Below are 62517 nucleotides of genomic sequence, written 5' to 3' on the forward strand. Positions count from 1 at the left end.
ATTTTCAAAATTTTTCGCACTTGGCGAGAAAGCGGACATTGTTCTTACCACAGTACATAATTATATCCAAATAAGAGTAATAGGTAATCTATATCCATTGTGGTTCCGATTTGAAGACAGAATTCAGAAAAGTTGACATTTATGAATATTTATCAGGCAAATTACAAACACTCAAATGTTAATAATATATTTGGAAATACTTATTGGTAGGAGACTACAGAAAGTAAGTCTCCAATTGAATCTAAAATTACCGACTCCTTAATTTTTTAGATCAGTTTTTAAATAATTTTGAATAAAAGATGCTCTTGAAATAGAACTGTAAGGAGGTACCAAGTGTCATTAAGAAAATTTTAACTCTACCATTGTCCATCTTTTAATATACCGTATCTTAAAAATAAGGTACAAGTTTTTTTAAAGTAGGGTGCAAATTTTCCGTATGTAATTACTCCAATCAGTAATAGTTTTACCACCTTGTAGTAAGTTGATTCTTACACCATCTAATAGAAATCAACTCCTCAGCGTAACGATATATACATTTTGACAACAGTGACTTAAAAGCTGTGATGAACCACTGAAACCACTAAACCAATTTTTGATAGAGACCTTTTTCTCTTTTGTAATTTTTAAGATTATAAGTTCAAATGGTTTTATGTCGTGGCTCTTTTTGTTTGGTAAAAGATTTTTTTCAAGAAAAAAAAAAGAAAGAAAAGCGAAATAGCATCCAATTTTTTATTTGATAAATTAAAGATCGTTTATATATTCATTCGGTAATATCCACAGAAAACAACCAATTTAAAAAAAATACGAATTCGTAAACATAAGCAAAAAAATAATGCATAAGTATTGAAAATGGATCTGATTTCAGATTGTGTGTTCGCCAAAGTTGAATTTTTTTCTGGGGAAGGGTCATCAAATAAAATATTGACAATTTTTTATTGCAAACCTAAGATCCGTTTGTTAAATATTTTGTAGCTATCCAAATAAAAAAGACTTTTAGTCAGGTTTTGAAAAGTTGGCATGACTTTGACGAGTTTGATGAGAAATCGAACACTAATCTTAGTATTTCTGACGACTTATCGTATATTAAAAATGTTACAACTTCTCGCCGTACGCCATCATGTAACCGGTTCTCCTGTATGGACAAAATTTAATACGATCAATTTACTATAAAATGTGGTTGTATTGAAAAAAAAATGTATTATTTTAAATTATTTTTTAACAAGTTTCCGTTTTGTGACTTGATTTTTAAAAATTGTGTTAGGTCATCAAATCTGAAATTTTCCAAAAGTTTCTTATCAAATGTGGTAATTCTACAAATCTTTTTACAATTAAGTAGTTTTAAAATCTTGTTTCTAGGAGCCATTTAAATTGTCGAACTTTTGGTAAGTTTTCACATGAATGTCCCTCCCGAATCGTGTTCTTGGAGAAAAAACGAGGAATGTCCTTAAATCTTACTCTAATTTTAAATTACTCATAATATTTTGTAGAGAAGGTTTTTTTTAATTTTTTTTGGTTAAAATCTTCTGTAATGTGCCATTTTACATTGCTAAGGATAACAACAATACAAGTCATCAAAGTCAAGAATTAGGAGGGCGGTCAAAGTAAAGAATATTAGCAATAGGGTTGCTTGAAAAATAATCCAGCTTGCTTATTTGGGCAACCATATTGGCTATTAACCATTACTATTACACGTTAAAGTAGATTTCAACTTTTTCAACAAACTCTTCACAACATAAATCAAACCACAACAGTTTCTTAAAATATAAGTAGCATTACATTTTTTTCAAAATAAGGCCCCCTCCCCCTCTTACCATAATAGACATAGTTTTCACAATTTGGGCACTTAGGGTTCCTGTCGTTGGAAGAATTCATGACTATTTTCGAATTTGTTTTCTCTTGAAAATAATTTTGAATGAAATTTCAAATTTCTAATGAGGTTTGTTATTACTATTGATAAACATGATTAGCTCGAGAAACTATTGGGTTGAGTAACAGCAGTGAAAAATATAATTCTACTTGCGTGACCTAAGTCAGTAACAATACTTTTATTTGTGCGAAAAATGTTTTGCATCCTGATGACAACGCGGTTATGATTAAATTTACATGCCATGATCAGTCATTAAAAACTTAAAAACTTTGTATCGCAATTATAGCTCTCGTTCATCAATTAAAGAATCGAAGTTAATCCTTATAATGAGGTTGATTCTGTTTCATTAAAGAACGGCATACCCCACTACTTGATGAAATCCAAATATTCGGCAAAGCTCACCAAAAAATATTTCACTACCATTCAGAATTAGATGTGCTACATAGATCCATATTAGAAATTAATAAAAATTAATGGATTAAAAGATAAATTCTGAATGGTAGTGATTGCTTTAATTTTTGGTTGGTAGTTTCTTGCGTTGAATAGAATAATATTGCTGTAAACTATTTATGTAGAGCATATTTTGGCCACAAGTTTCGGGACTTGGAGAAAATTTCATAACAGTGTCTTGAATTTTCGGCTCATGTATAGAAAATTTGGGAATGTAGTTGTGCCTATACTTTGAGTGGATTACTATTGAATATTTAACCTCTTATTATCAAAAAATCTTGCTTCAAACTATACACCATACTTATCATAATAGCAAGCATCAAGAAGCTCTAGGCAATATTCCATAAATTCTTCCCTTACTACACGGCTTAAAAATACAAAAGTAGATGTAATAACAGGTCGTCTTATTACATGAATGATCATCACCGTAGCTCTATTGGATAAATTTGTACTTGATTCGTACCTTGATTGTCTCTCCTGTAACCAACAAAATTGGCATATTCCCGTGCATTGTTTAAAATATTCAACCCAAAGAACATACCTTTGGAGAGAATTCACTTTCAATCACCAAGAAATTTTGAAAAAATTCAAATCAAAAGAAAATTTTGATAAAAAAAAAACTTTTTATAAGCGTTATCTTCAAATTTTTCTTCCTTCATTGAAGTTTTTTTATATTTATTAACTCCGTCTTTTTAGTATTAGGAGATGTTAGCCTTTGCTGTTAAAAATCCCAATTTATCCTTTTCTATAAATAAATAATAATTCTGGAATGTAATGAAAGTGCATTAAAGTCTTGCTGTAATCGATTTTTAAAATTTGAGGGATATTTGGTTTTACACACGCACACACACACAAAAGTGCTCCACTATTTCACTTACTGTTCTTATAAATTAATGAACATAATTCAATTTTGCTTGTAAATTGTTGACTTACTTGAAGTTTAATTTAGGTGAGATGGATGATTGATGGAGAAAACTAACAAATGCACGCACAAAGATCAAAACATATTCGGGTATCTAAAAGGGCGCACATTATAGGTTTATCAAAATTAAGAATTTAAAATTTCTTTTCTGAAGAAGAAAACTATTAAGATTAAATTACGTAATAATCATAGCAAAATAATTTGCATTCAATGATAATTAATTGTTCCTTACAGACCAAAATTCGCGCTTATTCCCCATCATGACAATGAAGTGATACGATTCCAAAATCTACCAACAGTGCAAAAGTCCTGTATAAAATTGCATTGTATGGATTAGAAGATTAGATAGCCAACCCTAGTTATTATCCTGTCAGCTCATTTTTATGGAGCTATTTGGGCAAGGTGGAGGCTAAGCTTGAGTTACGTGGAGGGGAGGTGTACTTTAAGAAGACACTACTGTAGGGATGACGAATATTTTACGAGCGGTTATTACGTAACCAATATTATAAAGTCACAAATACCAGTGATCAATACTTTTCAAAGAGGGGTGTGATTCAAATCCTTGATACGATTTTACTGGTGATATTTCGATTACAGACTTTAGATCACGATAGAAAGTAACAATCGATATGATCTGTCCAATCGAACAAAACAGAAAGGAGAAATCTGTGAATGGATTGAAAAGTGAACGGACCGGTTATTCTTGGAATTATCGTATTATTGAATTGCATATCACTGAAATTTATCGGAGGGTGACTTCACTGGAAAGTGTGAAGTCGCCGCTCCACTTCATGAGAGTGACTTTGATTTTCCGATATTCGCATTTGATGATGCACTATTCCATACAAATAATTTTTAATTGCTTGTGACATGACTTTGCATATATTCTGTTTACTGCTGGCTCCATCTATTGGTATAATATAGAACTAAAGTAAACATTTTAAAGAAATTACATATATATTTAATTCAAATTTTTCAGAAAATAGTTTACTCCAATAAAGAAATGAAATAAACAGTTTTGAAAAAAAATCAAACTTAAGAAGTAAGCTGAAATAGATAAATTAATTCAATCACACGTTACTTAAATTAGTAAATTAAGTATTAATTACAATTAATAAATTTTATATTTAATACTAAGTAATAATTTTTAATTAATAATATAATTGAAATAACAGATATTTGGAACAAATATTTAAAAATAACAATAGCAAAATTATTTGTTATTCAAAAAATCGTCGATTTTGCATCTCTACCTACTTGGGATGTACTTTGAGGAGACATTCATCAATGGCGTAACGAACGGTAAATGGTGTCCCGATCATGGCGTTATCTTTTTCTCCTGTGGTGAATCGCATATAAGCCAGTAACAACTCTTCTACCCGAACGATCGTTTTGGTATAATTGTTAAGTTACTGGACTGCTAACCTAAAGGTCCCAGGTTCTATCCTCACGCGTCCCAAACCTGCACACTCCCCTTCAAGATATTTCGCTCTATAGAGAGATATAAACTTATTAGTGTTTGTCCCTATAACCTCACCAACACGACTGGCACTCAAGGTATCTATACTACTTGCCCCGTCCCGTGACTATGCTATTGGCATTTATCTGCATCGATTAAAATAAATTTGTATTGGCATTTGTCTGAATCGGTTAAAATAAATTTGAATGATCATGAGTAGTCGGTCTAAATAAATCAATGGAAAAAAATGACGTGTTGACTGCTGAATAGCAAAATGAATGTCATATTTTGCTCATGCGCAATAGATTTGTAACAACCGGTAGTGAAAGCTTATAAGCCAGTTAACAGCTACGCTACACAGGCAATTGGTTTTGTATTGTGGTCTTGTTACTCGGCTGCGAACTCCGAGGTTCTATCCTTGCTCATAGCAATCTTCCACAAAACCAACGTTCTGAAAAGGAAACTTTAAAACAAATTTCAGCCTTGAAATTATATATTGTATTAGAATCACCTTGCAAAGCCTTATTGCTGCAATAATCATAAGCGGACTTTTTTTTTTTTTTCTTCTTTTTTTCCCGTTACACTGGAAATGGGAGGGAAAGGGAAGAACACGAAGTTCTAAAATTACTTAAACTTATGTCATATATTCTAAATTAGACAGATATACTAGTCCAATTTCATTGAATTGAATTTGCCTTCAAGAATCATGCTACATTATAATCAGATTATCATTTCGGATTTTGGAACGAGGGGTATCTACTGGCTTTTACTGCAATTTTCAGTTTAGAAGCGAAATGAAGTAAGACGATCTGGCTTGCTTAGCAACATAGCATAGCAACCACAAAGTTTCTCTGTGATAGCAACAAAAACTCGGGATTGTACGACGGTTTATTTTCCCAAAAAATAAAGTAATGTGGTTTTCATACGTTTTTTTCACTCTTGTTAGTTATTAAATATATGTGTGTCGTATTTAATCTTTCAATGGTTGAAAACTTTTCACAGTTTTAAAATTTTCTAAATTTTTTTCCTGAACTGAATTTGTACCAAATTAATACTGAAAAAAAAAAAATTCATTTTATTATTTATTTGTAGTTATGAAATGTAAATAATATTCTTGAATCTGAAATACAAAAAAGTACAGAAATTGTTATGCAAACTTTTAAAAAAAAATCATGTCCTATGTTTATTCTAATTTGTTTATTCAGAGAAGTTTCCCTAATGACTAAAAATTTCATTATTTTTTCATTCTATAATCCTTTTATTAACATCATATTGCAATAACGGTTTAGAAATTAATCTACTCTTTCATTCAATTAAAATTAATCAAATGTGACTTCTATTTCAGCATGAAGCCAATCAAGAAAGTTGGTGGGAAGAAACAGTCTAGTAAAGCTGATGACAAGCATGCCAAATCTAAATCTGAAACAGAAACTTCTTCAAAAGACCTTACAGAGCTTGAAAAAGAATTATTTTCTAATAAAATCAGTGATTTAGAAGCACGTCTGACCAGGTTAAATTCTAATTCTTTTGATGTCATCACTTCCCTTTTTTTTTTCTCTACATGCTCTTTAAAATAAAAAGGGAAAGTTTTGTACATTTTGTAATTTAATTGAAACTTATCATTATAAGATGTGATAAACACTAAATAAATTATATTCAATTATATCATAAGATTTTCAATATATACATATAATATAAACTTCATACTTTATGGTTTAATATTATAATTTAAGCATGTTGTTAAACATAATAAGAGAAAATTAAATATAAAATATAATTATATAAAAAAGGAAACTGATTGTAGTGATTGGATTTTGAAGCGTTAGGAAATAAACGTACATAGATGGCGCTAGACAACTAGCACGAGTGTAATTAAAAGAGTGATGTTATTCGAGTGTTTGCTCTTGGAGGAGAAGGAGTTACTGAGCAGAGTAACTCGAACGAATCTGCAATAAATTTGTTAAGTTTTCTATTTGCCTATTTATTCAAAGCACTCACAAACCAGCCACGACACTGATATTGGCATATTGAATCTGTTTCATAATTTAAAATTCATAAATTTCATGTTTCATAATTTAAAATTAATGTTTCATCATTAAATAAATAATAAAATAAATGTTTTAAATTAACGTATATGGCTAAACTTTTCAAATGCTGTTGATTGACATTATCATTTTAAAGCTAATTTCATGTAACAACTTTTAAAACTCAGATTACATTCTTCTTGTTTAATTTTACATTTATCAAAATGCGATAAAAAAAATTGACTTACATTTTGTGCCCACCAAATTAATCAAATGAAACTTAACTAAAGACTAGATTATTTCCTTTTTTTTATTATTTTCTTTTCTGATTAAATTACTTGCACCTTTTAAAAGTGAGTAAAATGTAATATAGATATTTTAACTTTAGTAATTACCTTGAACCATTCATTTTACTAGCAGTAAGTTAAATGAAAAACATATTGTATTAAGGAGTTCTACTAAATTCTACTCATACTATGCAAAAGTTATTCTTTTCTTCATATGATAAAGAGAAGAATAAATTTATAATTAGTTTTAAAGTTTTTCGTTCAGTAATAGATAACTTTAAAATTTAAAAGGAGTAAAAAAGAAGTTTAAGAAAAGAATAACTTTAAAATTTAGAATAAGTTTTTTAATTAAAAAAAGCTAATTATAAACTTTAAAGAATGTTATTGAGTATTAACCTACTGCAATATAACGAATGCATTCTACTACCATTTATGATTTCCATATGGACAAACTATTATGATATAATAACTATTAAGCATGTTTATGATATATCCATAATGTTGTTTGATATTTTGAATCCACACAATCAATTTCATTAAAGTGTCACTGTAAATTTTGTAGTGCATCTTATGCTAGTAAAATACTTATTGTCCCTAATAATCCTGAAAAGAAATGTTTTTAATTATTTCTGTTGCAATTCGTAAAATTCTTTTATTGCAGCTATATGATATTTTTGATTGTGAATGATTGCAATTTTCATATTTATCATTGCAATTTATCCTTTCAAGGGTTCATACAGCTGCATTGAAATGTTGCACATTACATCTACTTTTGTCACTGCATAGTTTCTAAAAAATTTTAAAATATAAAAAAATAATATGGATAGTTATTATTTTTAATATCTTGAATCCCAAATTTTCTCTTGGGCATTAAAATTTTATATAAAACAATGCTTTTACATATATTCTCTTGTTCAATTTGTTTAGGAAACAACAACTGTGTGCATTAATGGAAGAGGAAAAGCAATTTTTTGAAACTGAATATGAGAATAAAAAAATTCTCAAGAAAGAAAGTATGGCTCTTTTAAATCAAACATATCAAGATTTTTATCTTGAGTTCTTGATTCTAGAAAGTGAATTAAAAAGAATGGAAGGCATAACTGCTGAAAAAACTTTAAAAAGAGAGGAAACAATTAACAGAATTCAAAGAATTGAAGAACTTAAAGAAAAGGAATTGAAATTAGGTAAACCTAAGAGTTTTCTCTTTCTTTCTTTTCATAATTTTCCTTCCAATTCTTAAAACATACTAAAATTATAAATAACAAATCATAAAATAAGTACTTTTAGCTCTCAAATTTTGCGTGGTTCATTAGTCATCTCAAAATGATATAAATTGAAAGGATTGAAATATTTATTATATATTCTATATATTTATTACTCTTGAAAAATAAGATAAATTTAATAAATCCATTTGTTGGATACTATGATATAGTGCTTTGTATATAAATGTATGGAGCTTAACACAAGAAAAATGATGGAGATTCTTAATATTTAAGATGGTATAATTATTAAAGATATACTTAAATTGGTTGCTGTGTTTTTAATTTATTTTCCTTATTATTCTGTAAACCACATTTATATAGAAATCATGATTTTATTACAAATTGAGAATTAATTATGAAACATCTTACTTTATGTTTAAAATTTTCATTTCATTCTAGAAAGAAAATTACAAGAAGCAGAAAGAAATATTGATGACATTTCAAATTTGGAATCTAAACTTCATATTTTAGAGGAACAAATCTGTAACAAGAATGAGCATTTTGAGTTCCAGATTTCAAACTTAAATTTGGATTTTAAGGATTTTATTAAAAAGTAATACTGTATTTTAATTAATAGAAATTTTATAATACATTATAATTAATTTATTTTACTATTTCAATTTATTGAAACTTTTTAATAGATTAACAAATTGGCAAAGCTAGTGTTAGAATTGTTCCACTTTTTTCTTGTAGAAATTTGCTTAGCTTTTTTGTCATTTAATATGCTTTCTTAAAAAATAATTATAAGTTAGTGAAATTAGAAAATAAATATTTATGTAGAAAATGGTTGTAAATGTTTCCTACTAATATATCCATTGAAAAAAGGTTTATCATTCTACAAAGCATATATTATATTAAATTGTATTGGTCTCTAACTGTAAATTTTTGAAGTGGTGTATATGAGATATTTGATTCAGTAACTTATGATTATGTTTTAGTTTCATAATAAATTTTAGATATAAAACTTTTTGATTATCAATTAATCAAAAATTTAACATTTTTGCATATTAATTGTTAGAGTAGCTTCTGCATTTTAAAATTATTCAATGTTTGTCCCTTTTGTCTGTCTGCAGGTGCATGTTTGAATTTCTAATGCATTTAAATTTTTAATAAATACAAATATTTTTAAAATTTCCTGTATGTGAAACAACATTGCAGCTACAAGGTATAAATGTTATGAAAATGGCCTTTAGAGTTGACTTAAGAATATGCTAATGATTTTGATAGAATGAAATTTAAGCTAATTCATCTGATATTTTTAAAGCAATTTAAACAAAATTTACAGTTCTGGACATATCATACCATAGATTATGAATTATATTATATATTATTATGCCATCAAGTAAATTTGTTAATTAATATATAGAATATTGAAGAAATATTTCTTCTTACATTGCATACTTAGAATAAGAATTTTGAATCGTCTACCTATGAATGTTTATACAATTACAACATAACTATTTACATTATTTGTTATTTAAAATATTAAAGATTTATTTAATTGCTTTCAATATATTAATAATGTATTTTCTTTCTTCAGATTGCAAGATCAATTAAATACCTTAGTAGAAGGAATAATTCAAGATAAATCTTTAAAGTTATATCTTTTGCCCTTTCCTTATCAAGCACTATTTGAAAGTGGAATGCTAGGTAGTACTTGGTTCAAATCTGTTTTAGAAACTTGTGAAAACCTTACACGACATAATGCAGAAATAAATAAAAGCATCCAACAGATCAAAGTAATCAGTAACAAAGCTAAAGAAGCTTCCCAAAATGCTTTGTCTCTAATCATTTTATCAAATGAGGTAAGAAATCTATTTCAATGTCAATAATTTTCATACAAATCAACAGCAAAAATATCTATGAATTTATGCAAGAAAAGAAAAAAAAAAAATCTTAGTTTAGTATTATACAATTTTCTTTTAATTTAACTAAATAATTTATTTTGATTTTTCATTTACATAAGTTTATTAAAACATTTAAGGTGAAAATGGTATCTTCTAACTTTATTGTTTGATATGGTTTGTAAAAAGTGCTATTCTTTCTTTTAAGTAGTCCAGATTGATTTCATCTTCTAATGATGCATTGACTATTATGGTTTACCTCTCGGTTCTTCTATTTATTTCTCTGTTCTACTATTTATTTTATGAATATATATATTTGATGTTTTAATCAAAGTTATAAATAATGGAAGGAGAAACTTACCAATATGAGATAAATAAAGGTTTAAATTCTTTGTTCAGCTCAGCTTTTTGTATCTTGTGAATAATTTCTGTGCTTCTTTCAGGCTAAAGCTCTGGCCAGATATTTAGATCAAAGTTTGGAAATCCCTGAAGCTAAGAAACAAATGCTTACAAAGGCACTTCAGGAATATGAGAATGAAATGAGATACCTTCTGCAATTAAATAATTTGGTAAAATTTAAATCTACTAAATATTTTATTTTGTCTTATTCAGGTTATACTCTTAATTCCTTAACAAATTTTACTAAGATAGTTACTATTATAATTTGTTTACATTCCAAATTAAAAACTTTTTAATACTTATTTAAAGAATAAATGGATATAATTTGATTTTCATTTATTCCCCAGGAAGAAAAGAATCAATTAAAATTTAGGAATAGTTTTATCTGACATCATTTTAATAGATTTTTATACTTAATATTACCTGCAATAAGTTATTTTTAGAACTCTGTTTCATTATGATTTTCATGATGTATGAGTTCACTTCTTTCGCATTATTTCTCAACAGAATTTCCTTTTGGAACAAAATATAGAACAGATGACAAGAAAAATGAAGTCTTTGGAAAATGTTATTAAGCAACAAGAAATGATGGAAAGTGAGTTAGAAACAAATTATCCTCTCCTGCAGATTATTATGCAAGTTAAAGATGTAATTATTAAAGAGCTTTAGAAAATATTGTTAAAGGTAATTATTATTATATATACTATAATGATTTTATAGATGAAATGGTTAAGCAGACATGTACTATAAATACTGGTTTGTTACAAAGATAGTATGTTTATCGTCTAGAGTTGTAAATAAATTACAAAACATTTACTGTTTTGTTGTCGAAAATCATTAAACTCAGCTTGTTGTTATATATATATAAATAATAATTTTTCTTTAATTTTATCTGAATAAACCATCTGAAAAAGAGAACAATAATATTTCTTAACACACTCCATAATTATAATTAACTGTGCAAGACTTATTTTATGATTCCAGTTAGACCTTGTAAGTATATATATATATATATATATATATATATATATATATATATAAATTAGCTTAGATGACCCAAATAAGTACATCTAAAAAATCATATTTCATGAAAGAAACATAAAAGGCTGACATTCTCTATTTTATTCAGCCTTTCTATCTCTCTCTCTATATATATATATGTTAAATAAGCCTTCTTAAAACTATGGATAACTCAGAACAAGTTTAAAAGAGCAGGAAGTATTTTAAACAATAGGGGGGGGGGGCATTCATTATGTGTAAATGTTTTTTAAAATCTTGACTGAAAGCATTTGATTTAGCAGTTTTAACTTGATTTTTTTTTGACATAACAAAGAAACCAGATATTAATTTTCAGGTGGAAATTAATATTTTTTCAATAAAAATGGGTCACAGAATGTGAGTTTAAGAATTCATGCTTTATTTCTTTTATTTCCCACACACAGAGAAATTTATGAGCTGGTTTTCATTCATAAAATATTTAGATGTGAAAAACTGGAAAAAAAAAAATGGCACAACATATTAGAATGTATGGTATCATGAAAAGGCTGGAATATAAAAAATAGAAATGACCAGTAAATTTTATTTTAAAACCTGTTTCTGTAATATTCTTGCCATTGATATTAAAATTGATACGGAACTAACAAAAAAGCAAGCTTTGACTGCAAAGTAGATATTATCTGATTAAAAATGGTTGTAAAATGATGCAGAAAAATTTGAATTATTTTATTAATATATTGATGAAACAATATATATCTATGAGCTACAGCTTCATAATTTTTAAAGCATAAGAATGAAGCCAATATTTGACATGCTTTTTGAATTTTTGCAAGCATGTACAACAGGGAGAAAAAAAAAAGTTTTAGATAGGTTATAAACTAATGTATTTAGATCTTTCCTTTTTAATTAGTACCTTAAATATTATAATGACAAATCAGATTTATAGAAATTTCTGTACATAAGAGAAAAATCAAACAAGACAGCTACTGAAATTAAGTTTTAAAATTTTCTGATTAATTTAAATGACTGTGCCAAATTTATTTATTTTGTGTCTTGTAAGATACAATATAATTAGATTATGCTTTTCCTACTGATGTAATAGCTCAATGAATACTGGATTGTCTATGGATTATGTACAATTTTTACATTAAATTATAGCATCATTTAATAACTTAACATTCATTTATAAGCTTGAAAATTATTATGAATATGACAGAGATTAAACACAGATACATATGACTATGACAATCAGAGATTAAAAGGTAAGTTTATTTTACTCAAATTTCAAACATTTTCCGAGAAGTACAGAAAACAGAAAAAAATCTCTAGGCATTTAATTCTATGACCAAATTAGCAATTTATAATTATAATTTCATTGGATTTAAGATGTTATGAAAAGAAATAAGCAATTTCCTTTAAAGATAAAAATTAATCAGTAAGATATATTGATTAATTATGTGATTATTATTACATGGACATTTAAAACAATGCAAAAATTAAATTGCTTTATTATGTAATAATAAAATCAAATGAAATCTGATTTAGATATTTATTAAAATATTAATTTTTTAATTTATATACTTTGAAAATGTAACAATTATTCAACAGAAATGAAACAATACACATGAGGATGATTTAATTAAGAAAAACTTTATAGATAAAAACAAATGTACAAAAAAATCAAATTCAGTGAAACATTTTCATAGAATGTTGTCAGCTGTTAACATGAAGTTTTTATATTTCACTGGTAGTATAACTCCAAATTCATTCCATCATGAATTTCATCTTTATTTTAGTCAAGAAAAATTTTAATAATAATTTCAAATAAAAATTAAATATCAAGCATTGTTTATGAACACTATCAATCTAGGCAAAATCAGATTTCAATGCAGATACTTTATCTCGCCCACGATAATATATCCAGATTTAAATTTTGATTTTCTAAACTTAATTAACTACAGCTTCAAAAATTAAATAAAATAGCAATAGCATTATAGTAATAATAGTAAAAATAATATAAATATAATTGGCATTAACTATTTTATTATATCAAAAAACCTGTACAAATAGAGAATTATTAACATGTAAAGTACTGGTAAATATAAAGAATCAAATTAATAGAAAATTTATTACACACTTTCATACATATTGCATATAATATTAAATTTCTTCTAAATGTTTGATGCTTGAAAACTGGATTTTTAAATTATACAAGCTAATTGATCATTATAAAAATAAGGTTAATGAAATTCAAAAACAAGCACACCAATGCTTGCATAAAATAGATGTAATTTCTCTAGAGGTTATTAAACAATATATTTACAGGCTAGCATACAAGATATAAATTGCAACATGCCTGCTTAAAAATCACGCAAAATACTCAATAGGGCATATCCTTGGAATTAGAGCTAGCAAATTTTACAAAAGTGTTTTCATTAAGAAAACATTTCAACATTCTTAACTGTTATATTTTTTATTAAAAATTAAAAAACAAAATTTTAATGTTTTCCCCCCTATGATTTTTTCTGTACTACAAATTATTTTTTACACCATTTTAAAATTTATTAATTAAGCTTTACAACGACACAAATTTTACTTCAATATAATTTGTTTTTCAATTTTAATAATTAAAAAAATTATAGCAATTCTTTTTACTGTGTTAATAATAATTCCATGTGCACTTCATTGGTACTATAATTAAAAAATTTTAAAAAATAATATAAAGAGACAAATCAATCCTAAAACATTATAATGTTCCAATGTCAGACTAGAATTTCTAATCTTCTTTAATTCTTTTCCTATATATTTAGGTACATGATCAAGAATAGGAGAATCTTCAGTCATGAAACACTGATACATATACCTATTTTATCTGCTTTAATTAATGGATTATTTTTAAAATTTAAAATTATATACATTTATGGCAGAATAAGATGCTAAATATTCATTGCATTTGTAAAATGACCCATAGGATTTTCAGATCTAATTCGAGAAAAATATTATATATACAAATATTTACAATATGCTAATAAAAAATATGAAAAGGATACAATCTGCTAGAGTGATGTTGTCTTTGAAAATAGTATACCTTAAAAAAAAAAAAAAAAAAAAAAAAAGATTAAAATTCAATTTTTAGCAATTTAACAACAAAAATTCAATTGAAAACCATTACTTACCATTTTTTCAAAACTATTTTATCCCATCTTGTACCAGTTTGAGCTGCTATTAGTTTTTTCAGATCTCCAATAGTATCTTCAGCACTAAAACTTCAATTAAGGCTTATAATTTCATATTTAAATTTAAAAGTATCGGACAATTCTAAATAGAATTATGATAAAAAAATATGTATGTACAAAATATTGTTTTAAGTTAAGAAATTAAAAACATTTGATAATTTAATGATTAAATCTTATTAGCTTTTTCAGTAAAAACAAAAATTATAAATTTTTAAAACAGAATTTATAACTTTTTTTTCCCCTCTGAACAATGTACATTAGAAAAAAACAGAAAATAATTTTTTAGCTAACATCTAAGAATATTATGCAAATTTATATTAGAAATACTAATAATTTTTTCTTGGTAATGTCTTAGTAATTTTCATGCTTGAATGTTGCTACAGTTTTATGTTGCACTACAAAGAATTATTTTACCACAAGAAAATTGACACTAGGATCCGATGGGTTTATCTCTAAAAATTGGAAGATTTTTGTTGGGATACCAGTAATGGAATAGTATCAAAATATTAATTTCATTTTACACGTACTTGACAAAAGTTGTGGGTGGCAATATGGAAATATACAGATAGCAAAGAAAATATTTTATTTAAGAGAGTCAGGTAAAAATGTTCCTGAAGTGATTATATGACATAACAGAAATTAACAGATGTCGAGACAGTAGTTGGAGCTTTAGAAATGGGATTCTGACATGCATGGGATATTCCATTTCAGAAATCATTAGAACATTCAAAATTCCAAAAACAACAATGTCAGGAGCGCACCAAGAAATACTTAATTTCAGGCATAACCTCCCACCAAAAACACACAGTGATGACCATCTGCATTTAATGATTGAGACTAGTGATGTACAAGTAGAACTATCTGTGTTTATAGACAAGCAACACTACATAAAATAATTGCATGAATCATGTGGGATGTACGACATAGGTGTCCGTTAGAAACAGTGCAGTAAAATTTGGCTTTATTTTAGCACAAGGAAAACTTGAGTGCCTTCACTAATAGCATAAAATTGCCTCTCCTGAGCTTGCAATCACATTCATTGGACTGGAAAACTGATTTGGTCAGATGAGTCACAATTTCCTTTTGCAAGAACTGATGGTAAGAGTTTGAGTTCAATGTTACACCATACAAAACCATGGATCCAAGTTATCAAAACTACTGGCTCTATAATAATGTGGGCTGTTTTTACATAAAATGGGTTGGGTCCTCTGGTCCAACTGAAATAATTGACTAAAAATAGTTATATTCACTACTTGGAGACCACTTATAGCTAGCTATTCATGGACTTCATATATCCAAACAATAATGGAATCTTTTTTTACAGATGACAAAGCAAAAAATGTCATCAAGTCACAACTGTTCATAATCGATTTGAAGGGTGGCCAATTCCAGAAAATGAGTTGGTCACCTAGATTACCTAGCATGAATCCCATGGAACATTTAGTGGACATAACAAAGAGATCAGTTTGGGCAGGAAAATCTTACGTCAGCAACACATTCATAATTATAAGCATCTACAGAAACAGTAGGTCTCAATATTTTTGCAGACTTCCAATAATTTGTTAAGTCAATGCCACATTTGAGTTACTGCATTTCACTGGGCAATAGAAGATCTAACACATTAGGAGGTAAACCATAACTTTTGTTATCTCGGAAAATATATTGAAAAAAAAAATGAATATGTAAGCTATAATAATATGAATATGTAATATTTCTTCAAAGCATCATACTAGAAAAACCAGAAAGCATTTGTAAAGGATACTTGCATTTAATTCTAACTTTTTTCCCAAGACGGTCATTGCAAGTCACTTCAATCATTTTGCAAGATTATCTAAGAAAAGGAATGAAAATACATTTTATAATTTTAAACTGAGAACAACTGAACATTAAACAAATTAAAATGTATAATAACACAGGAAAAGATGTATCAGTTTAATTATTAATAACTTTTCTTTAATTTCATAAAAAAATATTTACTTTAGAAAAATCATAAGCATATTTCAAAATGAAAAATTTAAATGTTTTAAAATTATGTAATTGCAAAGATAACAATTTTTGGAGACACTGCAAAGGATTTTCGAGTCACAAATAAAAATCAGAAACCGTTCAAAATGAAATAAACCATTACAATTTTATAACATCAAAAATTGCATATCACTTGTAAAAATATATTGAACAACACAGCAAATTCATGTCGCAGATAATTAGTTCATTAAATAGGAAATTTAGAAATACAGATTGTTCAAAAATTATAATACAAATAAGCAACTCAATTACAATTTGAATTTATTTAAAATTAACAACAAACCTGAAATTTCTTCAATCTTAAACCTCAACTTAATATTATGAACAATACTTGCATAAAACAAACATAAAAACTAAGTTATAAAGAAAAATTATTTATTTTCTATCTAAAAAAGCTAGAATTTTCAAAGCTACTGGTATAATTTATAGATATGCAAATACGATTTGACAGGAAAATTACAAATTCGCTTATAATTAATTATATTTAACTCAGTTAAATATCTTATAATATATAAAACTGACAAAAGTAAGTATTTAAAAATCCAATAAACTATAAGAGTAAATATACAAGTCATTTAAAAAAAAGCCAAATATTATTTTCATTGCAATATTTTTATAAATTATAAAATGAGTAGTACATAATTTTTCATACAAAAATTGAATTTTTCCACAAAAGTAAAGTTAATCTTAACAAGAAAGTTCTTAATACAAAATTTTAGACCTCAAATTACTGCTGAAGAAAATACTTTTTAAAAAGTAAATATTCATAATAAATAAGAACGTTATTCAGCTTGATTTAAGTAATAACTCGTCAAATGCGATAATTCAAATCACAGAACCAGATTTTATTTAATCGTATACTTATTTAAGAACAATAATATACATTTCAAGCATAAAATGCACAGTGCTAAATACAAAAAGTTATATCACATTTTAATTTCAAATAGCATTTAAACATGTATCGTAAAAAAAAAAAACACAACAATAACACCTATGCAATTCCTAAATAAAAATTATAGTAAACAAAAGTTGTTTATTATTTTAAGACGGTTGTTCCAAAGAGAAAAATTTACTATAACTATTCACGAAACAACTAACAGTGCAACAAGAATACTTCGATGCTTTAAGTACAGTACTATGAAAACTTACTCAGTTATAATTAATTAGATATAAGAAAACTAAGAACTTCTAGAAAAATCTCTCCCTCAGAGTGCACAGCTCGATTTTTTATATTAGAGAAGAGAACTAATGTTTTCAGTTAAATTTTACGATTCATGGTTACAGTGTAATATAATAGAAAAAATTATTAAATTTACGTGTTTCTTTTTTTACGATGTGAGATTTTATCTCATTTCAGCTTTTTGAAAATAGTTAATTGGCATCGAAAACTTTTTCTAAAACTGATGAATGATTGATTTCAAAATAGAAATTTTGTGACATTGATGAATATAATAGTTTAATTCAATAGTTGCCATCATTCGGATTTCTTTATTTAATTTTTACTAGATGGCAACGTGTATTTTTCCGGTGAAAACACAACAGTCAACACGAGAAAGCATGGATGGATTTGAATTATTTTCTCAACTTGCGTTTGGGACCACTTTGGATCCTAAAAAACCTCGGAAACGGAAAAATAAATTGAAGGTAAAATATTTATTTTCTATGTTCAAGAAAATTTTAAATTACTGATATAAAGTTCTATTCTATTTTTTATTAATTATTTATTGCTAGCCTATGGTTCATAATTTTTTCACGGTGATTCTTGATTACTAAATCATATATTAACAGTTTTTTGAAGTTTCATTATTTTTTTCTATAATTTGCTGTTAAATTTATTTTGATTCTTTGTATAAACATTATCTGCACAGTTAAGTTGAAGCTCAAATGTACTGACACGTGTCTTCATACATGCTTCTAAACAGCAACAACGTTTGGTTTTCGGAATACACCACCTTGAGGTATTATTCTTGACACCTCCCTATGAGATGTTGGAATAGCTGTACCATGTTCATTGTTTAATCAGGATGAGGAAATTTTAAGAAGTCAGAAGAAAAATATGAACTTGTCATTATTATAGTTTACTTTAGTACGCTCTAGTCCATTAGATATTAGACCAGAGAATTTCCCGATTAGCAAAAGCACCGGATTAATGGAAGTTCATTAAAAAAAGTACATTTAGATGCCTTTATTTATTGTATTAGAAAATTGCACATAAGAAACAGAACAAGATGTAATTTAAAATCTCACTAGGACTATGATTTTTATGTTGCACCACATCACTGATGAAGCAGTAAAATGTTTTTCCCTTAACACTTCCTCATTGTTGTCTGGAAACACTGAATTACAATGTAATTGGTTTATACAGAAACCAATGTCTATAAAACCCCTATTCCTTCTAAACAAAACTATGTATCCCATATTATATCAAGCACCAGCTTATTTAATTTTCATACTTAAATTTCTACAATTAATTCATTTTATTGGTCTTTCAAATGAAAAGTAAATCCCTTCAACTAGCTCATCTTTTATCTTTGTAATTCAACAGTAATGATGAATGAACAACTAAGTTATCTCAAATGAAATTAAAATTTCTTTTAAAGTTGAATTTGCAATTTTAAGAGATCTGTCAAACCATGAAAGTTTAAATATTATATTGTGAAAGACTATTCAAATTATCCATATATAGAAAGGTTAAGAGTTACTTTTCAATAGTAAATAATATAATTAGTATAACATGTGTTACAGCCAGAAATAATATCTGCATTTATTTTGAATGTAGAATTTCAATATTCAGATTATTGGTGGTGTTTGCATGATTTTGTTCAAATATAATATCATATTTATAAATATGTAACTGTCGTGCAATAATCTTTTGTGCTGTTTCCTTTATCATGTCAATGTGTCCCTGGCTGTAGTTATCAAGCAATTTAGTAACAAAAATTAGTGTAGCGTGATTGTCTGTATTGTCACATTATCAAATTTCATCATACAAGATTCTTGATAAAAGCAAAATTGTATCTATTATGTTGCATAGCATGTAGTGAATATATTTGAATACTTTTATCTGTAAGTAGATTTAAATGAAAGGCCAAACAATGACCAAGTTATTTGCTGAGAATTTTATATAAGCCAGTATTTAGAATTAATGCTAAGGTGACCATTTTTTTTTTAACATGAAACCAGGACAACATGAATTTTGACCAGCCAAGCCCAAATTTTATACATTTTTATCAAAAATTCACCCAACGGCCAACCTGTATACCTAAGTAAATAAAAAACTTAAATGTTGCGTTTATTTAAACACAAGAAATGTGAAAACTAAAATATCATTTTACAATATAAAAATAAAACATAATAAACATAACATAACATGATAAGCCATACCTAATATAATAACATAATAAAACATAAGGAGTTATTTAATTTAGTTTGTTTTTTTATATTTTTCTGAGGAGTGAATTGCTTTTAACAAATTTTTGTTTTCCTGTATATTTTCATAGAATTCTATACAGGTTGCATTTAAATTATTTTTGACAATCAACAAGGATTTCAAAGTTTCCACTTTCAATTGGGTTTACTCGCTAGTCCAGATGTTGTTTAATAAAAAAAAAACTGTTCGGTTGGTGCATTAGTTCCTGGCATACAGAGGCAATACTCTACCAATTTGCCAATATTATTGGACACATCATTTCTTTAAAGGCTTTAAAAATTTCAATCCACCTATCTGATACCGAAACACAATTTTGTTTCCAATGACCAAGTTTCTCATCTGTGGTGTAGCGCTGAATGAAAAAGATTTCATCAAAGAGCTCATCTTCAATTAAATTTATTTCCAGATAATGTTGAATTAAATAGTCACTGCATACTTGAACCATTTGATGTGTAGGTTTCATGTTTAATGTAATCCAATTAAACTTCTCGATTCCCTCAAAATGGCCTTCCCATTCTTCCAGATACTGAAAACATGTGCTGTAAAATTTCACCACTTTTTCTTTGAAAATATTCGATTTAACTAAGCCGTCTTCTTCTAGCCTTTTTAAATTTTGTCGAACTTGCAGGGGCAGAAACACACTTGCTATCCTGTCAGCAATTTTGGTTTTAAGGTCCTTATAAATGATATTTGTTTCCAACATAGAAATATCCTGTCCTTCTATCTTTAAAACCGTGTTATGAAACTTTGAGGACACATTATGGAGAAAGAGTTTTTTTATTTGATGCAAAATACGATTTTAATGCAGGAAATATTTCCAACACGCGCTCAATAGTTGGTCGTAACGCTAACCACCGCGTAGCACTGTAACCCAAAAGTTTTTAATATTCTTTGTCTACAAAATTACAAAATTCTTTTAATTCACTGACGCGCACAGTATAAATGTAAAAGTAAGAGTAAATCTTGGTAATTAAAGTTTGTACATCAATTGGATGGCAGTCCACCGCGGTTTGTATAGAATTGTTTAAAATATGCGCTGAGTAACCAATTCCCACAAGCTCCCATCCATCCAAAGTAGCTTTTAGCTTGATAAAAATATTATTTTTTTCGGCTCTTTGCATGCCCCCAAAGTTAGTGTTGGTGTTGTCGGCATGAAACCCTAATATCTTGCTTTCTAAATTATGTTTTTTTAAAAGACCTCTACAATATATTCGGTACCTATGTCAGACGTTTCTTCTGGCAAATCCTTTACTTCAATACTTTTTACTTGTATTCTATTCTTGTATGAAAAATATCTGACAAGGAATAAGTTTAATTTCTTTGTGATTTGAGGCATCTGAATACACTGATATAAAACTTACATTTCTCAAATCTTCATCCAATATTTGATTTGCATAAGGGACAAGTACATCGGTGATTATAGCTTCGCATTTGGTCCTAGAACATGTGAATTTAGATCGAAATATGCCTTAATAAGTTTACAGGTACAGTCCATTGATCGAAAAGATTGATTATGCATAACTGTATGATATGCCCACAAACCTTCAGCTGCAGCTATTTTCTTCTCGGCAGTTTCAAATTCTTTTATCTTAAAATATGATGTCATACTCGCACTTGCAATTGCTGCTGACACTGCTTGTTTGTGTTTAACTGTTTTTATGTGGTTTTCAATGTCACTTTTTCCACTATTTGCAATAGAAAACGCACTTCTACATTTTTCACAATATACTTCACTAGGATCAATATTATTACTTTCTTGAATAAATGTATATTTTAATTTTAAATCATCATTAAATACGCACTTTCATCGTTTTGCCGCCATGATAATAATAAGGTAGATACATCACAGTAGTTAGTACATCAGAACACCACTGGCTTGTATGACGTCGTGGCGGTCCTGCTCATGCGACACCTGACGATATCACATGGAATTATCAGGGTTGCCAGTTCTAATTTTATTATTTTTATTTTATAACTTTTTTTTGTTTTAATGTTTTCTAATCTAAAACCAGTACTTTTCGTGTACTGGTTTTGTTTAATGACTAACCAGGACTTATGCCCTGAAACCAGTACTGTACTGGTAAAATCAGTATGAATGGTCACCTTAATTAATGCATTTGAATGTATTATAATTTAATAATTCTAAATCAACATTATAAAATTAACATAATACTGCTCAAGGAATATTAGGTTCCTTTAATAACTGTCAAAGATTTTAAGATTTTTATTTAAAAACTATCTGGTATAGAATAACAGTCTTCTGTTTTTTAACTGTTTTTCACACTTCGTAACTTATTGAAAATTAAATAATACAATGTAATTACAATTTTATACTCAATAATCCTTCAGAAATAAAATAGCTGTGCTGCTTTAATCAATTTATTATTTGTGTTCTTTTATGTATATATTCAAAAATATCTTGTTTTTCTACACTTCAAACATAAATGTTATTTTTTTCCCAAATGCTTTTAACTATAATATTGAATTACGTATCACTTTCTTATTTTCTTACAAAATTGTAGTTTGCAAATCTTATATTTTTAAGGCCTTAAACTGTATGTAAGAATATATATATGTATATGTTAATATATAATTTTTTTTTTTTTAATATATCACCTCAGTTTTGTGCATTTATATTTTTAAAGTTTTATTTCTTATTACATCGGCCCCAGAAAGTAATTTTCGTATTGTTTATAAATTTTTATTAAATTAGCAAAACCTAGGTTGTATTCTGATGTTGTATATTTATATGTTACAAACTTTCTTTTTTTATTGTCTTCTGCCTTCATAAAATTGATTTCATTAAAAAGTATTATAAACTAGTGTATTTTATCATCATTGTATGTAAAATGTTGTTGCCTTTCAGAATTATAAAAGAAATAAGAGGCGGAGGTTTGAAGAATCCCAGAAAGAAGAAGAAGAAAATGTTTCAGATAAGAATATTTCTTCTGATGATAGCTCATCTGGTAATTTATTCAGATGTTATTTGCTTCCTCATTTAAATAATCTGTGTTTATGTAAAGTTACTTTTTTTTTATTCGCAACTAATGCTGTTGTTTTAATTCTGAAATTTAAAAAATAAGATCAGTAATTATACATTAATGTACCTAGTTGCAAAACTGATATGAAAAGTTAGTGATAGTAATAAATGTTTGTAAAGCATTTTGATGAAGATATTGAATATTTACTTAGTTCTCAAAAATTTCATTAATTCATAATTATGCTGGAAAAAAGTTATTCAGAAAATAATGAATTCTATTTGAACTAATTGTTAAATTTATGTGAAAATGTGATTTTTTTTTCTCTCTCTCCTCCTATGCATAAACTAACCTAGAGCAAGTAACATAATTTTTGTGATTTAATTCATTGTGTACAGTCAATTTGTTCTTTTCCATTCCTTTATTTTTTGAAACTCTTTCTTGCCATGGTTTTTTTTTTTTTTTTTTTTTTACTCTGTTATATAATTTAATTTCCAGTATTATTATATATATATATATATATATATATATATAATTTAATATCAAAGTAATGTCATTCATGTTTTTTTATATATAATAAAGTATTAATATAATTATTTGCTTATTAAAGTATAAGATAAATACTCTTTTCTCTCTCCTAATTTAAAATCTTTTAAATACCATTTTATTATTTATAATTCATAAAAGTCCCTCATTTCTATAGATCTCAGTGAAGATTCTGATCCTGAGTCTAGTGCAGAAGTGCCTCAAAAGCCAAAGAAAAAGGCAAAGAAAAAAAGATTATCAACTATGCAACTATTTAAAATTAGAAAGGAAGAAGTAAGAGTAATTTTCTATTTAATCATAAGATTTTGATAAATTAATTTTTAATTTTAGAATTAAAATAAATTATTAATCAATTTATTGTATTGAATTATGCTTTATTGACTTTTTAAGTTTTTTATTGTTATTATTAAATTATTTGTATTGTTATTAAACTTGAACTTACACACTTCTTAAATTGTGATATCAGAATAAATTTTACCTTTAAAAATAGAAAATACTCATTAAATAATTGGTTATTAATGGACATATCTTTTACTTAACTAGTAAATACTAGTTCTGTTGGGTTTTAATATCAATTGAAATTAATTGCAAAAATTGTTGTATCAGAAATGTTTGTTACTATTTTATTACTACCTTTATTTTATAATGAAAAATATTCTTTATGCATATGTATTTAAGTGTATTTCTTTGTATTTTTGTTTCTTTTACAAACAGTGGCCGTTGTTAAAGTTATTGTACTATGCAATAATAAATATTCCTTGAAAGATTTAAATTCTTAAAATTTATCTTTTCTACTTCATTTTGTTTTATTTAATACTAGCCACTTTTGGCGAGCCAGCTTGTTCAAAGTGAAAAATGCTCACTAATAATTTCAATCATATATTTCATGTAACTTGATCTCTTAATAGCTTCTTCAGAAAAATAATTTTTAGTAATTTCAAAATTTGGTAACTCGTATTATTATAGAAACTTTTAGGAGTTCTGTTATTGTCCTATGTAAATTTCTAATTTTCTGTCAAAACTGAAAAAATGTGAGTATAGGAAAAAGAAAAAAACTTTGAAAAAATGTGGGTATCAAAAACAGAATCTTTCAGCATTGAAGTCTTATGTGCACTATAGAATAATTTTCATAATGCATGCAATATCTCAAATCATTATTCTTTAAAAATTTCCTTGATTCATCATAAAATTCAGTTTTCAGTTCTTCTTTCAAAAAGATTTAATTAGTCCAGGCAATGATATTTTATTTCATTTTAGTCAACAAATATACTTTCTAAGATTATGAAATTTAAACTTTATACAGTCTTTTAGCCCCGAGGTGCCACATTTTCATAAATATTTTGACACTCCAACTTCTAAATTAAAAAAAAGAAAAGTGTTTCTAACTTTTGCAACTGAATCTAACAGAATTATGGAGTTCTAAATATTACAATTTAAGAGCAATCAATCTTAAGCCAATCAGCCTTAGGTAAACTTGAAGTGCTCATTGGCATATCATCTTTCAGACTAGATGGAGTCTAAAATGGTATATTTTTGTAAGATAGTAATGTTCAAATTTTCAGAACTCACTCAGTTTGCCTCAATAGAGTGAATCTTTTTATTTAAAACTATTCGCCACTGGCCACGAGCTGATTTGCTGGGAATATTGTTTATGTTTAAGTTTCTTTAAATTATGTAGATATAACTTCATGTCCATGATTCTGACAATTTATCAGACATTAGAGCTTTATTATTTTAATTGTCTCTTGCATATGCTCTGTTTATTGTAACCTTTAATGTTGATCAGTCCCATGGCATCATGGTTGCTGTTAAAGACATAAATATGTATTTCATCTATCTTCTAAATTTCTTGATATTATGACTTTATTTTTTTAATACATTTTGTAAACTATCCAAGTATTAAACAGAAGCCATCTTCTTTAGCTTTCAATAAAGGAAGGGGGAGGAATCATGCAATCAGATAGTTGATGAAATATTGAAAACGGTTTCAATCTCAGGGCAACAATGTAATCTTTTCTTGAAAATCTGGTAAAAATCTTTTTTAAAAATTACCAAAATTCAGAAGAAAAAAAATTACACAACCATTAAATTGGTATCATTAAAAAAAAGATAACTTTGAATTGGTCTAAAATGTACTTTGTGATAATATTTTTGGAAGTTATTGTGGTAAAACACAAAAATTAAGCTTCATTCTTAATTAAAATTTCAAAAAAATCTCCGAAGGTGCACATTTTCAACTGCCAAAGTAAACATGTTTGAAATTTGGTAGCTGTAGGACAAATGGTCTGACCTGTAGAATAGCAATACACATACTCACTCATCTTTATTTGAGTATAGATTACCTTTATGGAAAAATTTCATTTTGTATATTTGATCTTGAATCAAAACATATTATCCCAACCATCAAAGCATTATTATCTTGTAGTATGCCAATGAAGGTAAGTAAATGAAATAAGTTTCTTCTGTGTTAAATGCCAGCAAGTCTTTAAAAAGTGTTATATTCCTTGGCTGATGGATCATACAGCCTTGTTTTAAATTATATCATTTAGTGCAAATGATAAGAATCCATAAATAGAACATAACACTTATTAAAATTCATATTAGTATGTTCAGATTAAAAGTAATTTAACATACAATATTGGCTGTTTTTGTATTGGCAAATATAATTAAACTTTTGTGTGAAGCATTGTATCATGTTAAAAATGAGGAAAGGTTTAATCATGATTTCCCTTACATCAGACTTTCTACTTTTTCTTTAGGTAACTCATTTTCGTCGAGTTCATAAGATATATGTCACAGGTGAAGATATTCCAGATCCCATGGAGAGTTTCAATCAATTAGTTGCAGATTATGGTGTTAGCAGTACCATTTTAGATAATATAAAGAATTTAGGTTATTCAAATCCTACACCTATTCAAATGCAGTCCATACCTTTGATGATGCATGTAAGTTTTCATAATGTTTTATAATTAAATCTGAATACTTATTAGAAAGAGAAATATTAAATTATGCTTTAAAATTTATGCTATTGCAAACAATGATGAATGAAATTGTTTAGAATTTTTTATGAATATAACAAATGATAATATTATAGTAAGTAGTTGTGAAAATTGCATTTCAAAATGTCTTAAATTTTTGAAACACATTATTATAATTATTTACTACGAAATGTTCATCTTAATAAATTATTGGTTACAACCAATTCAATTTAACAAGTAAAATAATTCTTTTTTTTTTATTAATCATATGTCTTCAAACTTTTTAAATATATAAAAGTTGAATATATTTTTTTTCTGCTAAATTTCAGATTTTTTTTTTATTATTATTATATGCATTCAGTTTTATTTGCAGGTTTCTTACTTTTATAAATTATGTGAACTAATATTTCTTCTTTGATGTATCATCTAAAAGTTTTATTTCATTTGTTTTTTGTTGCTCTTGATTTGTGGAAGTATTTTCATTTTTTTAGACTGTTAATTTTTTTAATTAATATCTGTGAGGACTTTATTTGTGATATTTAACTACTTCAATTCCTTTATATTATTATCGTTGTGGTATGTCAGAATTTTATTTATCTTTTTTTAATTATTTATTTGCTTTTTTTTCCAAATCAATTAGTTGAAAATCTATTAAATGTCTTAAATTTAATCTAATTTTTTGTATTATAATTTTATCAGAAAGCAGAGCTATAATTATGTCTGTTTTGTTATTTAGCATTAGGAAATGGCATAGCTTCATTAGAATAGACATTTTCTGGCTTTTTAGTTGGTTTGTATAGGTATTTCAGGAATTCTTCCTCAGAAAATTCCACACAAACTTATTGTTCCACAGCAAAGTTATTAAATGAGAAATCCCTTCACAATATGTTTTTCCCCCTCCCCTTCAAGATATACATCTTTACTTATATAAATCTCAGTGTGTGTGTGTGTGTTAGCTCTCTACAGGCCAGCCCGTTTGACCTACAGCTACCAAATTTGGCACATGCATACCTTGGAGGTCGGGAATGTTAGTTTTTAATTAATAAAAAATTAACCACTCAATTAACCAGAATAAATAGTAGCCTATGTCCTATTCCAGACTATAATCTATCTCTGTGCTAAATTTCACCCAATTCCGTTCAACCATTCTGGCGTGATTGACTAACAAACATCCATCCATCCAAACTTTCACATATATAATATAATAGTAGTATATATATGTATGTAATGATATTTTAAACTTTAATTTCAATTTAATTAATTTCCAATGTTTTATCTTAATTTAGCCCATGGTAACTTCATTCTAAAATATTCTCTTATTTCGTGATCCAATTCAACTTTCTCTACTTTATTAATTCAAGAGAGCTCTTTGTAAAATTGCTGAATCGGCTAAAAGCCCAACTTTCCCACACTCCGCATGAAAGGCTAGAAAAATGTCCAATAAGGACATTCTTTTTTAAAAGATCCCTGTGTTTTCCCTTACCTCGTCGACACGTGTAGCAAAAATCCCTATTCGTAATCTTATAATATATTAGCACTGTAAAGAAATATTTTTCCTATCAAAATCTTAAGTTATATAAGACCAGGGATAAAACGTTCAAGAGCTTTTCCCTCACTTTTTTTTGTGTCATTCTACAACGCTTGTAAATAATGTCTGCTTCTCCAAAATGAAATAAAACGGCGTCACGAAATTGAAAGTCTTTTCACTGTCTTCAAAACTGCAACCTATTTCAAACTTTTATTTTCAATTTTTCTAGCTGGCAAAAAAAAAAAAAAATTGAGGCTTTAAAAAAAATCATTTTTATTATTAACGATTGCACATAACAATAGTTACGTAATCATTCCAAACCAGTTTAAACCAGATTTCCACACACACACAAAAAAAAAAAATCTGGCCTCGAGGAAAAAGTTTTGGAACTTGACCTATTTTGAAATGTAAAAAATCATCGTTTTTCTAAATATCAACGCATGCGTAATCTAATAATCGCCTGATTATTTCAAACCGGTTTAAACTGGTTAATGACTTAAATTAATCAAGATAAACAATGACAAAAAAATAATAATGTCCTCACATGATAACTTGAAATTTGCGACAGCAGATTTCAATTATATATATATTTATATTATCTTCAATTCCATTGAGGCACCATTTTTTTTTTTTTTTTCAATCACCCAAAAAGATAGCCATCTATTAATATGTCACTACGAGCCCATTCGATCTCGTAATATTGCTAATAAATATTGATTGTCTCGATTTGGCTGAGTATGAATTGAATAACTCCACTCATCTATTTATTACTTTTGACATGAACTGCATTATAAGTCATATATAGGTCAACTGCATAATAGTCAATCTATTTGACTATAAAGCGTTCAGAACGATTAGTAGTGGAGTGTTTGGAAGAAATTTTGTTTTTTTTATCGATTATTGAAGAAAAAAAATCTTCATGACAATAATAATATCTACTTACGAAGTTTGAAAAGTAGATTTTGGTTACACATGCGAAATTGCAAGAAAACAGAATAGCATTTTGTGAAGGTAGGTTTACATTCGGCCAGTAGGCAACACATGCGTTGAAAGGTTGAAAAATGTTGTTCGGTACATGGCAAGTATTTGGTCCAACGGACAAGAACATGCAGCTGTATTTTATTTTTTTCTTATTGCGCATGCGTTTCTATTTTTTTTTTTTTTTTTCGTTTAAAGATTGATTATTTATTATAGATAAATTCCAACTTTTTTCTTTGTTCTTTTTAATAAGAGGGTTTTTTTTATAGTTTTTCCAAATTTAGGTATGTTCACCTACTTTTTTTAAAATTAACCACGTTTCCTTGTGTAAATATCCATCGTTTTAATACGATACACAGTGTAAAAGAAAAATGCAGGGACGCTAAAACGGTAATTTATAGCAAAGCATGGAATGCCTGAATTTATCTTATGAAATTGTGGCAAACATAAATCAGCCCCTTTCTACGCATGCGCTGCCTATTGGCCGTCTTATAACTGGTCTAATGCAAACCTGGTATGAGAAAAAATTTAATATCCACTCTATTTTCTTGAATTGCGAATGGATTAACTTTTTAAAAAAATAAAAAAAGAGTTGTTTTTCATCACTCATTCAATTTCTGAAGATAATACAAAATTGATTCAGTATTAGAACTCTGAATCTTTATTTTCATAAAAGTTAGATATTATTCACTTTCAAAATAGTTTATAAGTAACAGTACGAAATAATTTAGTCATTTCTAATTCGCCGGTGATGTAATATATTACTTCAGGAAAAATAACAGATGTGGTAAAAGCAGATGATTTGCAATCACATCGATTAGTTTTAATTTTTCATTAGAAATAAATGTCTATGTTAATAATCTCAACATCGTTTTAACCTATTGAATCAATCAAATTGCGAAACATGCCACTCTTTGAATAATTTGGATCATATCTTGCTGCATTGCCGAAAATACTCAAGCATCAGACGTTGCCTCTGGTCGAAGTTGGGCCTCAACTCTCTTTCAACCTGTAATTTTAAACAACTCGCGAGCAAAGTATTTGCAGATAAACTGTCTCTCCATATTTTCCTTCAACACTTGAAATTTGTTGGCATTTATTAATTGGAGATATTGTTGATCGCTGGGATGACAGCCTTTGTAGCTGAAAATCCCTTAATCGCCCTCATTCAAATAAACAAAACATTGTGATAAGAATTTTATCAAATATGATTAAATGACCACCTCCGTCAAAGTTGCGAAACAACTGTTGAACATCGCAAATGATTTTGTGAAAAATGCAACTTATACCTGTAGTGAAGTTTTACTGAAGGTAAATATTAGCTGGTGTGCCGCCATATGCCAGTATTGTATGAAGAGCATAATGATAAAATATTGATACTTTTTGCAATCACCATATTCTTTAGTTTCCTGTCAATACCTTTGGGCATTACAATGAAGACTTTACATTATTCAAATAGGTATGTTACAATGTCTATGCAATATGACCTTCAAGCCGATGACATTGGAGTTTTTCTTCTTGATTTCGGAACTGGTCTTATCATGATTTCATGCATTGCTTACACATATGTAAATCGTGAAAGTATCATAGGTTCTATATAAAGTGACGGAACGAGAAATAATTATTCTGTAATATAGATAATATAAGAGAAACTATCGATATAATAAGAGTATGATTTTTGTATATACGTGTGTAATGATTATAAATAAGTTGGATCAAACAACGGCATGATCAACAACAAAGGTATGAATTTTTAAGAAATTCTCTTCTGAAATGCATTGCTTCATTATGAACGTTAAAAGATCCAAAAAATGGCCAAATGGAGACGCGCAATCATCATCATTCAATCATTGACGACAACGAATTATCGCCAATCCCACACAGTCAATTGCTGTTGTTTCTAATGGCCCATTGACTTTAAGTCCTTCGTGGATAAAGCCAAGGGTACGTCTTCTGTTTTTACAGTAGCGCCAACAAGGGCCAAGAGAGAACAACTTAGCTACACACGTGTCACAACCCTATTTTACGGGCGGACTTCATTCATTCAACCACAGATCGTAATTTAGACCTGAATCAGAGAACGATCACCCCTGATCCAGTACCCCCAGTGGTATTACTCTCGACATGGAGGACTTTGTGACCACGACAGATTTATACGCGCGCCCGTCACCACACACGCGGGGAGTCTTCGACCGGCGGGGTTCGAACTCGCAACCCAAGAGATGCGAATCCAATGCCCTACCAACCAGGCTATCCCGGCCACACAGTTAATTAATAAGTATCAATATAAGATTCAAAATCAGTTTTTATGAATAATTATATACAATTCTCATTTGCCCTATTTAAATATTGTTATTTTAATTAATTATTATTGTACGAAGTGTACTAAGAATAAAAGATGACAATGTACTCTCTAATAGCAGAAAAAAAATAGACTAATATTTCAGATTAGTATTCAATTTCTCGCCAAACACAATAGAATCGTTCTAATCTACCAAATCTAAAAAATCTACTAATCTAATCTACCAAAAACTTGTCAAACTTCGGATTGATGGTAATAGTTACAATATACGGCCAGAAATATATATCTTAGGATTGCATTAAAAATTATCAAAATTACATATTTGGCTAAAAATCGTCCTCAAAAATTCGACATTGGTATTAATATTGGTAAACTATATTTGAAATCTAATTCACTCAAAGATCATTTGACTATTCATACTTCCGTTGGCAAAATTTCTACGAGTAATATACAGTGCGAGTCAAAAAAAAGTAAACACTAATTTTTCATGTGTGAAACAATATATAGCAAATATATTATTGACTTGTAACATAAATTAATATTGCATAGTTAAATAATTAATATTAAAATATTTAAATCGTTATAAATATTAAACAAATTGTAATTACAAGAAGAAATAAGCCGCTTAATCAAAAAATACACCCATTTTTGAGCGTCAAAAAAAAGTAAACACTGACAAGTCTTTCACTATAACGTTATCAATTTTGTAAGTGCCACCACTTTTTTTTCACAGAATCTTAAACAAAAGTGAATTCTTGATGTACATTTCGCTCTTCTGTTAATTTCTGAAATTTTCTGGAACATTTTTAGAAAACTGGATATGGGGAAACAAACATCACTAGAAACGAGAAAAATAATAATAAATTTGAAGAAAAACGGAAAATCATTACGTGAAATAGGACAAATTGTCCAAAGGAATCATTGCACGGTCAAAAAAATCATTGACAAATATACGAAGTATAAGCAGATTAAGGATTTTGAAAGAACAGGAAGACCAAGAAGACTTACTGATGCAGAAGTTAGAACTGTAGTACGAGAGATAAAACAAAATCCAGCTGAAAGTGCTGTAAAGATAGCGCAAAATGTATCTCAGACATCAGGAAAATCAGTAAGCGCAAGTACTATAAGAAGAACTCTTAATGATCATGGGTTACATGGTAGGATACCGCGTAAAAAGCCATTCATATCGAAAACAAATCAAAATAAGCGCCTGAATTTTGCTAGGAAGTACGAAAAAAATGATTTAAATTTTTGGAATAATATTTTATTTAGTGATGAAAAAAAATTTGAAATTTTGGCCCCTAAAAAGCAGTCGAAAATATGGCGATCGAAGAACGAAGAATTTGATGATAAATGTACAGTTAAAACAATTAAACATGGGGGTGGCTCTATTATGGTCTGGGGATGTATGGCGGCAGCAGGGGTCGGAAATTTGGTATTTATCGAATCTACGATGGATAAAATAGGCTACTTAAATATTTTAAAAGAAAATGTTGGCCCCAGTGTTGAGAAATTAGGACTGTCACGAACTTGGATCTTCCAGCATGACAACGATCCAAAACACACATCTAAAATTGTAAAAGAATGGTTACTATATCGGACACCCAAGACTTTAGACCATCCTCCGCAGTTTCCAGACCTCAACCCCATTGAACATTTATGGGCATATTTAGATAAAAAAGTACGCCAAAGAACGGTTTCAAATAAAGAAGAATTGAAAAAAACTATCTTGGAAGAATGGCAGAAAATCCCGATCGAACTGACGAAAAAATTGGTAGCATCTATGCCTAGAAGGTTAAAAGCTGTAATAAAATCTAAAGGAAAGCAAACAAAGTATTAATTGCTAATTTTTTTCATTCTATTTTGCTATCAGAGTTATCTGTTTACTTTTTTTTGACTCAGAAAGTTGGCTAGACATTTGTTTAAATTGAGCTATTTCTTTTTGTATTTTGTTTTAGCTTAACATTTATAAGCTGTTAAATTCTAATTAAATGAACATTTAATTTTAAGTATTTGTTTTACATTATAAGTCAATAATGCATTTGAAATAAAGCATTTTATACATGAAAAGTTGGTGTTTACTTTCTTTTGACTTTCACTGACTTTGACTTTCTTTCTTTGACTATATTTAAAAACTGCTTCAAAAGCGTCTGTGAATTTTTATACAATAATTCGTGAGTATAATGATTGTTTTGATGTAATGAACATACAGTTTGTTTTGTTTTGGATACTGGTATTAAAGCTACTTCAGGGAATATTCGAAACCAAATCTGGATTATAAATGGTTGAATATACTTTAAAAAAGGTTATTACAAATTTATTAATTGTCTTATAGTAGGTACAAAAGGTAAAAACCAAACTGGTATTTTTCCGTGAGTCGGCGCCAGCGAAAAATCGCCAAATAATATAGAATTCCGCCAAATTCGTGTTTGGTTCACAATTGGCGACATTTGCGTCCGGCTAACGGAAAAGTACCAAACTAAATAATGGCAGATTTAACAATGGGAAGAATAATCATTTCTAGAGTGTTTGTGACCCATTTAATATCAAATTAATGTCTGGTAGAATTAAAAATATATATAAATGCTATGTTTGCGTCTTTGTATGTTTCGTAATCATCATTTAGAAATAGTCAATAGTTTAAGTACAGATACTTTTATTGGTGCATTGAATTTTAATTATTAATTAAGAACTAACTTTCCCGCCAAAAATAATCTTTTCATTTTCCCCATCGCCAAATGAGTAGGTCTTCAGTTTTTTCCCCACGCTAATGAGGCTAGACTTAAGATTTTTCGGCCGATTATTTCAAACGATTCTGTTTATTTTCATAATGTTTCATGCATTTGAAATTAAACATTGTTAATGAATCGATCTTTCAGATTCATTCTGAAGTACATTTGAATTAAAATAAAACAGAATAAAGGAAATTAAAAATTTCTAGTCTGCATAACGTTACCCCAACTGGCGTAGAAAAATTCACGAATTTGCGTTACCGTAACTGGCGGTGAAAATTCACGCATGCGCATTGTGTTCTGATTGTTGGCAACTATTATCAACGGATTTGATTTAAATTATTTTTAGGTTAGTTGTATGCTTTTGTAATTAAATTGTATTTATGTTGGTTATATATTTTTTGTATATGCTTATAGTTTTAAGTACATCGTTTTTTAAGTAGTTTTTTTAACCTGTTTTCAACCAATTATTTTAAATGATTCGTTTTATTTTCTTAGTGATTGATGCATTTAAAATTAAACATTGTTAATGAATCGATCTGCTCATGATGAATCTGAGAAAATTCTGTTGACAAATTCTTGAAATATTACATAAATTAAGAAAGATACTCGTTAGTGCAAAAAATTTTAAACGCTCAGTGACTTTGTTTCCAGTAATCATATTATAAAAAAGTCTTTGTTTCAGTAAAAAATATTATTATATTAATTGCAGATTAATCCTTTCCACTTTAATTTAAGGCATGAATTCTACGAGAGCTAACAGAAAATTAGAGAGATATATATTAAGTTATGACTCAAGGCCTTTATAATATTATGAGTGAATTATAGGACTATCAAAATGTGAAATTATAAAATATTTTGATGAAGAAGCTATTAAAGTAGGAATTGCATAAAATATTTAATTATTAAAATTTTAACGAACATTAAGAGTGGCAAATATTATAAAATTATTAATATTTTTCATGAACACTGAAAGTGAACAAGGATAATTTTTATTTGTTTATTTAAAATTAGTACAGTGTGTACAAATGCAAAATTAGCGAAATGTTGGTTAAATCATGTGTCAAATATGATCATTTATGTATTTCCTTTTTGTTTCACTTTTCATGTCAACAACAAAAAGAAATCTATTAATAACATTATGGATGAGACTTTTGCTGTGGATAAATCTAATTAATCTGGTTTAAAAAAACTACATGTTAAATTGGGAAAAGTTATTCTTTATAAAGTTTGGTTCTTTAGATCTTTAGCAACATCCTCAGTTGGTTAAAGATCTATAGATAACATGAAGGAAAAATTCTATATTCACCATGCACTTGTGTAATCATGATTGGGGTGAATTTGGCATATCTTGGCTCCACGTTTTGCTTCCAGTTTAAAAAGGTGTTGACCTTAGTACGGTAGAAGTAATAATTCAATAAGAAATAGTTTTAACATATGCATACACTTTATATTTTATCTTTTAAAGAATTTTTTAAATTATATTTACTCTAAATCTAAAAGGATTCATGATAGTTGTATATAAAACATATTTAGGTGTAATATTGGTTATTAAGTGTTTAAATAATTTGCTTTCTTGAAAATAACTATCGAATTCTGCTAATTTTTATTTTAAATTAAAGTATATTTACTCTAAATCTAAAAGGATTCATGATATGTTTTATATACAACTATTTAGGTGTAATATTGGTTATTAAGTGTTTAAATAACTTGCTTTCTTGAAAATAACTATCAAATTCTGCTAATTTTTATTTTAAATTAAGTTATTTATTGTAATATATAAGAATGACTTCTAATATCGTAATTATTTCCTGTTAGCTTCTTAAATGGTAAATACCAAAATTATTGAAAAAAATATTTTTATAAAAATGGTTAAACATTTTACATATCTTTTTATATTATAGAATCGGCAGATACTTGCTTGTGCTCCTACTGGTTCAGGCAAGACAGCTGCATTTCTTATTCCCCTAATTCATAACCTAAAGGTAAAATTTTCTTCAAAATGTGTTTCTTGTGATTTTTTTTTTTTTTTTTTTTTTTGGCACATTTCATAGAAAATTAAATGTTTCTCGAAACATTCCTGTTATTCTTTTATGAAATTTATATAACTTAATGCTAAACAGTTTTATTTGTTTTATTATTGAAATATTTATCAGTTTCCAAAATTTAATTCTGTTGTTTGCATAAAAGATATAAATAAAATTTGCCTGTTTATATATTAAAAATTATATGCAAAAAATATAAATATTTATCGGCTAAAGATTCTATATCGCAAACTGTATACTCTTTTTGTAAAATTGATACATTGTTTTCTGTAAGATTTTGGCTGTCTATTGTAGTTGTACATTCTGTTATTTTTAATATGATTGTGTTGTTCTTTCCATTTTAAAATATAAAATGATGAAATTTATTAAAAGAATTTTCATTTGAATATTGTATTTTTAAATTTGATAACTTTTTAAAACCTTCTTATTAAAATAAGAGTTCATGTATTTAATCTGAAATAATTGAGTTGTAAATTTAATTTGCAGGGCCCTGAGAAAGGTGGTATCCGTGCTGTTATTTTAGCTCCTACTAGAGAATTGGTAAAACAGACATACTCTTTTTGTGTTAAACTTTCTGAAGGGACAAATCTACGACCTCTTATAATTGAGAATGTTAATGATGTTAAAGACCGTCCTAAGTTTCTTAGAAAACATGGTATGTTGTTTATCTTCTATAAATTATAATTTAAGTTTATTAGTTTATACATTGTTCATATTTACTATTTATTTAAATGTATATTACTCTATGGCATGGATTTATAAGAGCCTCTAAGACAATGTAGCATAATCTACTTCACTAATGTATCTGATTAAGCTTGTTTAATTCTTTTGTCAACACCCGATTAAATTTCTTCTCCTCATTCCAGATAAATTATTTATAATTGCTAGTTTGACAGTTGCAATCCTTTTTCATTTGAAAGAACTTTCTAAGACAGGTTAATTTAAATTATTTGCATATAATAATCAAATCTGGTTAAAGTATTGTAGCTTTTACCTGTTTATAAAAATCAGAAGACAAGGTATGCTATTTAAAAAATAATAATAAAATTATACTCAAAAGAATAAGAAATGTATCTTTCTTTAGTGAAAATTCAATTTGTAAGAAATTTCAAATATTTTCATTAAAATGAAATGCATTGTTATTGGATGATTTTATGAAGTAACTTGCTTTAAAAGTTAAAAAACACCATTCATTTTATTCAAAAGTGTTTAAATGAAATGAATATTTTTAATCAGTTGAAAAAATTGTACATGATACTTTCAAACTTTGTGCTTGAAATTTTTAACATTCTTTAAATATTTTATATCATTACATAATAATCTTGAAGTGTTTTGTTTGATTTTTCTGTTTCTAACCTTTATATTCTTTTTCTCTTATATTGTAATGCATTTTTTTTTTTTTTTACACAAATGATAAATAAATAATGTTTTGAATCTAGAAAGAATAAATGAATGGCAATTACTTATAAATGAAGTCGGTGCTCATCTTTTGTTGACTTCATAATTATATATTAAAGAGGAATGTGCTTTGTTCTAGATGTATTCTTTGCTATAGCATATTGCATACAATATTCTTTTAGCATGAAGAATCTACACAAATTGATTAAGGTTTGTTAGTTTGGATAATGTAGAATTTGATTAATAATAATAGCATTATGAAGAATTTTAATTGCAAAAGCAGAATTTATTTTCCAAGCCAAATATTACAAATGAAAAAAGAGGTGCAGCAGAGATTCTACCATATTGCATACTATAGGTGAATTAAAAAACACAATGAGGGGGATGAGAGTTATTTGAAAAAAGTGATAGTTTCTTTGTTAGATAGAATTTCAATTGAACTATTCATAAATAATTTTAAACTGTACATATTCTTATGTTAAAGTAAACAGGGAATGATTGAGCTGGATTAATTGAGCATTCAGCTGTGGAACATAAATTTCGACAGTTGTACAAATACATATTTTTAATTTATTAGTTTCTAAAGATATCATTGATATTTTTCAGATATTTTGATATCAACACCTAATCGTCTTATTTATTTACTTAAAAATGATCCACCTTCCATAAAATTAAACAAGTAAGTTATTGCTTTATTATCTTTAAATAAAAAGCCTTGAAGGTCATTTTAAATTCATAAAGATAATATTTATAGGGTGCAATGGTTGATAGTTGATGAATGTGACAAACTTTTTGAAACTGGAAAAGAAGAGAAGAGTTTTAGAGATCAATTAGCTTTCATCTATAATGCTTGTGATTCTTCATTTTTGAAAAGAGCTATGTTTAGTGCCACATATAGACATGAGGTTGAAGAATGGTGTAAATTGAATCTTGACAGCCTTGTTTGTGTTTCCATTGGAACAAAGTGAGTATATAATTTGTTTCTTATTTTGGTTAAATTTTCAAATATTCATTAAAAAATTGTTTTAACCTGAAAACAAAATGTCTTAAAGTTTTTTGTATTTGGTGAATTTTTATGAATTAGTTAGCCTGATATTCATCCCCCCCCACACACACACACACTTCTTCCATTCAAATTTCTATAAAATTAAATATTATTTTTATGTTTGTATTCCGAGTAAAGAAAGAATGAATATTTAATCAAGATTAATGAAATCTATAAAATACCTTTTTTCTATTGTGGTAAAAGTAACTTTAATACATGTTAATTAATAATGAAAATTTTAAAAGTTTAAGTAAGTTATCTGAGTAAGTACTTTGGAAAAATGTTTTACCTGTGATATCAGAATTAATTTATTTGAATCCTATACATAGCTAAAACTTGAATTGATAATGAATTTCAAAGCCATTTTATATGTAAATTGAAAAATGTCCAATTTTCAACCATGGTTCACAGGATTATAACATTTTGCTGTTTCATCTTTAAGCTCAATTTCTTGCTCCATTCTTTGTTAAAAATAGATTTTAAAAAATTATAATATTAAAATATAATTTTTAAATTTTTACTTCAGGAATACTGCTGTGGAATCTGTTAAACAAGAGCTGCTTTTTACTGGTTGGGAATCTGGGAAACTTCTAGCTATAAAGAATTTCTTGCAAGAAGTATGTATATTAGTAATCAAATTATCTTTCAAGTACAATTATTATTAAACATTACAGCATAAAAATTATTATATGATATTTCTGGTGCACATATGCAGTCGTCTTCAGAAAGATACTACTTACCTTAATTTCAGTATATATGTCTTACATATTACTTTTAATGTAGATTTTTTGGTATGTTAACTTTTCATTTATGGCTCTGTTTTCATATTATATTTTGATTTCTGATTATGAAATTTATTACTAGTTAAAACTTGAATTGCATGTCTCATTGATATAAACTGATTTTTTTTTTTTAATTTTATATATATGTGGCTTTGAATAAATAGATGTGAGATTATACAAATATGCATACATGCATACACATACAACAGGATGATCAGAAAATATCTGGCAAAATTTGAAAGAAGATTGAAGGGACCAGAATAAGCATTTTTTTTTTTTATCATGTAATATGAGTTAAGAGATGGTTAATTTAATCATTGATCACAAAGAAAATGTTAAAAATCAAGGAAAGACAGGCCATTAGAAATTTTATTACAGATGCTCACATAAGCAATCACCATGACTATACATTTTCAAAGATGTGAGATGTATCTCTCACATCTACAATAGCATTATCCACTATCATAATTTGTATATTTGAAATTTGGGTTTTTTTTTTTTTTTTTTTTTTTTTGACTTGAAGTTAGCCATATGTGATTAAAATTTCTTTATGAGAAAGTGGGTGATTTATAAAGGTGGAATTTATGTGCCACATCGGTACTACTAGTTAGTATAATTAAGCCAGATTGGAATTCTAGAGAGGAAAAAAAAAACAATATCTTATAAACATTTTTTTTTTTTTTACAATTGTTTTTAGACAGAATGAAGTGTGGTAAGATGTCAAGCATAATTGGCAAGGTAGAATTCAGTGCATGAAGTTTTGGTTCTATTTTCAGTTGCTACTATTGAGTTTTTAACCAGTTGGTATAATATATAGGAGTTTTATACCAGTAGTATTCAATAAATTTAAACACTGGTAAAATATCTTTGATTTTTTTTATGTTCTATTTTTTGAGACATTTGTATTCCATTTGTAGTCTTAAGAATTGGTATTTTCCCATAAAGCGTGTTTGTGTATGTATATATAAGATTGAAATATGATTTTAAATATTATAATTAATTCAATAGTTAAGTATTAATGAAACTTATACTTTGTGTCATGATAAAAATCAATAAATTGGATCTTGATTATTTTTCAAAACATCTGTTCCTGAATTTTTTCAGTATATTCGCTCTAAAAAGACACCAAAGCCAATCAATGCTTTTATGCCAATGTAAAAGTAGGATAATTTTTTCTGTGTGAATTCTAAACATGCAAAGAAATTAATTAATGCAAGAGCAAGGTGGCCATTTAGAATAGAATTCTATCAATAGGAAAGTCTACATTTTAATTTTAATTAATAGATAGAAATATTTTTCAGAGTGATAAATATATAATCCATTATGATGAATCTAGAAAAATTGTCATACAATGGATTTATTTTTTCTAATTGTAATTTTTTTCGTAGGGTTTTACACCACCTTGTCTGATATTTGTTCAAAGTAAAGAAAGAGCTAAAGAATTATATTCCGAGATAGCTTACTTGTATTCTAAAGTTGATGTGATACATTCTGATTTAACTCAAGAACAAAGAGACAAAGTAATGCAGAACTTTATTGATGGGAAAGTTTGGATTTTGATTTGTACTGAATTGATGGGTCGAGGAATGGATTTTCAAGATGTACAAGTTGTAATCAATTATGATTTTCCTATAACTGCTATCGAATATATTCATAGAATAGGTAAGTACTACAAATATAGTATCTATTGATATAGGCATAATATCTACACTGTATTCTCATAAAAAAAAATTTGTGAATTTGGATTTCATATTTATGAAATTAAATGTTATTTATGATCCAAAATTCAGGAAACTTTGAAAATGATTATACTTTACAAAGTTTTATGCTAATACCCCAGTAAATTTGGTAATATTTGATCTAATATATTAAATATAAGTGTAAATTCTGTTTTTTCAAAGCAAAATCATATTTGATAGCTTTTATAATAAATATTAATTGGTATCATATGAGAAAATAAAATTATATTTTCTCTGGAAGGCTAATCCAAGAGAAATTAGTTGTCAATGGAATTAATGTACTGCAAGATTACATCATTGGAAATTATGAGGGAAATTGGTATTTTTTATGAGGAAAATTGATTTTTTGATGTAATTTTTTATTAATAGTTTATTATAATGTATTTTTGTTTATTTTGGCAATTTAAATGGTAATAACAATTAAAAGGTTTATTGTGGCTTTGTAACCATTTTATATTTGATTTGAAATAACAATAAAATTTAAAATTCCTTGACAAGAAGAAGCATTTTGTATGAAATAAAATAAATTGTTAGAAATTTACTATTCAAAATTTGTTTTTAGGTTTATTGAACAAAATTAAGTCATAAGTTTGTATTCATAATACTGATTTTCATGAATAGGTCTATTATAATATGCAGACTCTCATAGAAAATTACATTAAATTACAAATGCTGCAAATTTTATTAATATAATTAAAAATAGAAAACTTGCAAATTCAAAGAATTTTCCTGTTTGTATTCTTGACGTATTAAGAACGTAAAGTAAAGTAAAGTACAGCTGCTGTGGAAAAATGAATTGCAGAATTTTAAAATATGTGTTTTATTGTAGGTCGAACTGGAAGAGCTGGAAAAACTGGCAGAGCCATAACTTATTTTACAACAGATGATGTTGATAATTTAAAGAAGTATGCTAAATTATTCTTCTATTTGTTTGAAGCTAATGCATTTCTTAAATCTAGAAATTATATATATTAAACTTAATAATTAAATATCTTCTCTTTTAAAATAGCATCAAGAAATATTTTATGCTTTCTTTATTTTATTATAATCATCTCTCAGTAATCCAGATAATAGTAAACTACAGGAGCAATGTAAGTTCCTTTTTTAAAAAAATACATTTTTTTTTTTTTTAGTTTCAAAATCTATGTATGCGCAAAATTATGCAAGAAATTCATTTTTAAGGATTTAACTAGCTTTGCTAAAAGCACAGGTCTAGTTATGATATATAGTATGCAAATCATTGTAGCTATTTTTAAAATGTTTTCAATTTTAAATCAAACAATATATATATTAAGAAGAGGCTGAAGAAAGAGAAGACACTTTGAATTTTTAAACTTCACTTTTATTCCATCCTGGGAGGTGTAATTTACGTGCAAGCAACATTGATGGACTGACGTCTGTTCATCAGCGATACAAGAGCGAACAGGTGTAAAGAGGGTAAAAAGAAAAGCTAATGAAATATTTATCCCCGTGATTATATACTGTGAGATTTTGATAGGGATTTCTTTACACGTGTCAATTTTGGTAAGGGAATTATAGGGATCTTTTAAAAGAATGTCTTAGCTAGACAATTTTTTATCCCATCATTCCAGAGTGTTGGAACATGTCGACTTCTGCAATTTTAGAACTCGTGTTGAATTTATTAAATATAAAAGGTGGAATTGAATCAGGAAATAAGAGAACATTTTAGAATGATGTTAATATGAGCTAAATTAAGCACAAAAAAATTTGGAAATTAATTAAGTTTAAATTAGATTTTAAAATATCATTATATATATATATATATATGCTATTAATGTATTTTTATTTCAATTTACATACAAATTTTATTGTTCATTTATTTATTTACTTATTTTTCTTTTCCAGCATCGCTCAAGTAATTAAAAATGCAGGTTGTGAAGTACCAGAATACATTATGAGTCTGAAGAGTAAAAAGTAAAGTTGTTTTATTTCCTCAACTAATCTTTACTTATGTGCATAATATAAATATTGAACAAAAATTACACACCTTCCAATAACGCAACCTGTCGTGAACAATTGTACCACATTGTTCCGAAGCTGACATCTACCTTCACCGTCAACATTCACAATGTGATACGCCGATCACATCCCACTAGGTCGTCCACCTTGTCGATGAAATCGGCCGTGATGACTGTGTTGGCCTGGCCTGGCCTCGGATCATCAACCGAACTCTCACAGCCAGCACGAAAATGAGCACTTCATTTTCTTACTGACTTGTCTGATACACAGTCTTCCCCATATACTGTGACCATCTGGCGATGAATAGTGGCCGGTGTAACACCTTCTGTTATCAGAAATCGTATAACGTTGCGCTGCTCCTCAGTCATCGAATTTTGCAATGTGAACGCCATCTTGTCTTCACATGCACTGCAACATCAAGTGGACGGTGCTCTTTTATAAGAACCTCTGCTCTCCTGTGCATCCTCCGATCTACACCGGAGACTCCAGTCGCATCCCTAGATATTTCGCTATGTTCTCACATAACAGCGTAGGCAACTATGTTAACGGTAACGTTGTTACGGCATTTCGTTGCTTTTCATTTGAACACTCCTTGTACAGGAAGTTATATTTAAATGACTTATCTGAAATCAAATATCAATATTCCAGATACACCCGCTTCTCACCTGAGTTGACTATTTTATCACTTTATATGGGAGGTATTCTTTAAGACAAGTTTTACTGAACTTTTTTCTCACAATGTGAAACCATGACACTTACCAAAGTATCTTATCTTTCCAATTCTACTTTGAAAGACATGAAACTAACAAGTTCTGAGCAAAAACAAGAGAAATTGACCTGATCCTGGGCAGTGTGTAACGGTGTCTCCTCGTCATTTGTTATGTAAAATATTGCTCGTTAAGACAGTAATTTTTTTTAACTTTTTTGTTTGCATGTTATACAACATATTCGTTAAGTAAGCTTTAACTGTATTTGATGAAACATGAAAACGGTTTGGATTTCAGGGCAACAATGCAATATATTACTAGAAATGAGGCAAAATAATATTTTTTAAAAATGTCCAAAAACTCGGGAAATTTTTTCACAACTATTAAGTTAATGGTATCATTGAAATGATAATTTTATTTCAATTTTAAGATAGTACACAATTTCTTTATATGCAATAATATTTTGAGATGTTATCGTGGGAAAACGCCGGAATTCAGAAATTTTTTTTGATTAATTAAAATTTTAAAATATCACTGATATATATATATATATATATATATATAAATTTTTGAATGTTTAAAGTAGAGTAATTTATAAGTTTGCTGCAAACAGCTTGTTTAACATTTGTTGATTATTAATTAATGTGTATATTTAATTTTATAGAAAGAAAAACGAATTTCAAAGACCTATCAAGAGACAAAAGATTTCAACTGTTACTACATGTGATTTACAGAAAAAGTCTAAGAAAAGGTAACTTTTAAAAGAATTAATAATTTTACTACTTTATTCCATTTCCCATCATTTCAAATTGTGCAGAAAACTTATCAAAACATCATTTTTAACAAGAAAATTAAACTTCTGATTTATGGTATGATGATTTATGATCTGCATATTATGGCCTATTTTTAAAAGTTAATGCAAATTTCATTCAAAAGAGTTATAAAAATGCAATAATCAATTTCCAATAACTTGTATTTCTTTAATGTAGTATGCTTTTATATGGCAACAATTTTAATGAGAACTGTAATAAAATTCCATCTATTTAAAATATTTACCAGTTCTTTGAGAAAATAATGCATGTATTTTTTTAAATGTTATAAATGTTCTTTTTATCTAACCTTATATATATATATATATATATATATATATATATATATATATATATATATATATATATATAAAGTTTTTAAAAAGAATTGATAAATATTTGAATGCTTTTTAATTCTTTGCACTCCTCAACTTTTTATTGGGCAAGGTAGAAGCTCAACATGATTTTTCTACACATGACCCAATAAATAAAATGTTACATACAAATTAAAACATATTTTAATAGTTATATTTACTCCTATAATATAATTATGCAAGAGTAATTTGTAGTATTTCCCAGTTTTCATTACTAAATGTCCATTCTGAATTATCAATCTTGTACAGTTACTTTGAAATTCATTGTTTATTTCTCTAATTTTTTGACTTCATATACCTAATACAATATCATCACCTTCCTCACTGCTTTCACTTTTTTTTTTATCATTAAATCCTTTATGAATATGATCTATCTCGTTTTGAAGAAGTTCAAATTTATTTTCACTTTAGTTTCTCTTCCCAAATCCATTTTTGTAGGGCTTTAAACAAAATCAAGTTAAAAAAAAAACTTTGTGAAATTTTTGCTAAGATTATCAAGTTGAACTAACTTCCAATGCATCGCCTTAACTGTTGTCTTAATTGAGTTTCCCATTAATTTTTTCTTAGTAAAAGTAAGATACATCATTTTATACTTCCTACAAAGGGAACATATACGTGAACTAATATTATGTTCCTAACATTTGGAAGTAACATCACTTAGCATAATCAAAGACTGACAATTGGAGTTGTGAAACAGAACACTTAAGGCAACTGAGTCTTCTTTTGAATGCAAAGGGCTAATGTAATAGTATAAATATATTTTTTAAAATAGAGTAACATGAATTTGATATGCATTATGTAACATTTATTCTAAAAATTTCCTACTTATAAAGATTAATTTCTTTAAATACTGCATGTACTTGAAGGAATTACAAATTTTTTTTCATTATTATTAATGTTGAAATAATAGTAGAGGTGCAAGAAATAAAATTGTTTTAACTCTAATTCTTTTAAATAATTTTTAATTGGTTCTTCCAAAAAGGGAAAAACAATGACATTTCCAGTCTAATGCAATTATGAAAGATACTTTTACTTAATAGCAAACAGTAATATTACTTTCTAAATTTAACTTAATAAATAGTAAATACAAATGCATGATTAACTCGGAGATTTGTTGTCAAGTAAGTTATTCCTTTCTTTAAAGAGCTGTTGAGAAATTTCCTCAAATTATATATAAATGAATTTGGAATGCACATCCTATGTAATTCGTCAGGTTTGTATCTATATTTAAGGTAATATATAAATTATATTTGTTAACTATTGGTATCATTTGTTTAGTCTTATTTACGTTTAACTAAATGTTTCTTTTTGTTTGTAGGAAATTGGTACCAAATTCTATTAAAAAGAAGTTAAAGAAGAAAACTGATGCATAGTTCCATCTATTTATTCATATGTATATATCATTGGAATATAGATGTGTAAATAATGAAGATTGAATAAAGATCTTGTGTGTTTCTCAGATAAGTACTTTTATGGATTTAAAATTTAAGAAAAATGTGAAAAGCCTCCAGCTCCTATAGCAAGATTTTCAGTTCCATCTCCAGGTAAATAAGATAAACTCCACATAGCTGGACTGAATAATACTGAAAAAAAAAATGTATATAAATATTTTTATAAAAGAATATTTATAATTCGGTACTTACTCAATTGCTAATCCTTAAGTTATTACAGAATTTAATGATGGAAATTATAGATTTATATTGAAATATACAGTTTTAATTAATTACTGATGGAAATTTATTATATTTTCTCATAACATTAGCTAATAAATCCAGGTTACTTTAAGATATTGGTTTTAAAAGTTTTTAATCATGCATTATTAATTTTTTTTTTATATATTACTCATGGAAGGAATGCAGTATGGTTGGATCACTAAGAATAGTATGGCAACCAAACGGCTATTTACATAAATAGCCAACTTGCTTCTTGTCATCATTTTGCAAAAGGATTGTTTGATCCTCTACTAGAAAATTGATTTCATTTCAAAAAATAACTTTATAGTACAATTTTCGAGCTCTTAAAATTTTCATTTTATTTTTAACATACAGGATATCCTCCTATAATTGGCAATGATATTTGAATCGATAAATATATTGCTATAAAAATTACTGAATCCCTTATGCAGTGCTCTGCTTCTATTAATAATACTTAGTAAAATATTCTTGACATACATTTTAAACGATGTTGTGAATTTCTTTACTTTAGATCATTTCAATGTCTACCTCAAGAAAGAACTTAAAATCAATACATGGTGACCATTGATCAGCCTAAAATAATTTCATACTTCAATCAGTCACAGAAGTTCTTCCTTTAGAAATGGGTGACTATGTAAAGATTTAGATTTTGTGCTGTTTGAATTAATAAACGTATTCTGCTAGAAATACAATAAAAGTTTTAAACTAAAATCAATTTTCTGCTTTAGGATCAAAGAATCCTTTTACCAAATGATGCCAAGAAGCTAGAAAATTATTTATGTAAACATCCATTTTGTTACCATACTATACCTGTTATCCATACAACATTTTGTTTTTTACAAACAATATAAAAAAGTACAATAATGTACAACTAATTAAAACTTTATATGAAAGTAATTTCTAAATTAGATCATAGAATTTCTCTTAATGTTTAAAAATACGAGAGAAAAAATCTGAATTATTACGAAAGAGAATAGTTTCAGCATTTTTTAAAAACAATTTAATTACTATGGTATAGTAAAAATAACAATGCTTACAGATCAATTTTAGTAATTCACCAATTGGAACTTTATAATTATAGATCTATCTGTATGCAGAATTATCACTTTCATAATTTAAGATTAGATAAATGTAAAAAGTCAAAAATAATTTTGAAATACAAATATTCAAAACAAGACTAAGTATATAATAAATTACCAATTTCTCCTTCCTCCAAAGTATCTTCCAATGTATTACATATACTGTTACAAGGTTTTTTTGGCGTGAATTGTATCCTGTTGTATCCCCACACTTGTGCAACCCACATCACAGTAATAGATGGCATAGCATCGACCTGTAAAGCACAAGCCGTCTGTTGACTAATAAATTTTCATAACTGGCTCAGTTTTAGTCATGAAAGTACAGAACTTTTATTTTTAAATACTAATGTGTAGTATTTAAAAAGCATTATTGCAGCCCGTTTATATAAAAATTTAGACACCATAATTTCTTTAACTGTACATTTACTAACTCAACTGGAAGAATATAGGTATATCTCTAATAATTTAGAAATTAACAACTAGCCAATAATTAAAATATCATAAACAAGGATATTTCACAAATAGTTCTTAATTTAAGAATAACTATTTCGGTTTCTTGCATTAGAAATTATGCAATAACAGGGATTGGTTATTTTTTTAAATTATACCTTTCATACCGGTAAAACATCATTACAAAAAATAAACTACAAACATTGTAATATTTATCGTATTGTTTTAAAGAGTTTCCATATATTTAGCAAGAATAGAAAAGGGGTTAAATTATCCATCACCATAAAGAGATTTTTTTAGTGGATGTTTCGTCAAATACTTGGTTGTTTTTTTTAATTGAATGGAATTCCTGAATTGATAAGTTCTTTGAATACAATTTAAATATAAAGTATTTACATTATTTCATTCTTTTCAAATGCATTTGTTTGATTTTCATGATCATCAAGTTAAACCAGTATTTTTGAAATTTGATAATAAACTTGGCCAAATTTATGTACAAAATCATACACAAATTATGTGATTTAACCGAATTTAAAGATCATCAAAATTTGTCCACTTTAATATTTAATTTTTTTTTAAGTAAAAATGTTGATACTTTAAAAGGAAATTTAAATTCTAGAAATATGACATTCAATTAATATTTATATAAGTTGATTTTCTAAATTGAAAAAAATTATTTTTTCACTCTTTGAATGCTTATTTATTTTTTTCATGCCTTGCTTGAATTCTATTCATGATTATTATTACGATATGTTAAAATTTAAAAATTATAATAAAGTCATTCATTGGTGTTAGAATTTGATAAAAAAGTGGCCAGTAATCCATAAACACCTCAAATATTCCAGGGAATCAAATTCGAATCAATATGACAACATATTTTCAAAATAGTAAACAGGCTCAGTTAATTAGATATTGAAGAATTAATTCACTCTGTCTATTCAGAAGCAATTATATTTAAAATTGTAAATTGCACTAATTTGCTCAAGATTTAAATTTAGTAAAAAATATTCATTAAAATCTTTATTTTAATTGCTATTAACAATAAAGATGTGTGATATTGACAATCTAAATGTCAGATTGTTTGACCTAAAATTATAAAATTTGGCACATTTATACTTTTGTAGGTGGGAACTTCAAAATAATTTTTGAATTGTAATATTTAAAAAATTCTTTTCAATATTTTATTTTTTTTAATTAATTCACTATTGAAATGAAATTCAAATCATTTTAATTGTTGCTACGAACTTATTATCCAGGCTCTTTCCCATTATTAGTAATCAAAATACGTATATATGGCTTATTTTTCCATATTAGTAGATTTCAGTATAAGACAGGCTTTTAATATAATTTTTTTAGACATACCCAATTCTAAACAGTGTTGCTCTTTCCAGTGATATAATTGAATGTATAAAAGTATAAACAGAAAATTAGAGAAATGCTTAGTACAGTGAATAATGTAGCATTAGGCTTTTAAAATAAAATGAATTATATATCTATAGAAATTTGAAGTTTAAAATATTTTGCAGAGAAAGTCATTAAATCCAAGTTTCAAAAAGAATATTTAATTGGAGATTTAAATGTAATTAATTTGAAATCTGGTGGCTAAAATAAAGCTAGTTGCTGAATTTATCTAGTGTTGAAAAATAAATCAAATAAAGACAGAAATGATTTTAAATTAATTAGTAATTATGTTTTATATACTCTTATACGTATATACCTACCTTTTTGAACTTTTTGCCATTGTAACCTGATGACATAAAAACCCAGTTCGACTCTGTCATCTGCACAGTACTAGGCATGAAGTAAGGTCTAGTATAAAACTTCCTCATGAGCTTTTGAGTAGATTTCTCGCAGTTCTCCCTATAATAAATTAAAATAATTTTCAATTTTTTTTTACAGTTAAAATCTTGAATTGATAACTGTAATGTTAACTTATTTTTCATAATTAATAATGGTTTTAAATAAAATTTTATGATAACGAATTATATAAATTGATTCATGTCAAATTTGTCCAATGAATTTGCTATTAATTCTAATGTCAATGTAGCTAAGCAGTCAAAATTAGTGTATATTAATTCTATGTTAATAATAGTCTGACTGGTGCAGAATTTATGAAGAATTATATTATAGTTTTGGATATCAATTATCTAAAAAAAAAAAAATGGTTCCATCTATTAAAATATTAAATATGCAAAATTCTTAGATTTAGATATCTGAAATCACATAAAATATATTTATGTTATTTAATACTTATTTATGAGTAATTGGACCCATAGCTTTCAATTATCAAGTAAAAATTCCACAGATTAATATATTAATGCCACACTTAAATAAAAGCATACATTTCAATTAATCTCTTTTAAATTATATTAAACATGCAAAAATCAATTTAACGATGAAGTAAAATTATGTTCAGAAAAAAAAAACAGTTGTTAAGAGGTTAATTTAAAAACTTTTAAAATATAGTTGAATATTAAAGAATAAAAATTATTTTCAAATTCCTTGCATTATCTTGAAAATAAATAAAAGGAAGGGGGGGAAAAATCCAAAATGGACAAAACTTCTATTTTAAAATCTGTCAAATAAGTGACATTCATCAGTAGAAAATTGTCTAGGAATGCATTTTGACAAGTTAGAAAAGCAACATTGTAATAATGGTATCCATTTAGTTTAACCATAAAAGTGAAATGTAACTAACTATCTTATGAGAAATATAATGCATGGCATTAAAAGTATAATATATGATTTATAAAGAATCATTGGACATATAATCTTCAACTAGATATTATAACTTCCCTATTCTATATTGTGAAATTCTAGGATTGTCAAATACAAAATAATGTTCATTTAGAGAGAATCACAGATTAATATTCTTATTAATACATAACAATTCATTAGATATTTCTGCATGAATTACTCTAATTAAAAATTGCGTAGTAACATAAATAGGTAACAAATATTGCAGCCCTAAGACTAAAAATAAGACATGTAATAAACAAACATAGAAGAATGAAATAAATAATTCTTTTATACAATGAATACACAATTTCAACTCGCTCATAAATATGTTTTCCATTTCTTTTTTATGGAAGAATTTGAAGACTAAAAGTAAAATTTTATAAGCAACATAATATAAATAGCTCTTTACACAATTAACCTTATTTACCAATAAATATGTTTCATATTTTTTTTTTTTTCCAAAACATCTATTACTTTATAATTAATATTTATTACGAATTAAATTTTAATTTTAGGATTATCATTAAATTTATAGTAAAAGCTTTACAGTATTTCATCTATTTGTTTGTATTTTAAAACATCTGAAGTTATTTTTCACTCATGAACCCTTATTTAGTCATTTTAAATCTTTAACATATTATATTTTTGCCTTTATTTTCATAAAAATGAAAATGCTAATGACAAAATTTAGTTAAATCAATTGACATTTTCCCTTATTTACATTCAATATTTCAGGTATGAACAATTTTTTATTAGTACTTAAAATTTTTATTTATCTAAATAAAAATTTCTAGTCATAATACTTGAAAGAAATTATGAAATAAATATAAAAACATTTTACAAAAAATTACTGAAATACTTAAAATATTTAATAAATGCTCTATGAATATAATTAAAATGAATTCTTAGGAAAGAGTTTTATATGTTACTAAATATGAAAATTAACATTATCTGCACTTACCAGTGAGCATACCACTTTTGTAAATCCTGTTTAAGCAATTTTTCAAATAACTGATTATGATTCCCGAGTCGTAAATTTGACTGAAACATACAAATATCTTCTTGCAAATGATAGAATTCCTAAAAATAAATAAATGCATTTAAATAGCACGAAATATGAAAAGCATCATCTTAGCAATAATTATTTGCTTTTGAAACCAAGATTCTACTACTAATAAAAACAGTAATCTTATTTTAAACTATTAATTAATTTGTGCCTTTAGCTTATTAATATGACTATTTTTGCTGTTAAACAAAGATATTTAATTCCTGATGACAGAAACCTGAAGAAAAAAAATATGAAATAAAAAGAATAAAAGCATAATACATTGAAATTTATTTTTTAAATCAAAAACAATCCAAACCAAACTCCAAAAAATACAATTTTCTTTTTAAAAGTCCTGATTAACTAATTTCTATGATCTTTGTATTCTAAGATATTAGAATACAAATTGATATTCTTCCATATCACCTGGGAACAAATTTATTTTGATTACAGATGCTTGCATAGATATTTTTGAAATATATATAGAAAGATAGATAGGAAATATATTTTAACCCTTTTTATCTCAGCAATATTTCTAAATACGTATTACCATTATGTCAATAATAAAAATAAGTAGACCTACAAGACTTTAAAAGATTGTATTTAAATTTTCAATGACTATTTAAAAGAAATTCCATAATTATTTTTATCAGAAAATTTAACATTATTATAGCAATAGTATAACATGACTATACTAAAGCTTATTTTGGTTATAAAGACTTGCTTCATTCATAGTTAAACCAAGGGTTCGGGGGGGGGGGAGTAAAATGATATACTTCAATAAGATTTTCAAAATATTGTTCTTTTGTAATTTATAGGATAATCATCTTCAAATTCCATCCAGTAAAATCTTATTTTATTAATATTTGATTCCATACTTCCTCAGGCAATCTAAGCATAGAATGATTAATGAAGGTTTTATGAAAACGGGTGACAAAAATGTATAGTAATTGGTGAGAATGACAGGCCCAAACATAATTCTAAGATTTTTTTAAAATAAAATGATTAAAACTACTATGATGCTGTTTAATGCTCTGAATGTTGTACAATATCACAAAAATATTGTAGCATAGTATTAAATTAATAGAAAACACATTTAATCAGAGCAGTATAATCAATATTGAAGAAAACCATAGCATTTAAATGAGCCATTGGGCTTTTTTATTGACTCAGATTTCTTAATATCATAGATACTATATATTTTTTTTCATTTGATGAAACTTGCCAAAAAACTGCTGAACTTAAACAATACTTTAAACCTTTTTGTTATGACAATGCCTATGCTATAAGATGAAGCTATTAAGATTTCATTTCCTTCAATGAGTTAATCTGATGAGTCTTATTAGCTTCTAAATAAACTTTATTTTTCTGTTATCATCTTTTAATGCCCAGTTAAAAGAATAATTTTAAATAATAAAGTACATGTAAAAGTGTCATCTAAATGTAAAGGATACTTTCAAAAGAATTAATCCTTATATGTATTAATGATACTATAAGTAATCCAAGGATATAAAGTCAAATTGTAAAATGTCATACAAATATTTCCTGAAACATTTTGCAAATAGAGCTTGCTATTATTAAAGGTGATAAGAATCATTCATCAAAATTTTCAAATTTCCACAACATTAAATGCTGGCATTACAAATTAATGCTAGTATTTTTTAAGACATCTAATGATCAAGAATAGCATTATGCTCGGCAAAACTAGAAGCTAAATATAAAACAAAAAGAAGTTAGTTAGGTGAAATTATTGCTGAAAATTGTATCAATAAATCTGGTCTCTGAGAGTTAATAATAAAGGAGAATACTTGTGATCTTTCGTCCAGTGTAATTTAATTTATAGTGAATAAATGAGAAGAATTTAATTTTAAAGGGAGGAAAAAAAAACAACGGAAAAACTATATATAAAATGATTAGTTAGTTAAAATATGAAAAATCTTGATCTAGAGGAAGAAATACGTGAAAAATGTCCATCTGAATTTTTAAATTTATAATTCAAATAAAAGTTCGTGGTTTTAAAAATATTATTCTTACATTCTAATTTTTGTTAGGACAAAGAAGGAGAATATTCTTAATGAGTTAATGATTCGCCTATGATTTTCATTACCCATACAAACATACGAGTTTTAAAAAAAAGACTTACATCTGTCAAATTAAGAATTGAGAAAGAGCTTTTCATGACAGGCCAATCAGCCATTGCATCTCTCACAATTACAGGGATATTTCTTTGCAGATAAAGCTGTGATATTTCCTCAGAAGATGTCCAGTTTAAATAATCAACATCATATACATCTTCACATGTCTTAAAAGATAAGAAATAACAAGTTAGTTAAATACAAATGAAAATGTTAAAAAAAAATAGTTTTAAGTTTTACATAAATAAATAAGCTGCTTCAAACTTTAAATATATGAATTAAAACTAATTTTAAAACAATAATTAATGCTTGAAAAATATTTTTGACATGAATAAGTAAAATTCAGTTAGTAAATACAAAAATTTAAATAATAAAATATTTAACTACATTCATATCATACATTTTATTAATTAAATGCAATCATGTCCAAACAATCGCAACATAATTGATCGTTATTATTTAAATTATCAGTTTAAATCAATTCAAACTAATTTCAATTGTTTTTTAAATCTTTCCCTCTTCCTTATAGGATGTATAAACAAAGTTTTTATTTTCCCATTTTGTATATTTTAAAACAGACTATTCTTTGCTTTATTTTGTGAATACTAATAACATGATAAAATATCATATAAGAAAAATTGTATTAGCTGTTAATAGTTATTTTTTTAAATCTAAAATAAACTAAAGAAATTTCAATCTACAATTAGTAAACTTATTTTAAGGCAATCTTTTGTAGAAATTTCAGACAAATTTCCTTAAAAAATTTTTTTAATATACTGTAAAAATAATACAGTTATATCATATATATTAATTTTGTTTTTGTCTATTTTTAAAGAAAGTTCACTTAGATCTAATAAAATGAAATATTATCAACATGATGAATTGAAAATTAGGTTATTTGAAGTCAAAATATATTTTATAACAGTAAAATCGTTATCAAATTAATGAAATTAAAATTTAAAAATATAGTAATGTCATATACGATGCTCTGTAATAAAGATTATTGAATAATTTGATTACAAATCTGATTTAATAATATTTACTTATATTATCTTTTAATTTACAAAAAAACATGTATGATAAACACTTTAGAATTTGAATGATACTTACTTTGATAGTTAAAAGCAGGTTTAATTAAACTATGCAATATTAAAACATGCAAACATCTATAAAAAGGTTTCTTAAACAATGGCTTCTGACAAGATTTTTTTTTTCTTCCAGACTCACCAGTATGTGATGATAAGAATAGTTTATTTATAAAATTTTATTAAAAATTACTAAATAACTTTATTTTATATCATTAATGCTTCATTTTTTATAGTTATTTTCTAATATTGGAAATATTGAAAAATTTTCAGATGAAAATTAGGTTGCAAGCTTTTTTTAACATTAAAAAAGTGTCATAAATAGAAAAAAAAAAGTTTTAAAAATCCTGATATATAATAAAGAACAAAATAAAATGCTGCATAGCTGAAAACTTAATAAAATATATATTACATTTCTTTAAAATAGTGAAAAGATAAATTTTATAAATTTATTCAGCATATAAAGGAAAGAATAAGCTGAATCTCTGAAATAACGGTAAATATTAATAACAAGTTATAGTATCTTTTGATTAATACTCATTCTATATCAATGTTGCATACAAAACATGCTCAGTATTCATATGAGAATGAACTCATTTTCAATTCTGGTTCCAATTCTGAAGGCAGAATTGATAACATAATTTTAGAATCCATATATCTTCACAAATGTTCAAGAACATTTAGACTGACCTTACATTAGAATGAACAAAATGCTATGCTTCATCACCATATTCTTCAATCATGTCTGAACACAAATATGTTCTTAATGAAGCTGTTACTTTCAATGCAGCAAAGTATAGATGTATGTCCCAGAATGCTCAGATAGAAAGAACTTTATTTTTCCATATAGAAATATTTGGTTTCCACACAATATCCTATAAGAAATATTAGGTAAAGTTGTCCCCTCGACTATAATAGGAAAGAAACATTCAAGAGGAATCACTTCTCTGACATCCAAACATGACCTAGTAATATGAAATTGGATTATGGTAGCTCCAGGTCTTCTCCTCACTTCTTGATGATTGAGCAATTATTATGTGGAAGTGCAATGGAAAAAAAATCCTCTATACGAGCCTTGGTTGAGTAATATTACCTTAACAGCTTCTCATTATTTATGCTTTCTTGTATAGGAATTATTTTCCCATATTTTGAAGCATGAAATTAAGTTGTAATACTACCCATTATTTTTGTGAAAATAAAAATTTGATTTTTACAGTTTTTAACAAAAAAAACAAAACAGCAACAATTAATTGCTGCTTTATCTCTTAATTTTTAAATTTTCTTTTTACAATTTATGAAAAATACAAAATATGAGAAGCATCATGAAAGCATTTTCCAGTTAAGAATCTAAGTATCCTAAATGAAATGTTTAGGATCAAAGAATAAAATAATTTAAAATTATATTATTTCGTAAATGAAACTTTCATATCAAAATGAATGTGACTAAAAATTGATGTAAATTATGAATTATTTTAATAATTGCCATTACTGAATTTTATTATTGATGAGGATAAATACTGAGGGTCAAAGATGTGTCTTTGCAACCAATTTTTATACATCTAATCTTATATTCATTAATTACATGAATAAATCAGTATAAAGTTATAACCATGTCTTAAATTTATTTTTAATTAATATATGGCTGAGAATCTAATTTGGAAAAATATGATGTTGAGAGGCAAAGTAAGCATACGTTAGATAAAAACTCTATTATTTTGTCAAAAATATATTCACTCTTTAATACAACCTTGTTATGATAGGTTCAAGATATTGTCCTACATTTGGAAAATCTGACAACACTGTAGAGAAATCATACAATATTTTGTACTAATAGGGAATATTCAAATCGTTGTAGATAAAAAAGTACATTTCTTATTGGTGCAAGATATAGTATGAAATCTTAACAATATTGCTGGATATTCTGAATGTAGGACACTATCAAAAAGATATCATAATAATAGTGCTGAGCATTTTGTGCTAATTTAATTTTTTTCCCATCCTATAAATTTATAAAATTTTTGTCACATGAAATATCTAATGATTTCTTTCTTCAAATTAAATACCCATTAGATTAATATCATAGCATGCAGCCAATATGATCAGTATTATACCCAGCATTTAAAGGACAGCAATAAGATTGGGAAAATATGTATATACCAAATTAATAAATATTAAAATTAAAAATTAAAAAAGCAAAATTTTACATTCATTATTTTTTTTCTTATTTTATTGTGAAAACTGCACCACCCAATATAGTGTAATATACAATAGTAGTAAAAGTATCATAGATTGAGAACCTATGGCTTTAGATCTCTGATATATACTATTCCTAAGGAATTATGACAGTTGTTGGCAGATATTTTCCTTTTTTCACATAAAATAAGTAATAGATTTCACAGGGAATCCTAGAGATTCCAAGTTTGGGGATATTCTGTGGCAAAAGAAAGAAAGTATGAAATGACGGGACTGTACTACTATGGTTAAATGTAATATAATTTTCCATAAATATATATATTTTCTGTTATTTCATTAGATTTTTACATTCCATTATAAAGTATTTTTTTAATAAAGTTTAATCTGTTGAAGTTTTAAAATGAGCAACCTCACATTCAGAATATAAAAGTAGCTAAGCAAACTTTTAGTACAAGCATAACAAATTATACAATCTTCGCATGTTACTAATTAAAAAATGAAATAAAAAATTCAGATTAAGATAAAAATTTGAATAAAAATAATATATTTATTAACTTCATTGCAAATAATTTAATTTTGCTAAGAAATGTACTTCATTTTTAAAAATATATTAGCAAGGACATGGCTATAAATATATTTAGAAAAAAATTACATTTATATAATTTTTACACATATGAAAATAATATGGCACTTTTTAAACTTACTTGGCAGTCAACAACATAGATTTCCTCATCTAAATAAAATGGATTGTCCAGCAAACAAGTTTCTGAATATAAATCCGTCCAATCCCACATAGGTAGCAGCTTAAAAAAGTAAAATATTGGTTTGCAAAACTATAAATGTTTAATGCTTTCTTAAAAATTTAAAAAAAATGAACAGTGAAAAATTAAAACTTTAATAAAAATATTTGTTAGATATATTTCTTCTTTCCCTCCAAATGCAATAATTTCTCTAAGAAGTGAGAAATAAACTTTTAAATTAAATATAAATCAAAGTTTCTTAAAATATTTTGACTTAAATCTCTTGTTCAAGGAAAAAAATTGCAACTTCATTTTCAATGCAAAGAATTTTTTTAATCAAATTTATTAAATAAAATAATTAATAACTGAGTATAAAAATTAATTAAAAATAATTTTTTTAAAATTTTAAATAAATCTTTTAAATTAACTTCATATATTCCACAAAAAAGGCTGGATGCCAATCTAAGAATATTTAACATTTCAAACAAAAATTTTTGCATGGCCTTACTTAGATTTATGACTCACAGATGAAATAATCCTGGTATGAATCATGCTTTTTCAATAGAATACAGGATTTTTAAAATACAAAGAATTTTTTTACAAATAACAATAGAGGAATGTGCAAATAAATGTAAATTATCGGTTTTAGATCTGAACATTAAAAACATAAAAACTTATTTGGATCACTTGAAAGGAAGAGAGAAAATTTTTTGGCAGCATAATAGACAAAATCAATATTTTTAACAATAATAATTATTCTACATTGTATATACACAGACAAATATACAATTACACATGTATAAAATTTCTAATTAAAAATTACCTTATACATTAGTTTTAATCCATTTCAAAAATATGGGTCAATTTTTGTAACAATAAAATTCTTCAATTTTATAAAGAAAATCAAAGTTTATTCTATATTTTAATTCTGCTTTGAAAAATTCTATTCTATTCAATAACTATTCTAAATATTGCTTCTGTCGAAAATAAATAAATAAAATATAGTTATAATTTTTTTTAAAAATTATCAATTTTTATTAATAAAAATGGATTTTAATAATTTTACAAATAAAAAATCTCTTAAAATGTTTTGATTCCAATACAGGTTTTATACGATTTAAGAAAAATAAAATGGCAATATATTAAAAATTTTCAATATATTTAAAACATTTATAATTTAATATTTCGATGGCGAATATTATTTATGGAAAAAAAAATGATCTAACGAATTCTACATAAAGTCACAACATAATTTCTTTATATAATAACCTTAAACATGAAATGCCTCCCTTGTGTAAGTATTGATCTGGAAATGGTGTCAGATGCGAGAGTGTATGACAGCGCTATGCAACATATGCTGATCTTCAAAATCATCAGCAATGCTCGCTTCCATTCGTCGATTTGAATCGGTTGTAAAAGAGGCCTTGCTTTCTCCACAATTTCTTCATGAGTAAGACCTGCTGCGAGGCAATATTCATACACAGAACGAATTTCGTGATTTATCTCAAAAGCGGCATTATTTCCGTTTTTAGGCGGCATTTTGTTGCTATGATACACTGACAGATCGTACGACGGCAAACGATCATCAGCGACACCAAAACGAAAACAAGAAGCTATGTCAGAGTTGCCAACATCCAAAATTAAATGAAGGCATTTGAATCCGAGTTAAAATCATCATAAGAGCGTTCCATTCTTTAACACCTATGAAATTTTCAAATCAGCATTTGCAAATAATAATAAACAGAGAAAAGTAAACCTTCTTAAATTTAGGTTTCTTTGAAATAGGGAATTTACTATTTACCAAGAATAATCTTAAACTAAAATTTTATTTTGCAGAGCTTTGTTATAGAATTATTTGGAGCTTAAGAGCTTTAATCTATGAAATAATGAATTTAAAATTAATCTGTGCTCATGATCTGACATAATTTTCTTAACATTGGTAACCATGATTTCAGCAAATTGCTCTAAAAACAATGGCTTATGCAATCAAGCAAAATAGGTAGATAAAAAAGATTAATCAAGCCCAAAAGACTATAGGTTTTTATATAAGATAATATATATATTATCATATTATGAAGTTTCGAGCCAGGCATTCAGATATTTTTTCCCTCTCATACAATTTTAACATACATGAATTTTCTGAATTGTATTTTAAAGGCATATAGTGATTGTTTTTAATAACATTATTCTTTAAATGGAAAGAAATCTTCCCAAAGCATAACGACTGTATGATTTTTCGATTTTGTTGTTTAAAACTTATTATGAAAAAAATAAAGTAGATACTCTAAGATATTTTCAGAAAAGAAGATATACATGTCAAATATTTATTTATTAGTATTACGAGTTTTTGTATGCATCTTTTAAACAAATTGCATGAAATCAGTCGCAAATCTTTTTCAGATTAATTTATAGAGATTTCAAATGCGGAAATATATATATTTTAAATACATTGGATAAGATTGTATCTTCAAATAAAAAATACACATATTGTTTAATTTTCGTATCTAATACTAGCTTAGACATTGCTTTGCCAAAAAACATATTTCTTAAAAATCATCCCTAGAAGATAATAATGGCATATATAAGAAGTTAATATAATAAGAATATATTTTTTTAACAAAATGTTATCTTATTATAATCACTTTCTTAATAGAGTTAATTTGAGGAAACCCCCATTGTATATTATAGAAGCAATTTATCTTGCACATTTTTTCTTGCATTTCAGAAGATTCATTTAATATTGGCATGCTCAGTTCCGGTTATAAGTTAGTTTTGATTTAATCAAATGCATGATCCGTTGTGAAGCAACACGAATGTTGATTTTGAGATGAAATACATATTTTGAACCATGGTCAGCTGGTCAGGATAAATGTGTCCGCCAAGTATAAAATCTAAATTCTGTTAATAGTAAAAAAATTCAAACCTTGACGAGAAGATGAAAAATACTAGCGACTTTGTGTGGCTTTCCTATTAACAAAAAGACAATATTGTTGCGATATCTTCAGGATATTGGGCAGCTTTCATAATATCGAACATTATAGCTAAAATTTCGTATTGCTAATAAAATTGTTTCAATTGACATCTGCGACAAATATAATAATGAATCATAAATTGTATTAAATTCTAAAGAGTAATATCAATTTTCTAAGACCAAGAGCTACAAATTAGTTTAAGAAATATTTCGGAAGGTGAAAATATAACATATTTTAGCTATTTTTTTTTTTTTTTCTTTTCCTTTTGAAACTGCAAAGTAAGTGAAATTTCGATGCTTCTCCCTATGTCTGCTAAAAGTATTATAGGCAAAAACGAGTTATACACCATCTTAAGGATAAACTAGCAAGAGCTGTCTTCAAAAAACTTTCTCCCATTCCCTCTAATACACTTGTCATGACAGAGAAAGCCTTTCATCAAAATGGAGAACAATAGTTACGAAAACTTTTGGAGTGAATTGAGCACTTTTACCGAATCTACAGGGTTAACCTTAAAGTATTTTTTTCCCCCAATTAATCCTTAGTAGGCGGTTAAAAATAACCAAAAATCGAATTTGTACTTTCGACATATTTTTTTCAACCAATTATAACAAAAATTTGACACAAAATTGTTGTCACATAATCTCATACCAAATTTGATATGTTTAAGCCATTGCGTTTTTGAATTATCACATTTGCATGTTTCCGAAAATGCAGACCAGCTGACAGTCAACCTTTAGTTAGATTTGTCTCCAAATTTGACAGATGTCTATGCTATAGATTTTAAATCTGTATACCGAATTTCATCTATCTAGTTCTCTTCCTTTCGTAATTATTAACTTATATTCGAACAGCTAAACTTCATCTGAGCAGATTTTACTCAAAATTTGATAGAAATTTGCAAATTTGGCGGGAAGGCCTTATGCCAAATTTCAACCGTCTAGCTCAAAGCATTTTTGAGTTACCTTTGTCACAGACAGACAGAAAGACATTTTCCAAAAATGTATTTTTCGAATTCAAGGATGTCTAAAACGTGGAGATTCGTCACAATCTCAAATTACAATTTTTTTTTTTTTTTTTTTTTTTGATGATGATTACTATACTTTCTCTATACTATTTATACCAGAAAGTAAAAAGAAAAAAAGTTATTATTTTAATGATACAAATTTATCCTATTTAAATTGTTGTCTAATTTATACTATTTAAATTGTTATCAAATTTATACTATTTAAATTTTAAACCGTATACTATTTAAATTGATTATTA

At 26.6% G+C, this 62517-nt stretch overlaps 3 protein-coding genes across 3 annotated transcripts; 2 read left to right on the forward strand and 1 right to left on the reverse strand.

The window, feature by feature from the left end:
* The first annotated feature begins 5528 nt into the window (after positions 1-5528).
* On the forward strand, positions 5529-11330 carry LOC129972474 (uncharacterized). Its single transcript, XM_056086619.1, has 7 exons — positions 5529-5606; positions 6044-6208; positions 7937-8193; positions 8671-8824; positions 9812-10076; positions 10559-10684; positions 11022-11330. Exons 2-7 carry the CDS (start codon positions 6045-6047, stop codon positions 11181-11183), a joined length of 1128 nt encoding a protein of 375 aa, XP_055942594.1. The 5' UTR covers positions 5529-5606; position 6044; the 3' UTR covers positions 11184-11330.
* A 6978-nt stretch (positions 11331-18308) lies between these two features.
* On the forward strand, positions 18309-46580 carry LOC129972438 (probable ATP-dependent RNA helicase DDX52). The gene is made up of 14 exons (XM_056086574.1): positions 18309-18415; positions 23068-23167; positions 23883-23998; positions 26485-26670; positions 36148-36228; positions 36775-36943; positions 38293-38365; positions 38441-38650; positions 39258-39348; positions 40902-41175; positions 42082-42157; positions 43119-43187; positions 44604-44690; positions 46441-46580. The coding sequence occupies exons 1-14, from the start codon at positions 18329-18331 to the stop codon at positions 46493-46495; spliced, it is 1674 nt and encodes a 557-aa protein (XP_055942549.1). The 5' UTR covers positions 18309-18328; the 3' UTR covers positions 46496-46580.
* LOC129972439 (uncharacterized) lies at positions 46489-59894 on the reverse strand. Its single transcript, XM_056086575.1, has 7 exons — positions 59552-59894; positions 58247-58345; positions 54273-54431; positions 52046-52164; positions 50067-50205; positions 48014-48149; positions 46489-46705 (listed from the first exon to the last, which is right to left on the reverse strand). Exons 1-7 carry the CDS (start codon positions 59819-59821, stop codon positions 46608-46610), a joined length of 1020 nt encoding a protein of 339 aa, XP_055942550.1. The 5' UTR covers positions 59822-59894; the 3' UTR covers positions 46489-46607.
* Between the last annotated feature and the right edge of the window lie 2623 nt (positions 59895-62517).

This window comes from Argiope bruennichi, chromosome 6 (assembly GCF_947563725.1).
Source record: "Argiope bruennichi chromosome 6, qqArgBrue1.1, whole genome shotgun sequence".
Lineage (NCBI taxonomy): Eukaryota > Metazoa > Arthropoda > Arachnida > Araneae > Araneidae > Argiope > Argiope bruennichi.

Excerpts from the sequence above, each read along its gene's own strand:
- LOC129972474 (XM_056086619.1), top strand. The coding sequence starts at position 6,045 with ATGAAGCCAATCAAGAAAGTTGGTGGGAAGAAACAGTCTAGTAAAGCT. Across the intron at positions 6,209-7,936 it reads TTAGAAGCACGTCTGACCAG|GAAACAACAACTGTGTGCAT; the intron begins GTTAAATTCTAA and ends CAATTTGTTTAG. Across the intron at positions 10,685-11,021 it reads TTCTGCAATTAAATAATTTG|AATTTCCTTTTGGAACAAAA; the intron begins GTAAAATTTAAA and ends ATTTCTCAACAG.
- LOC129972438 (XM_056086574.1), top strand. The coding sequence starts at position 18,329 with ATGGATGGATTTGAATTATTTTCTCAACTTGCGTTTGGGACCACTTTG. Across the intron at positions 23,999-26,484 it reads TTAAAATTAGAAAGGAAGAA|GTAACTCATTTTCGTCGAGT; the intron begins GTAAGAGTAATT and ends CTTTTTCTTTAG. Across the intron at positions 36,229-36,774 it reads CCCTAATTCATAACCTAAAG|GGCCCTGAGAAAGGTGGTAT; the intron begins GTAAAATTTTCT and ends TTTAATTTGCAG.
- LOC129972439 (XM_056086575.1), bottom strand. The coding sequence starts at position 59,821 with ATGCCGCCTAAAAACGGAAATAATGCCGCTTTTGAGATAAATCACGAA. Across the intron at positions 54,432-58,246 it reads TCTATGTTGTTGACTGCCAA|ACATGTGAAGATGTATATGA; the intron begins GTAAGTTTAAAA and ends TTATCTTTTAAG. Across the intron at positions 46,706-48,013 it reads TTTGGAGGAAGGAGAAATTG|TATTATTCAGTCCAGCTATG; the intron begins GTAATTTATTAT and ends TTTTTTTTTCAG.